This window comes from Phaethon aethereus (assembly GCF_964289735.1).
Source record: "Phaethon aethereus genome assembly, chromosome: 2".
NCBI classification, from domain to species: Eukaryota; Metazoa; Chordata; class Aves; order Phaethontiformes; family Phaethontidae; genus Phaethon; species Phaethon aethereus.
In genome coordinates this window covers 123,400,076-123,462,393 of record NC_138582.1, presented here as the reverse complement: position 1 = coordinate 123,462,393, position 62,318 = coordinate 123,400,076, and the positions used below count along the sequence as shown (strand labels likewise).

General features: G+C 38.3%; 1 protein-coding gene across 1 annotated transcript; it reads right to left on the bottom strand.

Annotated features, from left to right (window-relative positions):
- Window positions 1-1,723: 1,723 nt before the first annotated feature.
- NPHP3 (nephrocystin 3) lies at window positions 1,724-29,619 on the bottom strand (the record flags this gene model as incomplete). Its single annotated transcript, XM_082014783.1, has 27 exons — window positions 1,724-1,904; window positions 2,111-2,226; window positions 3,127-3,252; window positions 5,206-5,446; window positions 8,353-8,480; window positions 9,652-9,727; window positions 10,138-10,379; window positions 10,526-10,715; window positions 11,063-11,185; window positions 12,046-12,143; window positions 12,663-12,827; window positions 13,603-13,741; window positions 14,787-14,869; window positions 15,475-15,577; window positions 16,062-16,159; window positions 16,709-16,852; window positions 17,747-17,861; window positions 18,557-18,660; window positions 20,101-20,280; window positions 21,413-21,487; window positions 22,042-22,189; window positions 23,757-23,917; window positions 24,167-24,300; window positions 25,642-25,794; window positions 27,358-27,508; window positions 28,756-28,881; window positions 29,272-29,619. 27 exons carry the CDS (start codon window positions 29,617-29,619, stop codon window positions 1,724-1,726), a joined length of 3,948 nt encoding a protein of 1,315 aa, XP_081870909.1.
- Window positions 29,620-62,318: the final 32,699 nt, after the last annotated feature.

The following is a 62,318-nucleotide window of genomic DNA, read 5'->3' as shown; positions in this document are numbered from 1 at the left end:
CAGAACTGGAAATCACTAAATGGGAAAAGTCTGATTCATCTAGACACTGAAGGTCTAGACAGTAGCTTCTTATTTACGTTAGCAACATTAAGAAAAACTATTTAGGAGAGCAAGATACATCATTATACATGGTAAAATCAGAACAGAGGTGACAAGCTAGACCAAACAGCTGATCATTCATAAGACTGGCTTTAGAGGAGGGAATTACCAGGTGTGAGAAAAGCAGGCAACAGAAACATGTACCAGCTGAGAAGGTTGAGGGGTTTTGGGGTTCCTGTTGTTTTTTTTTCCTTTCACCCCTCTTCTTACTCGGTAACAACATGGCAAAGAAACTTTCCAATTTTCAAAACTTTTCAAGGTGGCTGGAATACAGTGGTAAGACTCTTGCTTTTATTAAAAACCATTTTCTGAAGTAACAGGAAAATACCCAGAGAGCTATTTCTTGTTGCTGTATCGTAATACTTTCCAAGAGCTATTTTTGAAATTTTTTTCAACTAAGTCTTACTCTTAAAAATAAAATTTGGGTTGTATATTTGTTCTATCAGTTTTATATACTGTTTCTTTTGCCAGGTTAGTCTTCCCAAAATCTTAAGTTCCTCTAACCAGAACAAGGGCTGAAAGGGGTTATATTTAAATCTAAAAGGGAAAAGAGACTGGAAGAGAAGAACCCCTTTGAGGTAGAGGCCATTTGCATTTTCAAACTGCATCAAATAAATCTTCATATCAGATGCCTCTGAAATATTATAATGAGGTTTCAATTATTTTTTCACTTACATTCATTTTTTTATAGAAAGTCTTTTTTTAGCATGTATTTAAACTGATTGATGGATTTATGCACCAAATGAGGACAGACTTCCACATGGACACTGCCAGATGACTAGGGTATTAAGAAATACAACAGGTAGGTATATTTGATGAGCATCACTTTATTTGATGGCAAACTATTTCACTCAATAGGTTTTTCCAGCTAACATAAACATTCTTGTAGTTTAAGGGATTCAATGAAATCAAATAGTGAAAGTACCACTAAAGGATTAACAACAGAGAATCGGGTCATGATCATCTTCATTCAGATTCCTCACAGGAAGTATTTTTACTGAACACAGTTGAATCTGACAACAACTTTAACTGTAGATTATAATATATTTAGATATATTAGCCTCCCAAGGAAACCAATTATTTTTGCACAAGTCCCTTGAATCCAAATTTGCTTAAAGCTGTAATCACCCTGCAGGTAAAACTTTGTGTAGAAGAGTTATTTTTACTTTTTCAAAATTACTCTCTCCTTAGAAACAACTTTAAAAGCTTCTGAAAAGACAGAAAGGATTGATGAAACAAAAATACACAAGTGCTCTGCGCCAGGATATTATAACATAGAAATAAGAACTCCCCATAGAATATATACAATTGGTTCAACTTAACTTATAATCCTGGCACTTAGGCTAAGAGGTACCAAATCCACATGTTTTTGGTATTAGCTATAACTTGAGCTAGTAACTAATATGCACATCTATATACAATGAAAGCAGCTCATTTCGTACCATACAGTCTGCAAAGTTAACATGGAAGGATTTCAAGCTTAAACATTTGTTTCCCTGTCATTCATGAAGACAGGTGTCAGTTCCAAAATAGTATGTTATCCTAGGAAAATAGTTTTTCTTAATAATTTTATGTCTGCTTTAAAACAGCAACAGAGACTGCCTTTCCTGTGAGCAGGTTTATATCACCTTTGTCCATGTTCCAGGAAAATGTTTGGTGATAATGCACTTTTTAAGCTGAATGTATCTCCACTTGATGAGTGTCGAGAAGCTGCTTTTCCACCTATCAACAAAGTCTCTGCTTCTTTTATTTCCATAGCTCTCTTGTAAAGTTCAGCTGCCTTCTCAAAGTCTCCTCCTTCATAGCTTTGGAGAAGAGTAAAACAAAGTGGAAACAAGAAAATAAAACAAATCTCTTAATTCATCTAAATTGAAATGCACACCATGGTATCAACAAAGTGTACTTAAGGCTCTCTACTTTTCTACTAAGTACACAAGTCCAGGATGTTTTGTTTCATCTAAGTCATTTTTACAGTAACTCGCTTTTATAGGGCTAAAGCATATAATCTTACCTTAGCACAGCCAAGTTTTTCAGAGTTTCCCCGACACGAGGATGCATGTGACCAAAGCTGTCTTCATATATCTTTAATGCGCGTTCATAAAGAGGTAAAGCTTCAATCTGCTTTTTCTTTGGGTAGTAGAAAGTTGTTTGTTACAGACATGTATTACATTTGCTGTTCCTTTTTCCAACACATTTGTCAACACATCCTAGATACAGTGTCATGCATATTTAATCAGAAAGGTGTTTTGAGTTCTCAATACTGTTGATAGATGCGGACGATAACTGGGGATTGTCAAAGCAATTGGCTTGCACTTGCAAATGCAATTCCCACTAATATTATAATAATTAGGGTCTGGACTTCCTAGAGAGTTTTGAAAATCCCAGTCCTGAAAGTTTTGAGTTACCAAATGCTCTTTAATTTTACCTGAGGCAGCTTTAATACTTGTTTAAAATCAGATATGCAGATTGCAGGAATACAGAGAACAAGAAAACAAACTACAGCTCACTCCTGTTGATGCTAAGTAAGGAATCTGGCAAGCTGATTGCCTCTCCCTTGAATTTCATATTAGCTGCAGACTAGGAAGTCTACAGCCGCCTCAGATTTTTAGTTACAGAGAGTGGCAGTTCATCAAGGTGGGCACTCTTTGTTCATGGACATAAATTTCAAAGGATCATGTTTCCCTCCAAGTCAGTGGTAAAGCTGTGTTCCACCATGCTGTGATAACCACCATGTCGCCGAAAATGGTACTCTAGCTCTAGTCTTATAAAGCACGTGGGCATTCTGAATAATCTAAAGAGTGTTAGCCCAAGTGTCCTTGTGAAATACCTGTCACAGCAATTATCTGTTCCCTGCATATGTTTTCCTTGCCAAATATTTCAATTTTTAAAATGGAACCTAAGAATTTGCAAACAGTGTAAGGAGCTTCCCCTTAAAATGTGATCAAGTTTCTTTGGTACCTAAATGATACCAATCATTAAAAAAGCCTAAGACAGGAATAATAAATGTGTAAGACATGAAAAACTTACCATCTGACAATACAGGACAGCTAGATTTACCAATGCAGTTGCTACGCTAGGGTGTTTTGGACCAAATGACTTCTGTCGAATTTCAACCGCTAGTTCGTACAGAGGAACAGCCTTGTCAAGTTTTCCCTAGAAATAACGGGGAAAAAATGATTTAGTTGTCTTGTGTCAAAATGCTAACAGTAAAATCAATTTTAAACAAAAAGCCTTGGGGAAGATGTAACTGTTGCCAGAATAAGGGTTTAACTTTTGTTAATTCATAGTTATGTTCTGCACAGATTGTTTATCATGAGTATTTATTAGGACCTAATTTTCCAAAAGACTGAGCATATTCAACTCCCAGTTAATGTGTTTCTCAGTTATACCTATATAATTAGTTTTTAACTTTTTTCCCCCTCAAGTGTCTCATTGAGAAGGCTGTTAAAAAGAATTTTCAGCTGTACTTTTATCCAAATAATTTTCTCCCATTTATATTTCCTCATCTTGCCATAAATAAGAGCAGAGCTTATTTTTTGTCCTAAAGGGCAGAAATTTTGCTGGTGATACAGGAATGGGAATGTATCTGCCTTAACTTTTGAGCAGTTTTTTGCTTACTGAAGTGGTGTTTGCAGCATCTTCTTCGGAACAGCTGCAATGCCCAAAGCCATTTCAGGTACCATTCACCATATCGAGGCTTTGGCTTCTTGACTTTGGTTTCTGTAAAATACCCCTCTCATATTCCAACTAGTTTTATTGTAGATTATTTTTCCAGCAAATCTGTTTACCTCCAAATTTGAATTTGCTCACACATTACCTGGATATTCTTCAGAAGTATGCTTAGACTTCTATTAGTAGAATGTGAATTCTCGTATTTAACAGGAATTAGAAATTAAATACTGCAAAAGTCCATTGTATAATGGTTCACTGTAATTGCAAAATTAAACTAAAATTTTCTCCTTGTTTTTTCAAGTATCACCGTGCCATAGTTTGAAGATCATCAGTAATTCATCTGCAATAAATACTTATTTATAAATGTAATTTTCTACATCTGATGCCTGTCCCTCCTCTTCCTCCACTCTTCCCTGCATCACTAGTTCACCATGAATTTTAATTTGTGCTCCTTCAAACCAGCAAAGAGCTTTTTGATGCAAATATTCAGTGCTTTTGCAGTTTCTAGCTGCATGAAAATTAGAAGCTGAAGTGAGCAGAGAATGTGTGACCCAAAACAATTTCATGCACCTAATAACAGGTAACAATCATTGAGCAAAAACACAGAAGCATTTGATTCAAGGGATTATCTTCAAGAACTCTCTTCTCTTTGAAGAATGGTAAAATGTGAAAATGTTTTTAAAAGAAAAAAAACCTCTTGTCATCCTCTGAATTTGATCTTGCTTCAACAGCTGGAAACCTTACATCATGATATTGAATGATTAGAACAACCATATGCAAACACAAATATTCACAGAACATTTTGAAATTATGAAATGCAGAAGTTCATGGTACTGTTAATTTTGTTCCCCATAGTGCATTTCGCAGGGGAGTAACTCTCATCTTTCACTGAATCGACAGAAGCTGAAGGTGGCTCAGCCAGACAGTTTGTTTGTCCAGTACTATCTCCCTCATGACCCTTCAAGTTACTTTCAATTTGACTCTAAAGTTCAAGGTCGTTGTGCAAAAAGAACTATTCCTACACCCTAAACCATGATTTTTCCAGGAAGATATATCTGGTCAAACTCTTGTATGTGGATGTCATGTAGCAGGCAGTGGAGAGCTCAAATACAGCTGGGAAGAGCTTCCCTCACTGCAGCCAACACACTGGCTTTTAACCAAATCAGAAATTCTTCATGGTGAATACTAAGCATGCAGGACACTGAAGACATTATTCATAAATAGCTTTTCTTTAAGCAAAGTGTGTTTTGGAAAAGCTACTGGGCTTTTTGGAAACAGACTGAGGCTGCTTGACTACATCTTTTATCCATGTGTATAGAACACCAATAGCTGACAAAATTCCCATACCCCACTCCTTTTGGATTGAAGACTGTAACGACGCAAGGCATTACAGTTAATTTAGGTGATGAGAAAAGGTAACAGGCTTGTGCTTACCATCTTTTTGTATAGCACTGCCAGGTGTTTCACAGTATAAGCCAAGGAGGGATGATCTGGAGCCAGTGCTCTCCTCCTGATGTCTAAAGCTTTTTCATAGAGTTCCTCTGCCTTGTCATAGTGCTTCTTCTCATTGTACAAGGCTGCCAGATTGTTCAAAGACTGCGCACAGTCTGGGTGGTCGGGTCCCAGGACTCTCTCTCTCATTTCCAAGGAGCGCTTCAGGAAAAGCTCTGCTGTCCTACAGAACACATTCATTCAGCAATATTTTAAAGCTGGTAACATTTGTACAGGCTGAAGTGGCTGTTTGAAACAGAACAAACTCAGCCTTGGAAACTGCACAGATACTGACATCTGGTTATGGACTTTCCTCAGAATAAGCGAATGCCACATCAGCAATTCATTTACACAGTGAGGAATTATACATCCCAGACACAGTCCTGCCGTGTAGGCTAACCATAAGCATGTAGATAGAGAGCTAGTTAATATATTCCTGTGCAAACTTGGAGCCTCCCTATAAAGGACTGAAACGCCAGTCTAGCAGATTTCAGCAAACATTACACTACCGCAACAGCTGCTTGCTTCTTTAATTCAATCTACATCTCCAGTTATGCAAGTAATCCCTCAAAACATTCTACTGACTTCTGGGCAACTCCTCGTAGCAGTCATGTACTCCCATGGATAAAGCAGTAGTGGAATGTGAGGTAAAGGCTCAGAACTCACCACACGTTTTTCAAGTAACTTTAAAAAACACATTACAGGGTTTGGCAGACAGCTTTCATACCAAAGGGGGAGAGACTGAAAGGGTTTTTATGTATGTCATGAGCTAGATTCTCAAAGTAGAATCTGTCTAGAAGTGACAAAGTAGAAAAGACTCTGTGTAATACCACCATTCAAGCATTTCCCTAAAAAAAGGGCATATTTTATCTCACTAGAGTAGCATACTACTATTCCATTACAGATTTACAGCAGTTCCTCTATCACAAACAATGGGTGATCCCCACAAAATCCTGGCAGCATCCATTATAGCTAGGCACTTTGTCATCCTGACATACACACGAATTCTGTGTGACACTATTCCCAAAAGGTCAGCTTAGCTAGTAAACTGGAAGAATCCATTTCGCATTAGAGGGAAAAAAAAAGACGATTTATACATGGAACTGTAGGTTCAATTCTGGAGCTCAAACAAGTGTCAAAAGGCGTTGTCTGTATGTAAGACCTAGAGGATGATGTGTGTAATATAACAACTAATAAAGCGACATTGCCTTCTGCCATTGATTTCATTCTAACTGCATCAAATGATCAAAAAATTCAATGTTGGACTTGCTGATTCAGAACAGAGACACAATACCCATTAAAAAACTGACTTAAACCTTCACTAGAAAAAAGTTTATACTTTCACTCACCTATGAAATAGTGGAGATACAGTTACTCTAGAAGTAGGTTGTGTTGGACAGGAACTACATATGAGTAACATGGAATATGAAATAAACTTATATGAGAATACATAGGTATTGCTCCTCTATAATCAGTCATTTCGGCATGACTTCATGAGGGTAAGCTGATGAAAAACTCCACATCAATTTCTTCACTGTAAAGGTCCTGCATTTAACAGAGATTCTGTGTGCAGATCCTAAATTACGATTAAATTACCGAATGTGAGCCGGCAGTGTGCCCAGGTAGCCAAGAAGGCCAACAGTGACCTGGCCTGTATCAAAAATAGTGTGGCCAGCAGGAGCAGGGAAGTGATCGTGCCCCTGTACTCGGCACTGGTGAGGCCACACCTCGAATACTGTGTTAGTTTTGGGCCCCTCTCTACAAGAAGGACATTGAGGTGCTGCAGTGTGTCCAGAGAAGGGCAACAAAGCTGGTGAGGGGTCTGGTGAACAAGTCTTATGAGGAGCAACTGAGGGAACTGGGATTGTTTAGTCTGGAGAAGAGCAGGCTGAGGGGAGACCTTATCAGTCTCTACAATTACCTGAAAGGAGCCTGTGGTGAGGTGGGTGTTGGTCTCTTCTCCCAAGCAACCAGTGATAGGATGAGAGGAAATGGTCTCAAGTTGTGGCAGGGGAGGTTTAGACTGGATATTACGAAAAATTTCTTTATTGAAAGAGTAATTGTAATCAAGCATTGGAAGAGGCTGCCCAGGGAAGTGGTGGAGTCATCATCACTGAAGGTGTTCAAAAAACATGTAGGCATGGCACTTCAGGACATGTTTTAGTGGGCATGGTGGTGTTGGGTTGATGGTTGGACTTGATGATCTTAAAGGTCTTTTCCAACTTCAATGATTCTATACAATATACTGCTGTAGTTATCCAACAACTACTGGGGACATAAACATCAGATACAGGAAGGCGGAAAGGCAGTCTGGTAAGGAAATGTTTGATATTTCAAACATATATGATACAAATACGTCCAGAACTTACTCTGTGCTTTTTTGCTGTGCACTTTCTTTCTTCTTTGAAAAGATTCAGTTCAGTAGAGTGGGTTTTAAGGTGACTTTACAATTCCGTCACAACACACAGTTTTAGACTACTCTGTGGATTGAGGAAGTTGATGTGAAGAGTGGCTAACCATGCAATCAAAACTGCTCTGCACCTCTTATTCTCCTTCAACACTCCTGCTTACCTCTGTCTGCTTTTACAACACCTTTGTTCTGCTCTGTTCTCTTTTGCCCTTAAAAAGACCAGCAGGGTAAGAGCCTGAGGATTACAAGCACAGTGAATATTTAACTCATGATTTCTTGCAATACTGGCATTTTGAGTGTTTTTCATAGAAAAACAACAATCCCGCTGTACAAGGATGAACATTACAAAGAAGGGTCACAAAATAGTGAAGCTGAGTAGAGGGGGCATAAATTTTGAGAGAGAACTGGTATTTGCAATAAAGGCTAGTTAAATTTAATTGTGTAACATCAATTCTGAATACAGGAAATGCACTGACTTGGTAAATACTCATAGGCTAACAGCATCAACTCTAGAAAATATGAGCATATTTCCAAGTAAACAAAAACCTCTAGAATGAATCAGGGATGGCACCATAATGAGTATTTGATCATGTGTCTACATTTAATGCTAGTTCTCAATGCTTTGCTTCCATTTAGATCTATGAGAATACTCAGTGGATGTGTCACACAATACAACTTACTCAAGATTATTCTGCAGGTAATAGAGGACTCCAAGCTCATTGAGGGTTCGAGCGTTATCTGGTGTATCCTTGCCTAATGTGAGCTCTTCCAATTGCAGGGCTCTTTGACGCAGGAGAGCAAAGCCACACTACAGCAAAGCACAAAGTAATGTAAGCCAATCACCATTACATTTAAAGTGTACATCTGAAGACAGAAAATCAAAAGACTCAGTTTGGTGCCAAAGGAACACAATATTGCTACCTAAATTCTGTTTTCAAGCTAAATGCCACATAGGCATTCTACTTATTTACAGTGTAACAGTGAATGTCACCAAACATGCTTCCAGGAAATTTTAAGTTACTATGCTGTCGTACAGCTCCGCTTTTCCTTTATCATATATGATAATTTGCTTAAATTCTGCACTTCAAATAACCAATTCAGATAAAATTCTAGATTTATAAGCTCAAAACTTAAAATCAAGTTAATCTCCTATCCTAAATGCCATATACAAATACATATAAAATATTACTCAAGGTTTTACATGGATTTTTGTAGAATGGGCTGCCAAGCTAATTCTTACATGCAAAGTGAATTACAAGTTAAAAGTGCAGCCATTGTTAAATGCTCCACCTATTCTTGATCTTTGCAGTCTTAATAAAAACATTTGTGCAGCAGAAGTCATTACACAAAAATGGACAAAATCTTCATGATCCAAATGAATTTGTATTTAAGCACTGTGGAAATAGCAACACTTTTATCGCTTTTCACTACTTTCATTAGAGCTACAACTAGAGCTCTGGACTTACTAGCTGAATTCTTACAGTACAGGCACTACATAACAAACAAACCCTTAGCTCAAGAATAACAAGAGGAACTCTGCAGTTGAATAACACATGAGAAAAAAAAAACAACAGAAAAACTCAATATGGCCCCTAACATTACTGGGATTATCCACTGTAGTAAGCACTGTGTTCACTAGTATTTGTAGGATAAATGCCTCAGTTATTCTGGAGAACACCTTTTTCCATTGCCAGTTTGACAGCCAATTTTATCAACAGTAATTCTGCACCTCTGAAACATATATATCCACTCACTTCTTTTTGATGTCTCTCAACTCCATACCAGTTGTACCAGATGCATCTCTACTTCCAGCAGTTGAAAGGGCAGTTACCAAAGCTGCTGCTAAGCTGCTTCACTACTTATGCCCTCAATTCTCAAACGCATTGGAGCTTTGTCAGCTCTGCAGACACACTTTATCATCTATTTAGCAGACCTGCAACATGCCCTGCACTTTTATTAAATATCAAACATTTCCTTACCAGACTGCCTTTCCGCCTTGCTGCTTTTTGGCGTATTTTGAAGGACTTCTTCCTCAGTTGCTCCGCTTGTTCGTATCTGAAAACAGTTATTTACAGTGTTAGAAGAATGTCAAATATAGCATCACTAAGTATTCTGGAAAGCTTCTAAGTTACTTGAGTGTACAAATTTGAGGAGAATTTTAGAATCTTGAAAACAAATCACACTTCTTGTCAAAGATAAAAATACCCAAAATCCTTAGGGACAGACAACCTCCTTTATTTCTAACTTTTTACAAGTCTGTTGTCAAATTAAGCACAAAAGTTGTCCCCTACTGGGTGGCCTGCTACAAGAATACAGAGGGGATGCTCATGGTTGCATTGGAAGTTATGAAACTAAAAAAAAAAAAAAAGAACCAAAGAAATATTCTAGCTTCAGGCAGAAAATCTCTGCTATTATTTTTGTACCACCTCCACACGAAAGAAAAACACCAGTGTAGTTAATCTTACTTGTTCTGCTTTTGGTATAAGGTCGCAAGTGCATCAAGTTCACGGGCTACCCGAGGATGTTCAGCTCCATAAGCATTTTCAGAGATTTCCAGTGCCTGTTTATACAGCTGTTCAGCATTTCCAAACTTCTTCCACTGAACATAAACTCCTGCTAGCTGGTGGAGTGACTGCGCCACCCTTGGGTGGTCTGGATCCAGCGCAGTCTCTCGAATCTCCAGAGACCGCTGCAGAGGAGCTACAGCCTGTAACAACAAAGTTCAGAATATGATGATGGCAGCAGGCAGCATGCTGTATGCTACAATAATTTAACAACTGCAACAGAAAGCACACACTGAGCTCTGCTTTATTTGCCTCCTTGCTGTTACAACAATCTCTAAAATGTACTTACCTGACTGAGAAGGCCTAAGTCCTTAAGAAACCGTCCCAGGGTCTCATAAAGATCAGCCAGGCAGATCATACTTTCCTCTGCCTCACAGCTTTTCTCGTATTCTTTCAGAGAGTCAAAATACTCAGCTGCCATAGAGCTCTTATCTTTCCCAACCAGCTGCCAGTAACTCAGCAATTCTGCAAAATGTCCCCTGTTTTAACAAGGAAATAAGAAGCTCATCTTACCTCTGACAGCTCTCGATTTAGACTGATGCTAGTTTAGTAGAAAAGGGCCACATGCATGAATTTTGTCTTTATGCTACAGAACATCTACAAAGACAATCCCTGGAGACTAATACTGCTCGACAGGAGTATTTATCCCTCTACCAACCCCCAGGTGTAACAGAAAAAATAGATTATTTATATGACAACAGTATTTAGCATTTCAGCCTCTACTATTTCAGTCCCTTTCATCTATATCTGCAATTTTCTGACTTATATTGAAAAAAAAAAAACTTTGCAATGTTTATAACTGCCAAAGCAGTGGCTACCTTCGTACCTTTTGTAAAGGTTTTGGGATACAAAGAGATTCAAAAGACACTCGTGTAGCTTTTGCTTATCACCCTGCTGTTGGAAGAGCCAGGGAAGTTCATCTGCACTTCTCCAAGTCACTCGGTCTCGACTATTGAAAGAAAAGCAAATCAAAATTAAAACTCTGAGAGGCCTGTTGTGTTGAACACAAGTTCAACAAACACAATTTGATGTGAAAACTAGGCAAGCATACAACTGCCATACCTGAATGTCTAAACACAGACTACTATAAGACCTGTGTACTCCATTTTCTCAAATCTTCCTTTTCATTTCACCTCAGGGCATGCTGGAAGCCCCAGGTACCCTACAGGAAGCTGCTCCTCCTTCCCATATGGGCCAATCTGCACCTGCTAGCAGAACTGCAGCCCTGCAGCAGCTCACTGTCCCTTTGTGCCTCCTGTCCCTGGCACACTGTGGCCCTCTTGGCTTTCTGCTACCCAACAGTGCATGCTCTGAGGAACAGTAAGCACTAGCCCGCAGCTGGGACACACTAACTCAGGACTGTAAATGCAAATCAGTTTTCAAGCTGGATGTGAACTTCTAGCTGTTCAGTTGTTCTACTGGACCTCCTCTTGCGTACGTGCCTGCTGAATGGAAGTGGTCTTCTGTTTCTTCTTAAAATTCCAAGCAACCTCAAGTTTCCTAGCATTTACTGGGAGTTAAAATTCCACATGGAGTCAGTTACCACAAAATAACGGATGCGGTATAAATTCATGCCCTTTTCACGTGGTAATTTTATTATCTGCTCATTCCCCTCCATAGTCCTCAATCTTTTCCAAGATTAAAAAGCAACGTATCAATAATAAACTGTTAAACTGAGAGCTAGGGTTTTGCAGTTATTTTGCCATAATAATTTACTAAACTGAGTCAAAGAAGCTATATGAAGAAAACAAAAATATCCATGAGGCATAAAGCCTGAAATTTAGCCCATCTTGAGGAATTCTGACCTACCTTAGCTGCATGGTAAAATACTCCACTAATTTCTGCCTATAGACAAAAACAACATTTTCACCTTCTTCCATATACTCTAATCTCACCATCTCCCAAGCCTGAAAAAGAATATAATTGAGAGAGAGAGAGAACACATTTAATTTATTTACTAAGTGCTAATGACACACAGGACGCTATGCAAGATTTCTTTGTGAAACATGTCTCGTGTTGTAGAACTGAAATTGAAATTCACTTTCAATGACAAAGGCACTACAAACAGATTTTCTTATACTAGACCAAAACTGGTTGTTCAGAAAAATATTCCCTCTCCTTCAATTCTGCTTGTTTTTTGTGGAGCCACTGTTTTCTAGGACACATGGAGTTAATAACTAATCGATCAGAAATTTTGATGGTTTTAAATGCCAGGTTTTCAACTGCGGAACAATACTGACCAATACTGGTATCATAGCTCTAGTAGCTTTCAAAGTGATTCTAACATCACACCGGATGTTAAGGAAAATGGATGAGCAAACACAAACATCACGGCGCACCTAGTTAAAAACAGAACTTAGCTGAAAAACAGCAGGGGCTTAGAGGGTGGAGTTTCACTTGCACATGTTTAGAATTACAAAATTTACCTGGAGGTGCTGGAACTTTAGCAAACCACAGCCGTATGTCAGCAAACACATTTTATGCAGGCTGTGAACAAGTGAGGCTAACACTGCAGAAGACAGCTCAGGATAAAGTTCCATCAGCTCTGACTCACTCACACCGTTGTGGCTAACACCGATGACACACAGTATCTACATAAATCAGAAAGATTATTTTACAGTTTGCTGCAGAGCTGCTATGCTGAAATTCCAAGAAAAATACTGTGTATCACTGTATCACTTTACACATCAAGGGAAAAAAAACAAAACTGCCTACACAAGCCCTTTCCCTCTTCTGTCCTCCAAGAACAATCCTCAGTGCTAATGGATTAATATTCTAATAGGTAAAGCACCAAATGGGACACTTTGGGAAAAACAAATGGCTCCTTAGACTTTCCTCTAAAACACTGGGGGGAAATAACGCCATTATCATAAGGAACATCCATGGAAGTAAAATATGCAGAAAGTCTTATGCCGCTAGCACCAAAGAACTTCTAGCAATTATCGAGTATCATGTCCTAATCAAAAAAATGTTCCACACAGCAGGGAAATTCTGCAAAGGTAGGAAGAGGAATCAGAAATCTAATAAGCGGTGCCCTGTATTCATAAGATACCATGTTTTGATTACATTTACTATGCTCAGCGTAGTTAATCATTGGATCAGGGTACCAAAGAGAGTACTGATGCTGTATCACATCATAGGGGAAAAGTTCTGTTTGCTTTTGTGAGATAATGACTTAGTTGAAATTTAACATAAAGCAGTCACATGTTCTACAGTTATGTAATAAAATTGTCCCGTCAATACTAATACTACAGTAATCTCTGAATCGTACATATGAACCAACAAAAACTGTATTTACTTTTAACTTAAGAAAAACTCTTCACAGGAAAGAATATACATTACCAGTAGAACACATTGTCTGCTTACCTCTCTCAAAAGACCTTTCTCTTTATCACTCTGCAATGATTCTTGAATTGATCTCAGAACAAGCCTGTACAGTGACACTGTGTCTTGACATTGAAAACACTGTTGAAGGGTTTCATCAATATTTCCTGTATTTCCAACACTGAGCAAAAGGACAAAAAGGGCATGGTTTAGCGCATTAAATTTAGCTGAGTAAGATGAATTCAAACTACTGAAGAGCTCTTATCACAAAAGTGCTCTGAATTCCTACTGGATTTAAAAGGTGCGCAGCACCTGGTGAGATTAAACACAAAAGAGGTGAATTCCTGAAGCCACCTTCTGTCCTATTGTCAGATTTCTCTATATAACTGCAACATATTTATTTAAAAAAAAAAAAAAGTACGTTGAAGTGTTCCTTCCTCCAGCAGGAGTACAGAATAAGAACATCAGGTTGGATAAAGATAAAACCACATGCTGCTGTTTCATTTAATGCTTTTACAAAGCATGTTTTCAGGAGTAATTAAGCATTCTAGGACATAAAACAGAAACAAAAAATAATGAAAATCAGTCACCCAAAGTAAATTACCAATCAGTATATCATCTTCTGGGAGTGTCTAAACTAAAAATGCAACCTTCTCAAGAAGACGGAAGTCTAGGTTAAATAAGCCAATGCACTTATTAAGTATTATTTTGCACAAGAGGAAAGATTAATTTTCTCCACAGCAGGAATTATAGGGCAAAGTACCATATGCAGGTTGTTAAAAGAAACAGGTGCTGAACTTCCTTTTAGCCTTAAAAATCTATGAGGCAAACTATCTGGTACATCAGTAAATACAACAGACCTGAATGAAACTGTTTAACAAAACAGTACCAATATTCTCCAAATACATTTAAAAAGCATTGAAGCAACTGACATACCCAGAAAGCAGAACAACAAAAAAATAAAATAAAAACGGAAGAGCTGAAAACAGACAGATACAGGTATTTGGATTCACTTAGTATCAAAACGGCGATTGTATACTCTCTGATTTTTCTTCCCATTGCATTCACAGTCAGTGAGGGGTAAAACTTCATATACCACTCCACTATTTTTTCTTAACAAGATTCATTCTATGTTAAATGAATGTATTTCAAAATGCTAACAAACCTACTTGAAGTCCTCCTAATCTAGCGATGAGCAGCATAATTTCAAGATCATCTCAACTTACCAAGCAATGGTTTTGCCCAAGAGAGTGACATACAAAGCATTGCAAGTTGTGGCGGAACGACAATGTCTCTCAAGCTTCTTTTCCTACAACATTTTAATCAAAATCTGTGAGCCAAGATGAAATTAACCGTACCAATAAAATATTCAGTGTTTGACAAGAAAAATAGAAGTTTTACATATGCTTCTATTGGTAGCATCTGAAGACTGTGACATGGTAACTAGTGCACAAAATATTGCATGGTTTTCGAGCTACACAAGCATACGAGTGAAAGTTCTTTTCAATTTAAGATGAAAAGAGTTAGGATCTAATCATTACATCTCTCAAGATGAGGATTACCTTACAGAATCAGACTCCAAGGCAAAGAGGTAAAACACTTTTTTCCCCACTCTGCCAATCATTGTTACAGTATTATGCAATACTAAACATTCTATTCTTGTAACATAAAAGAATATGTTTACAGCAATATGTGCAACTGCATTGTTTTTGTGTTAATAATTTATGCTGTTCATCTGTGTGTCAGTGCTATGAGCCATGGGATAAAAATATTCAAACTACATGCTGTCTTGAGCAGCAGCATTTAGTTAGCTAAATGTAATACTTTCTTTTGGCAGCTGGGCTTATTTCATCTTTCTTTTCATTAAAAGTTATACTAGAGTAAGGTACTTCAGAAGAACTGCAACAGACTTACCTGCTCTTTAGTTAACTTAACATTTGCAGAGTTACATTCAGCACTAATGAGAGATTTAACATCTTTGGAATTCAGTGGATCAAGATGAAGAGTGGGCCACAACCTTTGATAAGAGAGAACAAAGTCATATTTAGACCTTATTAAGTAGCACACAAAAGGAAAAAAAGACATCAAAGTTCCAGAGCTTTTTAAAGATCAACATCAAAGCAGTAATTGAAGCTATTCCCTGCTACTAAGAAATTCTAGTCATCACAAGTCAAATTTCCACTTTTAGCTTTATACTGGATATACATCATGGTATGGTAGTTCTTGATGTGCATCTGACTGCGTTTAAGATCCTCTTTCACATAGTCATGTGGATAGGTCCATCAAAGTAAAACAAAAATCTGGTTTCCCCACAGCTAAAACCTGTCCTCATTGCAGTTACAACAGAGAAGCTTTTGTTGCCCTCAATGGTTGCAGAACCTTATCCTATTAAAACTTCAGGTTTTGACAAATCTGGCTGTTTGCTCTTCAGTGAGTAACTGTAATTTGAAACAACAATTCTAACCCTGGCTACTTTGAAACATCCCAGAAATACAACATACCTCCAAGCCTGTGGACATGTTTCTACATTCACTGATACAATCACTCTTACATTCACTGGCAGTGGATCTATCAGCCACTTCATGTGCTTCTCAGCTTGCTTAAAAACAAATTTTGTTTACTTAATAAAAAGGTTGTTCAAAACAATTCCAGAAGTTGATACATTTCATTAACTGCACAGCTCAGTGAAAGGAGTCTTAAATTCCCCAGTATCCTTAAAAATTGTTCATATCTGGTTCTTGAAACAGTCCTAAATGATCCATTGATATGTATCAGCATGACTGTACATTACATAAGCAGATGGAATACTACTCTTGAAATGTTCACCTCATAAAGACTATGCTATTGACATGCCCCAATAAGTCAGCTCACAGCCTTGCATCTTTGAACAAATAATGTAACTGGACTGCCCAAAAATTAAGGTCTTATGATAAAGTTAGACAAAAAAAAAAAAAATCCAGCACAAATTTTATCTATAAAAATGAAAGACTATTTAAACTCATCTGCACTTTTTGCAAAACTATTTTCTACAGGTACTCTTTAGAGCAAAGCAAACATTTATTTTCCTGTTACACAGATATAGCTGAACCTATTACAATAGTAAAAGTTTCTTTTAAACTGACAAATGGCAAGTATTTTGAAAACATACCTGTATTTGGTCAATAGAATCAATAATTATAATAATACTGCCTTGATGACGTGCAGAAAGTTTTTCCAGCCAGCGGGGAAACTCTTCCAGAAGTTTAGCTGGATCCAAAGTCAGAGGTGACACTAACCAAGAGTGCTGCATAAGCTGCATAATTATAAACATATATAACAAATTCTACCTTAAAAATCAACCAGGATAGTTGAAAGAAGTCCTACAGACAAAAGAGGAAAAAAAAAACCCAAAACCAACGCATGATTTTGGGGCAATTTTTCCAGTCAAGTTTACACAGAACTCTTTCCTTCTAGTATATGCAGAATGCTGGCATATGTGGAACAAAAAATATTTATTGAACTCATTGTGTAAATTCTGGAGAGAAAACCTGGGTTTACACAATGGATGAGGAATTTGGAGACTTAAAAGGCATACAAGTTGCACAGGTTGAACAGGCAGACTTCTAAAGTACATGAGAAAATTACAAGGAGAGCACAATTGATTTCATTTATCTAAGGGTTTCGTCCTGTGAGGTCCTTAGTGCCACCCTGTGAGGGAAAAAGAAAGCTCTGACCCTGGCACAAAAATACTCCTCACTTACTCCCCACTCCCCACATATCTAACACACAATTAAAAAAATAAATTAACATAGGAGAGAGACTAGTCTAGGAACAATATGGCACCAACTGGTGAATACAGCCTCAGGTTTCTAAACACATAGACAGGAGAGATACCACCTGCCTCTCTCATTGGCCAGATGGCAGGAAATTTTGGAAGAATCTTATATGGTTTCATAAGCCATCAATATAGGTCACTGGAAGCGTAACTGCTAATGCCAATCTATTATGAATATCCCAGAGATGCTATTTAATTGATCTGCATTCAATGTTTAGGATCAGATTCCCCCCACTCTATAATGTCTTACATTTGTATTACTCTTAACTGATGTAGAAAAACCTGTAGAAAATTTTATCTTTCGACATACATGCACACACTGGCACTTTCCAAAGAATCATGTAATGCAGGGTATGTAATAATACAGCATACCTTTAAAGTAAGGCGTTTAATTATCAATGCAGATTCTGAACTAGTAGACATGGGCCTCCCAACAAAGTGATAAAGAATTAGAGTGTTTGGTGAATGCTTCTGTTGCAATTGAATCCTAATGAGAGAAGTTAAAAAAAAAAAAAAAAAACACTTCACAGACTATAATTTTGCAAATGTATCCCAAAGACTAACAGTTTTGCCAAAGGAGATAGAGTGTCTGAGCTAGAGGTGTTCCATGTTTACCTTACAAAATAGAAGAGACATTTCTGAACTAGAATTGAATTTTTAATATCAGATACCATTTTTGCTCTCCCCAGTACTGATAGCCATTAACAAGTGCCCTTCCTGGCACTGGACAGTAACATGTCACTAAGCTTTTAACAAGTAATGACACTATCAGTTTATTTTTATGTCAACAAATTTTGTCATAGCCTACAGGTGACCATAAAATGCATTTCTATGATAAATTATTACATCTGATCTTCCCTTTATTTCAGTTAAAAAGTCTCCAAAGGAACCCTCTTGGGTATCAGAGAAGGGCAACATTATTGAGCTACTGAAAACACCTATTAATGCTGTGCAAAGACAGATCTGTAGGGTGTTGCAACTGAAATCAGGGAGATGTTAAAGGCAGTCCAGATGGAATTAGCTACTCAATTATTACAAATCTTTTCAGGATGCTTCAATAACTTCAGTGCTTTGTAAATACTCCCATTTTACCTCTAATTAAACTGATGTTTGAAATGTAATGGAAACTATTTTCTTAAATTTCATTCATACAAAAAAAAATTAAAAATTGGTTTAAACTACCATTTCGACAGAAGGAGAGATTTCCCAGAGCCTGGTCCTCCTGAAACAAGCAGAGGTGGAATTGGTGCTGGTGCTGCTACTAGGTCATTTAGACGTTCAAAATACTGTAAAAAAGAAACAACCGTTTCAAATATTCCTGTGTTTAAGGAAGAAATATACTGCTTGATATTGTAAACTGTCTAAATACAAAATGCAAGTACAGCTTTATTAAGGTAAGGGAATAACTACTGAAATGCAATATAATACAAATGGAGATAAATTTTATAATAAAACATTTAAACCACAGAACTTATTATCTCTGTTAAAGAAAGTGTAAAATAAACAAGCATTTTCTTTCAAAACTCTATTTAATAGGAACTTTCAGAGCTAATAACTGAAGTGGTGTTACTACAGTACAGCAATTGGGTACTATGTTTGTTCAGGCTTTCCCTCATCCCCTCCTTCCCCCAGTTGCTCCACTGCACTGGATATGTTTGCCAGGATAAACATTCAAACCTTTGACCTTCAAAGTTGGCATCTGCCATGAATGATATTTTGAGGCACTAAGCACGCAAAAGAAAGGCTTTATTTCACCACATGAATGCCCAAGAATGTTGTAGTAGAGTTCAGGATGACAAGAGAAAAAATAAAACCAACCAAACAAAAAACCACCTGTCATCCACTTGGGAGAAATATTTTGTCTGCAAAAAACAAGTGGAGGCACATTAAGATACAGATAGGTATTTTTCCTATTAATGTTCTATTATTTTACTATTCTGGTATGTAGATGGCACAACCCTCCAACTCATAGCTAATATACGTGCAGTGAAGCAAAAGAATAAACTGTGCTAGTAAAATATGGGTACTAACAATTTAAATACAGTAACACAGAAACAGCACGCTTATGTTACATTATAACATCAAGGAATGTTGCCCAAATAAGCTGTGGCATCATTTTCCATGACCACTTTATTGTTTGTAATTCCTACATTCATTATACCTTCCCTACATACAACTGTTCCTGATACTCTCAAATTGAAATGTTTTAAAAATTTTATTTCAAGTAATGAGTAAGCACTGAGTTACTCAGCAGCTCTCCAGCTCTCTACTTTTAACTTTCCTGTGTTCTTCTCACATATGTATGGCTGCATGATGATATGAAATCTTTCATTAGTCATCTCCAAAAGACCTAACTCCAGGTGTCAAGAGAGACCTTGGATTTCCTCAGAAAAAAAACCCCAAAACCATGACATTCAGAGCCTTTTCTGCGAACGACCAAGTCTAGGTAAACATCCTACTTCTGGCACACTGTTATAGTGCTTTTCCCCAATGTAGAAGCAACAACTGCTTCTTCACTGCCACTCAACAACAGACAAACTGGCACCTCTCCCAGAAAATAAATATGCCATCTATATAAGACATATGGCTTCTTCTAGCCTAAGGTGTTAACAGCCTCAAGGATGCTCTCGGACATGGCTTCTCCTGTAGAAGTACATCTTGCCTAACAGGAGATGGAAATAAGTGACGACTTTCTCTTCATCCATATACATTTCCAATGTACTTACTTTCTGAAATCCCAGCTCACATGTTGAATTACAGGCCTGCTGAAAAGCTTCCATCTGTTCTTGTTCATCATGTGCATCCCACAACACATCACCAAAAACTTCTTCTTCAGGAGTAGTGGATTCTTCCTTATTACCCACATCCTTGCCTTCTAGTTCTGTCATTTCACACCCCAATATATCCTAAGTAAAAAGAAAATCACATGAAGAAATCTGCAATTATAATTCTTAACAGTGCAGGCACATTTGGTATTAGTCTCAAAACCACTGTGTATGACTGCAGCTCTACTAACATCAATACGCTCATTTCCTTTTAGGCTACCAGACAACATAAATAAATGAGCAATTAGATGAAAGCAAGTTAACTCTGAATGCACAGGTCTCAAGACATTGGTTTCATACTTCTCATAGTGGAAGCAACTCAGCACAAGGAAAGATAAGGAGAGAATGCACTATGCAACCTTTCTTTATCCTATGATATGGATAAAGAGAAATTAAAAGAGAATTTAGGCCATGAATAGATCCCTTTCCCCTGTAATTTCTGCTTCTGTCCATAAAAGCACTTCTCAGTTCTGGGTTTTCTTTTCCACTTGCAGATTTCCTTGCTTGCAAGATAGTAATGATAAAAAACAAAAAGATCATTTGAATTGGATCTTGATTTGAATTCAAATCAATCTTGATAACTGATCTGAATTGAAGCATTGCATCCAGCTCTGGAGCCCTCAGGACAAGAAAGACATGGACCTGCTGGAGTGGGTCCAGAGGAGGGCCACAAAAATGATCAGAGGGATGGAACACCTCTCCTACGAGGACAAGATGACAGTTGGGGTTGTTCAGCCTGAAGAAGAGAAAGCTCCGGGGAGACCTTATTGCAGCCTTCCAGTACTTAAAGGACACTTATAAGAAAGATGGGGACAGACTTTTTAGCAGGGCCTGTAGCAATAGGACAAGGGGAAATGGTTTTAAACTAAAAGAGGGTACATTTAGTCTAGATGCAAGGAAGAAATTTTTCACAATGAGCGTGGTGAAACACTGGCACAGGTTGCCCAGAGAGGTGGTAGACGCCCCAGCCCTGGAAACATTCAAGGTCAGGTTGGACAGGGATCTGAGCAATCTGATCTAGTTGAAGATGTCCCTGCTCATTGCAGTGGGGTTGGACTAGATGACCTTTAAAGGTCCCTTCCAAGCCAAAGACTCTATGAGTCTATGATTCTATGAATTACATCTAAGTAGCATACAGTAATCATACTGACATCATTTAAGATCATAAATCAGAGTAGGAACAGAAGCAGCTGAAATGCATCATGTACTCTACCTGTTTTATTATCTTTTCCACACAATTATAGATTTCATATGCTCCTTCCTCCACACCTCCAATATGATCAATCATCTGAAAAAGTAAACGGCAAAGCATGACGCAACTCTGAACCCAGCTGGGAACAGTATTTCGAACTTCCAACAAAAACATTCTGGAACACATTTAAATTCTGTTCTGTTGCATTCCTTAGGTAGGATTCACTTTGCCTAAGCTTTAAAAAGTTGAGCATCTAGTTTCAGCTGTTCTCCACAGTTTTCTCTGTAGAGGGAAGTAAATGGCAACTGATCTATTTTCAGATGGGAGGTTCTCTGAAGGTATACTTCTTAAGTGGCTACAGAGGGACTCTAGATAATTAGCTTTGCCATTTAAATGGCTAAACACAGGTGAGAAATTCTATCCTTATATCATAGCAATTTTTTTTTCAGTGAAAATACAATGGCTTTTCTTCTCCCCTGCTAATTAAAATTTCATAACATTCATAAATTTCAATCATCAATCTGCTCATATAATGAGCGTCCAGAGCAATGAGTGGAATGCAACTTCTCCTAAAACCTGGATAGCACTTGATGTTGTTTATAGCAGGAAAGTAAGCCTTTTAAAATTCAATAGTCTTTGAAATGCCATACCTTTGCTTTGTTCACGTAAGAAATTTGCTCAATTAACTGTTGCACTGAGACTGAACTCACTCTGCCATCCTCCTTTCTGTGGTAAATGAGCCGGGGTTTTTCTTCTGGATTTCTCAAGAAGGCTTCTTCACAGTCCTCCAACAAACAACTAGATTGGAAATCAGCATTCTTGTGCTATATTACACTGCTGTAGTAAACAGTTCAATCAACACAAGCTCTGAAGATGGGTTTCACTGCAAAATCTAATTCAAAAATCATATCTATTTACAACAAAGAGCAAATATTTCAGTAGGGAATTTAAGATAAACTTGGAGCAAGGAACAGCTAAGAGAGATATGCATTTTGCATTTATATATGTGAATGATATCCATGGATATCATTCCCAGCAATCTATTGCTGTTCCACAGAAGGGACTATATAACTTGGGGATGCTGACAATAGCAGATAGCATCTCTCAAATACTATGTTCTTTATATGAGCACCACAATTTTCATCACAGTTTTTCCAACTCTCCAAGTGAATACAGTTGGCAGAAATACTCCTTTGTGGGTTTTTTTCCTTGCATATTTCATTCTTAAGCACTTGTGACCCACATACGTAAAACTGGGTTATCTGGCGACAGTATCCCCTCAGAGTGTCAACATACCCTCAGCAGCTGACATTATCTTTCTAAGGGCATAAATGTATGGCAGCTCTAGTCAGATTCCTCTATGAAAACAAATCAACATCTTCCCTGAAGCACTCCACTGTTGTAAATCTTAGCTACTAGTGTCTTAAACCAGCCTTTTCTTCAAGGACAGATGTTTTATTTACAGAAACAGGAGGTCTACTTAATGCAAGAGCTCTACTAATACAACAGTATTTAAAATCCCTAGAGTTCAAAATATACCCCTAATATGAAACTTAATGCATACCAGTATTTTCATATTTTTGCATTCATACAGATTTTTTGGTATGACCACTCTGTGATCTCTAATATTATCTTTTCTAATCCCTTCTTCAGCAAAAGGACAGCCCTTTCTTCCCCAGACATTTGATGTCCCAAATGGGTAACAGAAACAGTCCTAACACAATTATAGGATTACTCCCAGTTTGGTGTTTTTCATTTAATAAGTCATGTTTCTTCTTCTAGAAGGTTAGGAAATTACTCACTGAACAAACAGAACACACTGCATCACCATTTGTCATAAAACATCCTTACTTCAGTAAATTAAGTTGCAGAAAGCTAGCATAAGATACTACGCAAGAGCCATGAAAAATTTTTCAGCCAGAGTCTGAAAAATAGCCAAAGATAGAAAATAGTATATGACAGAACAAAACCCAAATACTACAGACTGGTGTAAGACTAGATAAGCAAATGAAAAAAGACTGAGGACATTCACACCAGCCATCTTGAATTCCTAAGACTCCAGCAATATGCATGAAAGAGAGCTGCAGAGCTGCTCTTGGAAAGCAAAACATTTCTATACTACGAAGACATCTTTCACACTCTATTTTAAAAGAATCTGTAGCTACAAGAAAAAGGAAATGATACACAGCTGATACTTTTTTTTTAACTGTCTGCACCAGCAAACCTAAAGTTTGAAGGAATATAACTTAGAAGATACTAGCTTTAGGAAATGTACTGAGCAAAGCATCACATACATTTTAATAAGATATGCACGCTGCATAAATTACCAGTTTCTATTTGCTTTACCAGTCTGGAAAATACTTACCTTGGCAAAGTTAAATGCAGGAGCAAAATGACTAACGAACTTTTTTCAATCTCCCATTTTCTCACATCCTTAAGAGGCCTCTCATTTTCTGATGAAAAATGAACAACTTGAAAGAAGTACCCCATTGTTTCACAGATTCTTTGAAGTTTTGGTGAGTAGTTCTGAAAGAAAATTTGAATAATGGTGCTTTATTACTAAATCTGCATAGCATTGAGGACCTACTAGATAAATCTGTTTCTTTTCTCTATGCAGTTTTTTCCCCTGAAGTCCTTGACAATACTTTCACTGACTTCACTGAAATCAGGCTACACCTACTAAAGCTTTCAAGAAATATTAGACAAACTTCTGAGTAAGTATCACAGTGGAAACAAAACAGCATAAAAGTTAGCATAAGTTTGTGAGGTACTCACTCTAAAGAAGATGTCCACTTCTGGTTGAGTCTCATCAGTACTAATAATAAAACATCTTACAGTGTTACTCCACAGAGAGTGGGAAAACAGAGGAGTAACCTGTAATAAACTGGCAACAGCAGCATCCCAATCATCTGCCAAAGAAAACAAACAAAATGAAGTCTAGAGATCTTCACACCTGATTACACTGCGTAACAGATAACCCATCACCTCTTAATATTATGAACATCTTATGAACATTATTACATTTTATCTAAAATAGTAGTAACATTCTTACTCAACTGTTTTAATTTTACGAATTTGGAGAACCTGTATCATCTGATAAAGTAATATAACTTGATAATGTGGCAAAACAACAGTGTTAGATATATTCATATTACCATTACAATGATATTTCCTTTAAATAGGATCAATGAAATGTATCCACAAAATCAAGCTGATAGTTGTAAGTAAGTAAAAATATGCAGGAATAATAAAATCACTCATAATCAAACTTTTTTTTCCCCAGATGTACATGTACTTCAATTAGACCATGAGAACAAATGACAGCGAAACATTATGCGAACTTCCTCTTCTTAAGATACAGTCTGTAATACTGTATGTCAATTCCCTATAGAAGCAATGAACTCTAAACTTTCTTAGGTTCTTCATTTTGTGACTGGTCATTCTTTCAACATAGGAATAGGTTCTCCTTTCAGTACCACATGGGATGATGAAAGGCTTAGTGTATGAAGCTGGAGCCACCACAGAGCAGCCCCCCGCAACCCGCCGCACCCCATTTTGCAGGCACAGACTTCTGAATCGGAGCCTGAAGGATTGAAGAAAAAAGGGAGAAACTGCCAGCAGTGTCAACTATATGCAGAGGGGTTCCAGGGCCAGGAAAACAGTGAGGGAAACCAGAGCATTGGAAGACAATTTACAAGAGGCCGTTTGGGAGACAAAGTTCAAAAGCAACAATTAGTGATAACAAAATATCTAACACCGATCCACATAACAATGCATACATCCTGGTCTTGTAATCAGATTTCCATGAATGCCCCTAAACCAACTCAAAACCCATGCAAATCAAATGAAAAAAACAGGGATATAGTTTATTCTAATACAAATGTAATATTCCTACCGAGGAAGCAGAGAATGTGAATAAAAATGGAAAAAGGAACACCAGCAGATATTGAAAGAAAGATCATTATCTTCCTCAGTCAACAAAATGGTATTTGGTTTACTCACAACAAAGCACTATTCACTGCTGCTTGCTAAAATCACTGCTGCACATACCATAGTCACCAAATATATTAAACATAACTTCGCATCTACAGCTACAGTTCCTTTTATTTTTACAAAGAATTCCAAATAACCCTTTAGGTGAATTACCCAAGAATGGATATAAAAGAAGCTAAGAACAGAATCACTTAGGAATGGATAGAAAAATTACAGAGATACATATAATCCCAGAAAAACAAACCACCATCACTTACCTCTGTTTATATTTGCAAATGGTCCCTCAACGTCTATAGAGCTATGAGCAAATTCAGGCCCTCTGAAAGATTGCTGAAGTTGCATCATGCTACCCATGGATGGCTCACTTCCCAAAGCTCCTCCATTCCAATACTCAGATTGTGCCCCAGTAGCTAATATTGGGAAAAAAAAAAAACGACAAAACACCTCTTCATTGTCACTAAACAAGGTAAACTATCAAGCTTAAATACTCCACCTGAAACCTACTGCCACATGCCACTGATCATAATTTTTTCTCTGTTAGCAGATCTGCTCACATCTTTGTGTGCTGTAGTTCTAAATGGGCCCTGGTCCAAAGTTAATGAGGAGCCGCGCTGCTAAAGGATGAAGTTATTTGCTAATATTTGTTATTACACAGATTGCTCACATCTGTTGGGTTCAAATGCTGACTTGCATTACAAATCAGGAAAACAGTATCGCTGCAGTCATCTGTGCATATCACAAAATTGACAACTTTTGTTCAGGAATGTTCCAGCATTGGAAAAAGCATAAAGGGGCTGTAAATCACAATCGAAATATTATCTTTTCTATTTTAAAATATATTTTTCTATTTCTTTTTCTGCTATGCAAAAGAGTTTTTACATTATCTCTTTGAAATACTCTTGGATTACACTTCTGCCAATCAATATACAACTTTCAAGACGCAAAATAAATCTTCCATGGAGAAAATAAGGAAATTCAAAAACACTTAGAAAAAGGTAAAAAGGGAGGAATGAATTCAGAAATTAATTTAACACAAAAGAAGACAGAAAAAATACATAAAAGAAAACACGACTATCTGTACCACTGAAGTTCATCAAATGCATAATTACTATGCAGAAAGCCAATCACTGCATTTTGAAACATTTCTACTTTTAAAGATTGCATATGTATACTCCTGTCAAGATGTGACAGTTGATATACCTCAATAAGCAAAACAAAGGTTAAGCAATAGGACTTGCATGGAGTTTTTCTTGAGTAACCCTGCATGGTGCAAGAAGTAATGGTGGCCATCCTTACGAGTGTTAAGGTGCTAACCGTCTGCTACAATTATTGCTCTATTTTGAATCAGATACAAAGTCAGTGGACTGATCACAGACCTATCTGAATCCTTCCCGTGTTATCAAATACCTCTTACAGTATATACAAGGTTTTGCCTTTTATGTCATTAAGTTTGCCAGGGCTTCCCTTTCAAGAAATTCTTCAATAAAATGACTCTTTTGGTCAGTTCATGTTTGTTAAATATCCAACTCTGCTATTCTGAAAAGTTCAGCAGATGAGACTGGCATACTTCACCATCCACAGACAGTAAGCCTATCTGAGAGTCCCTCCAGTTTCAGGTGTGCTTTCTGGATTCTTTGGAACATGATCTCTCAGATCTAGAATCAGAAAACTCAGAAAAGACTAGAAAACGCGTAATTCTTCATGGAACAATTTAATAAAAATGTTCCAGTCACTGTGTCTAGACAGTGCTCTATTTTCTTCATCTCTTCATTCATAAGACCAGAAACGTGGGGCTCCCCTAATCTAAACCAAGTTTGTAAAGTCAGCTGCTTTTACCCTTTAAACTACTTCATGTTGCTTTTCAACCAGACTAACAAAACTTTTTTTCAAAAGAACATGAATATTTGTCTTGTGCTTTACTATTCAGACTTCAGTCATGTTCCAATATAAAATGCTGGGGATTAAATTCTCACCCATAACATCTGTACAATTATCATCAGAATCAGACTCTTCAGGATCAAACACTTGGATTCCTTGGGCCTGGAGTCTCTGAAGTTTTGCTTCTAGCTCTCGTTTGGCCCTCAGTAAGTCCTGAATCTCATTTTCTTTAGTTTCTCTAAAAATCTATGAGCAGGAAAGAAAAAAAAAAAAGAAATACAAACCATAAATCTTTTAAAATTTAGTATCAGTTCCTGAATTCACGTTATTATACTTTCAACTGGAAAAATAAGTTTCTAGCATTCATTTAGCAGGCAAAAGTATGAAAACGTGAAAAAAGAAGCCATCAGGAGCCTATAAATGAGCAGGTAAACATAGTTTAAAATTATCTCTTTTTAAAATCTTACCATTTTAAACCTTAGCATACTGTTCCAAAAGTTAGAAGCCTGCATTAGTAGGGGAAGTTCATTTAAAATGGCATGTAACTTTCTTCACCTTTTGAAGTTTATTGTCTTCTAAAATCTCTATATGCTGTAATTTTTTTCAAAGGTTCCCTTCTATACTGCCATGTATTTTTTTTACATTTACATAACAACTCATATTTAATTTTGATTGTTGAGGAATTTTAAATTTCCTAAGATAGAAAGTGATCAAGAATCTCCAGCTGTCCTGTTATTACTATCATGGGGGGAAGAAAACACAAACCTAGATTTAAATAGAAAGAGATGAAATCTTCAAGTCTTATTTTCTTAAATAAGGTCAAAACCAATCCTCTTTTTATCTATCTGCCAAACATGAACACCTATTACAATTAAAGACATCAAGAACCTTGAAAACAGTGCAAAACCAGGACCTATTGTCCTGTTTTGGATGGTAGAAATATCACCATCTGTGGCAAGGGAAAAGCAAAAGCATCAGCTTGGCCTTTCAAGTCATCCCTCCAGAAAGTGCAAAGGCTTATGTCTTTAACTGGCTATCATATTTTAGCAGCCAAAAGAGATGTGCCAATACACATTTTTCTTTAATGTAAGTCAGAAGTGTTAAACAAATTTATTCAGAAATAATGGGAACTCTCTGTTTATACATTCCTTCAGCATGTGTCAGTCTGCAGCCCATGTTTTCCTGTCACTCTCAAATATGAATATATTCCTGTGTTCAAAAAACACATGAATTTAGTTGTAAGATGCATCACTGCATAGTCTCCTTTTAATATTTAAAAAGTTATTTTCTATTTTTTCCTTGTAGTTTTACAGAGAAGTTTTGGTAGGATTACCTTAAAGGAAATAGGCAGCTACAGCTATGATGCTCCTTTTTTTTTTTTATGAAAGATCCTCATAAAAGCTATTGGAGAAGAATTCATTGGGGGAATGTGGCCAAGTGACATCTACCTTATTTTTGGTCGTCTTCCCAGGAGAAGAAAAGTCAAGCCATACCTTGAATTGCCTTTTGACCTTGTCTCGATCATGTTCAAAAGTAGCAGCTCTCTCCATGGCTTGGTATTTAGCTTCTAATGCGCTTTCTTTCTCTCTAAGTATTTTCTGGTAAGTTTTCTGAAGTGCCTGAAAACATTTAATACACCATTTTTCTGAGTGAGAGCAATTGCTGATAAAAGGTTTTAGATTACTTTTCACCTAGTGAAAATCTGGTCTAAACACAATGTTATCCCAGCACCCTACATCTCTCTCCTTGCTCCAAGGATGACAGCCAAGCACCATGCAGTCCCCGTCCCCAAAGGCACACTCTGACCGCACCCCGACGCCTTGCCATGATGGCACTGAGGCACGCACCACTTCTCCAGCACCCTGTCTTGCTTGGGCAGGAAAAGCCATCGCACCCATCAACTCCCTGATGCAGCTTTCCTGGGAAGTGGGACAAGCCCTTCACAGCCTCACGTTAAGGGCTCCGCTTCACTGCTTGGCCCCCTCCTCTGGGCGGGCTGCGGGAGCTACCTGTAGCTCAGCGCGCAGCCGCTTGTTCTCCCTGTCCAGCTTGGCCTCTTTCTTCACCATGGAGGCCACCTCGTTGTTCTTGCTGACGCGGAAGATGTCGTACTCCTTCTTCAGGCGCTCGTACTCGGCCACGCACTCCAGCTCCTGCACCGAGGCCGTCGACTTGAAGCTGGCGCCGATGAGGCCGCCGGGCCGCGAGGCCCCGACGCGCCGCAGGGAGCCGCGCAGCAGCCGGGCCTTGGGCTTCACCTCCACCGGGATCTCGCAGGCCTCGCCGCCGCCGTACGTGTCCTCGATGACCTCCCCGACCCCGCCCGCCGGGCCCACCAAGGACGACGCGGTCCCCATGGCCGGGGGACGCCACAGCCGCACCCGCTGTCGGGTGGGGCCTTTAACAACGAGCGGAGGAGCCGGTGCCTCCGGCGGGTCCTAACGGCGGAGACATGCCCGAGGCTGAGCGCTCGCGGAGGCAGCTGCTCCCTGCCCCGGCCAGCGCCCCTCACCGCTCCCTCGCCCCGGCCGAGCCGCCGGGTCCTCCGAGCCCGCGGCCCATGGTCCGCTCCTTGCAGCGGCCGGACGAGGAAGGCGGGAGGAAGCCGCCCCGCGGGCCGCCTCCCTCTCCCTCCCTCCCGCTCCCCCTCCCACCTCGTCCCGGCGAGCACTTGCTGGAGCGGACTAGGGACGGGGCGGGGAGGGGGGGAGGGAGAGCGCGAGCCGCCCCTGAAGGAGGGGGAGAGGCGGAGCCGCGGCGGGGGTGGCCGGGAGGGGCCCGGCGGCGGCCGCCGAAGGGCGGGAACCTGCTCCTCTGAGGAAAAGTGGGTTGGTTTGGTGGGGTTTTTTTTGTTTGTTTTGCTGTTATAAACAGGAGTAACGGGAGGGCATATCGAACCTTCCCGTTTCCATTGGCACCATCTCAGCGTCCACCGGGGAAGCCTCAGCTCCGCCGGGCCCTGCTGCCTGCCTGGGCAGCGTCAGCAAAAGACGTGTCCTTTTTCTCCTCAGAGAGCAGGGCCCAACAGGGTCTGTCACCTGCCTCGAAGCCCACAGCCTGCCCCACGTCCCGGGCTGGTCTACACGTTTATAATGCCCGGTTCTCCTCGGCCAAACAGGAGCTTGCAGGTTGTGCCACAAGCCTTTGTGTGGCAGAGACCGTGTGGGGGAATTATCTCTCACCACCGAAAAACAGGGACCTTTGAGACCAGCTGGCACACTCTGAAGAAGAACTGAGAAGAGATGGTAGTGGGACCACCAAGAAGTGTTGGGTAAATGGTGCCGTCTTGCACCTGAACTCAATGCTTGCACCTTGTGCTGCCTCCTGGCCTCGTCTGAAACGTGTCAGCTCTCTGAAGACCTTCCCTTTCACGAGTAAGGCAGTCCTAGATTATCTTGCCCCTGAAATTATCCTTATGCCATTTCCCTCTCTGCCTCTTCAAAAAACCCAGTCTGGTTCCTTCACCCCTCTTGGGCATTTTGGATGAGCAGATGAGACCCTCGGGGCTGAGGAGAACGCCTGTTTGTTCCCAAATCTCAGAACCTGCCTTATTGTTGGCATGAATAACAAAAATGTCACTACTTTAAAGGAGATTTTGCCTCATGTGTGTGCCAGGTTTGTTAGCCATGACCAGGGGTGCCATTTCCTCTTAATGGGAGGGAAAAAAAAAATAAAAATCTTAGAAGTCTCTTTCCAATGATACATCCCTGAATTTCAAAATTGACTGGAGGGGAAAATTACTTAATGTACAACAGAGAGAAGGTGGTGTTTTATTTCCCTCAGCAAAAACTCTGGGTTTTGGGAATATGTGCTGTTTGCCCTAACTTTACCCCTTTGTTTTCAAGGGGAAAAAAATATTTCTTGTCTGAATATCATTTATGGTTCCGTTGGTGATCTATTCCTGTTAAACCCCCTTTCTGTGAAAAAAACAAATACAGAATATGTGACAATTGTGGGAAGAGGAAGGATGCTACTATGTTTTCCCTAATATTGACAATAACATAACCTGCACAGTATTAGGTGATTCAACAAATGAGGCTGCAATTCAGTAACAAAGCAAGGCTCTTGGTTTCTTCATTTACATGTTGGTATCAGGCTGTTTCTCCACTTCACTGCTGTTTGAGCTCCGGGAATAATTAAAAATATGTTCATGCTGGTGCTTGAACTGAATTGTTCTAATATTGTGTGTTAGTGAAAGTTAAAATCTCCAAGCTTTAAACCTAGAATATGAAGTGTAGTATTCTATGAGCTCCTGGATTCCTTCTAATAATCCACTTGACATTAACAAATGGATTGAAAGAACTGTAGATGCTGTTTCTTTAATGCTGCCTCTGGGTGCATTACAGAATTTTTATGGATAGTAGAGACCATATTAACAGAACCCTTTCTAAACAGAAAAATTACACTGCTTCCCTATTGCTTCATGGATTGATTTTCCTAATGTTTAGAGATTAGAATAGCTTGCTTCAACATCTAATTTGTAAACTAACAAAGATTGCTTTAAATCACCGATTAGGACAATTCAGAAAGAAATCCAACTGTTCATTGCACAGATATCTCAGAATATCTGAAGAAAGTCTTAACTTTCAAAAATGAATTGACACAGAAAATCGATTGCTGGAGAAACTATCATATCAAGTTCTTTAAAAATTGCCTTGTCATGTTATGTTACTGTTTTAAGCTTCAATTGGAGCAGCCCAGTCCTTAGTCCTCTGAGGATGTTGATGCTGGGTGAATTGTGCCATAAATTTCTTCACCGGCCAGTGAAACATTTGGGATACTTGAGCAGCTTCATGTTTAACATTGCTATTATTTGCTTAATTTAGAAAGGTTATTAAGACAATCTATGTGTGAGATGTGGAACCCTGGCCAGCAACTAAGCACCCACCAGTTGCTCACTCACTATCCCAGCCCAGTGGGATGGGGAAGAGAATTGGAAGAGCAAAAGTGAGAAAAACATGTGGGTCAAGATGAAGACAGTTTAATTAGTGAAGGAAAGAGAGTTGAAAAAAACCCCAGCAACAAGTGTTGCAGAGGTGGTCGCTCACCACTTCCTACCAGCAGACCGATGCCCAGCCAGTCTCAGAAGAACAGCTACTTTGGAAAGACTACTCACAAATTTTATTGCTGAGCATTGCGTTATATGGCATGGAATATGCCTTTCCTCAGTTTGTGTCAGCTGTCCTGGCTGTGCCCCCTCCCAGCCTTTTGCTCACCCTCAGCCTACTTGCTGGCAGGCAGAGTGAGAAGCAAGAGAGGGCCTTGATGCTGTGTGAGCATCGCTCTACAATAGCTAAAACATTGGTGTGTTATGAACACTGTTTTAGTCACAAATGTAAAACATAGCACCGTGTGGGCTGCTATGAAGAAAATTAGCTCTCAGACAGACACAGTACAAATGTATTTGCTAGATGAGGACCTGTGCTTTGTAAAGCTCCTTCATGACTTCATCTGTAACAGGACCAGACTGCTTTCTGTCCCTGAACCCACATAGTGAGTAATACAGTACATTGGCTGGTCCTCTGACAAATTTACTCCTCTAACTACCCCTTCAGTGTCAGAAGTGTTTGCACATGTTCTGCTCCTATTTTTTTTTTTTGTTGTGTGTATTAATTAGAAGCCCATGGACTTTTGTTCTTTATGGCATCAGCAATTTTGTGCAAACATTCTAAACACTTTATTTGCTGTTACTTAAAATCTACAGTTTAAAAACATTTGTGGCATCTGTAGGGATATTGCTTTTGTCTTTGATATATCCACTATATTACTACATGATTTATTGTTGAAGTTTCTTACTCTTGACTTTATTTCATTTTAGGAGTTGTTGGTGACTGTTAAACAAAATCTATGGATCTGAGAATCTGTCCCATAGAGAAAAGTACAGCTGCAGGACCTGGCCTTCTGAAAGAAGGTTGGTTTTTTACATGCATTATTAGGTTCAGCTCCAAGTTAGCAGATGGTATTTTACAAAATAATATGTCTAATATGTTATTACCTATGTAGTCCTGTAAAATTTAGTGTACAAGGTCAGGATACAGAAAGATAAGAGGAAGCTGAGGAAGATTTGAAGATGGTAGGTTGCCACAGATTGACTCCCTGTTAAAAATAAGAGTTGCTATGATTAGAATGAATGTTGATAATGACTTGAAAGCAGAAGACGCTTTAAATGAAAGGCAGATGAACAAACTTCTACACAACATCCTTTTTGTTAAACTCAGATGCTGGAGTGACTTTTAAGACTATATGCCACAGGCATAAGCAAAGTGTGTTTGAAGCCCATCATAAATCACTATTAAATTGTTTGTGCCTCCGCTGAACCAAGTTGATAATTTTTTATGATCTCATTCATTATTGAAAAATATCTGTGTCTGATGGAACATGACTAAAAGAGTTCTACTGAGCACATGCAGTGAAAAGATACAGTATGGTAATTTTAAAAAGATTAGTTTTGTCCTGGATTATATATGATTCTACTTCCCTCTTTTTAGTGACGATGAAGACCTTGCTCTAAAAGGTTGCTGGCTGTTGGGCTGTTCTTTATTAACTAGTTGGCTTTCCCCAGTACTCTATTCCTGTGCAGTAAGTGCAAGCCTGAATAAGCTAGATGACTGATCTACTTACTTAGCTTCTTACTTTCGTATAACATGACACGTGATGTAAAACACAATGAAGTCAGGGTGAATTTTTCCATTGAGATGATCTGTTTTATATCAGGCGTTCTGTTTTTTCCAAAAATCCTGAAACTGCTAGGTCTTAGCTCTGAGCATGAGAATTACTTTGTTGTCTCTACCCTGTTGCGACAACTGCATTTCGTTCATCTGTGTGAAAGGCATCTGCTTCTGTCCTCCTCTGAGACCATGCTAAGTGGCAGCAGTTCCATGATTCACCCACCAGCTGCTGTGACTGGTGTGTAGGGTTCTGGAGATGTATGCAGCTGAGGAAATGTCTGCTAGATTGCGGGGAAGTAGAGATCTTCCTTTTTTTGTGTGACATGGCATGGCTGAGGCTATATCTGTCATTATGACTGACACCATACACAGTCTTTCTGTGTCTCAACATGAACTTGCATACCTGGGATTTCAGTAATTTGAGGTCTTGTTAGTGAATATAGGAGACACTGTAATCAGTTTCTGAGTTACTCTTCATCATTATGTCAAAAGTTAGAAGTTTACGTTCATAAGCAAGACTGTCATAAACTTGAGTTTTAGAAGTAAGATTGTACAACTGAAGTCTGAAGAAATATGCTGAAAACCCCATCTAAAGTCTTAAGATAATTTATTGTTATAGGCATGTTTATGAGGGTCTCTAACACATCTGCTCTTTCTTTTCAAGCTAAAAATAATACACGTACAGGTGTTTAATTGTAAACTGCCTAACAAATTCAACCTCGGGGCATAGTTCTAAGTTCAAATAGCTATTGAACTTACTATGTTTCACTCAGTAACTTTATTACAGTCTGTCAAGCTGAGATCATCAGCTTCTTTCAATAATCCATTTGCTGAGACACCTGAAAATTACCCGGAGCAGAGATGATGAAAATCACAATGAAGGAGAAGGCATCTACATTTAAATGCACCCATCACTGTACATGTTGTAGCCCTTCACCACTAGAGGACAGCAAGACTTCAGCCGAAGGGGTTATGTGAGGCAGCGGGAGAAAAGGAGAGAAATTACTTACACAGAGTTAAGAAAGTATAAGTTCAGAAGTGACATGCTGCTAGCTATAATCAGGCGTCTCAAAGAATTGAGACAGGTTTGGAAGATGTTTCAAGACAAAATACAGAGGAGACACTTGGATAAATAAAAGCTGAAGTTTTAATGTAGTGATTTGCCTATCAGTCATAGATAATTTTATTTGAAAAGCATAATACTAACTAGTTTTGATAGCCATGTACTGTTTCCATTAAATTAATAGTTTTGTATTGATTTCAGTAAAAATAGGGCTTTTCTTTGTAATCTTAAATAACTGGTAGGTGTTCTGATTTTTGATGAAGGATGTAGATGCCCTTATGTAGGAAGTTTGTTACAGTCCATTATTTAGAAAGGAAATACTAGTCTGAGACCGCTGGAAAGGAATTTTCTGCTTTCACACCTATTACTTTAACTATATTTATGTTTGTAACTTGTAATGCAGGGACTCATTAAATGTTTTAACATAAGCTATATGAAATGGATTTAGAACAATGCAATTCATAATCAGAACCAAACTTTTCACCTTCATGGCTTCAGTATGTCAGACAAGATAAAATTCTTTAATCTGTATGGCAAGTCACTTGGTGACATTTCTCCATTAAAAGTTCAAAAGATGCTTTGAAGTGACTTTAGTTGGTCATAAGTCTGAATTGGGTTTTAGCTGAAAATTCCCCAATGAGTTATAATCCTAGCAAGAAGAGAGCTCTTGAGCATTATTTTATCATCACTGAATCATTGCTGAACTTAGAAGGACATCTCAGATTTTGCAGCCTCATGGTCATTTCATCCCAAGCCAATTGGATTAATATTGTGTGTGGTCACAATGCTGAGGAACAACTAAACTTGTTCACCAGAAAAGCAGGGTTGAAAGGGAGGGAAATGTCCAAGTAAACAGCAAAAATGAGAAATGTTAATGACAAGGAATTGCTCTTGCAGTGCTCTTCATTGTTTCAGCCTAGAGCCACAAAAATACAATGGTGCACAGCAAGGGATGCATGTAGAAGAAATATGCTGAAGGTTGCACCTAATAACTTTTAAGATGATTTGAGAGTGCACTCTAAAAAACCTTCCTGTGTTAGTGGGAATGTGAAGTTCAGTAGGACCCAAGTGAAATTTCCTGTGTACTTTCACGTTGTATTATTCATACCCAGAACATCTGCCTTCTTGGCAGAGCCAAGTGTCCCAATAGCTTATCCTGATCTGGATTTGCAAATTAGGCATCGTAAATCTGAACAAAATTTTCTTCAAAAACACATGTGGAAATGGTGCTGCCACCCAATCCAAAATGTTGATACCTGACTGGGTTTACTGGCTTCTTGAACCTACAGCAATTAGATCCTGCATCTTTTGTTTCCCAGATGGGTGCCTTGACCAAGAGGCTCTAGGGAAGACTGGGCTCAGACCTTCTGCAACTGTCTGGGGAGAACTACTATGTCATACAGCAGAGAGTGCATGGTTTATGGGGCCAGAGAGAAAGAACTATAAGGATCATGAATCTCTAATTCAATGATTAGGATGACTCCTCTCTTGCAGCAAGCTAGAAAAAAAAAATATTCTGTCTCCAGATGTACTTGTATTAATACCCAGATGAGTTTGAAATGAACTCTTATTTCATTTTAGATGTCTGATTCAGAGAGGCACCTGAGATCTCAAGGTGTGAGATCTCACATGATCAGGTATAAAACACACTCATTCATAATTCCTTTAGGAAGCTATCGTGTTTGTTCTTCAGTATTCTGTCTGTGATCAGGTGTGACTCTCCCCCTGTAGTGTCTAGAGAAGTCAGACATTTAAAGTCATGGATTGCACCATCAGGGCAAGAGGCTTAAGAGTTTAGTGTGACAATACTAGAAGATGCCATACCTAAGTATCTTTCTAGAACAACCTTTATTCAATGATGCAAGTGGCTGCAGTTCACTGAGGTATCAGTTTAGCAATGTCCTTAATAATGCCTAATCTGTAATCATGTCAGTATTTACTTTGATATCTAAGGGGCTAATCTCTTCCTGCCATTTTTTCTTGTGGTTGGTGTTACTCTTTATTTTCACGCACAAGCAATTTTTCTTTTAGGGTTTATAAGGACAGTCACATAGATTTTTTTACGACTCGATCAAATGCAGAAGAAACTATGTTCCTATCCTGTGAGAAAAAGGTTGTTTAGAAATCCTCATATTGCTAGGCTAGTGGTAGAAGTGCCAACAGAGGTGTGGCATGTGGGATGTTGAATCTCAGCTTTAAGAAGATAAATACTAGAAAGCTTCCCAGAAGTTCTTAGCATGTACATTTGAACGTCATGTTTCAGCTCTGAGTGGGCCCCTGTAAAGGCTTAGATGCTCTGAACTCCTGCCTTGCAGAGGAAGGTCCTTTTCATCTAGCTGGAAATTAAATACTAAGTTCCTTTAGTTTTCAATTGATCCCTTCAGTTTTAATTGTGTAGCTGTTGTGCTCACTGTTGAGTGATGCTGCTGTATTTTATTATTTGCCCTGTTGAACAGGATGTGGAAATTGCTGAGGTGAATGAAGAATCTTTTCCATGGAGTTCATGTTATTAAAAAGAACAACATGTAGTTACTTGTGTGCTACATTAATTCTGCATGTATGAGCTGAATCTGAACACCGCATGATGTAGAATTTTATCTCTAAGCTGCTATGTGGCGTATTTGTGGAGTCAGTTTATATAGTTTCCTAAAAAATATCTTGGGCCATTGGGCTAGCAGGTTTTTTAGCACTTCATAGTTTATAGTGTTTAAATTCTATACGTGAGTCGTGTATTGAAACCAAATGATGTTTCTCTTTTTATAACTGCGCAGATTCTGGATGTCCTGAGGCTGTAACTGACTGGAACACAGAGAGATTAGATAACCGTTGCATAATAGGAATGGCTGGAGAACAGTGGAGCTGCATAATACTCCTTTAAACATATGTCATTTAAAAAATGTGACTCAAATGAAGAAAGGCTTCATGGTCAGATATATATTAAACTAAGTTACAGCTTATTTAAACACACTGAAGCTATGTTTTGGTATTGCTGGAATTAGAACACTGGGCTATAATGTGGCAAAAGGTCCAGTTAATTCTACTCTGAAACATGTGAGGTATGCCATTACAGTAACTCTTCTGGGAGCACTTTAGATTGAAGGTGTAAAGGTCTGTGATTACGCTCCAGGTTCATGCCACAACTCATCTTACTTTAGGAGTTTTGTAGCAATGAACTGTGACCAGAGAGAATGGCAGGAAGAAAAAAAGACTTGTCTGTAGTGCATACAGCAGAAATGTGCACTTGTGGAATTTTTCATGGTATGTTAGTTGGTACCTTGTGCCTCCACATTTGGAGTGGCATCATTTTATGAGTTGTGAATATGTTTATGTGTCTGGAAACAGGGCATATTCATTATTGTATAGGAACGTGGTTGTGATCTTATGAGCTTCTGGAAGTCTGGGACTGGGAAGTATCTCCACAGTGTCAAGTGGCACAAATTCTTTAACAGGTAGGTCCGACTGGTTGTTGTATAGTGAGCCACGCTGAAGACTGCCCACTGTGCACATGCTAATCACCTGCACTGTGCCTGTGCACTGAGTTTGATGTTGTAGGAAGTGTCAACTCAACACGTATCTGTTGTACATCTGCATATGCTCTGTACCTGGAGCTACAGCTTATCTGCAGTACACATAGATGCATTTCACAACTGCATGAGATATTGCAAGTAGACATTACTGAAAATGTATTGAGGACTTCAAAAGAAGTGACATAATGCATAATTGTTACTTCATTTCTGAAAAGTTGTTTGCCATGCTGTCCTTTTCCTTCCACAAACTAATTTTTTCTCCTTCCCAGGCTTCATTCCCATCCCATTCCACCTTTCACCATCTTTCAGTACATGTCAAAGGAATAGTAAGACAACCAGATAGCTACTAGCAGGGCCCTTCCTTGCTACTCGGGTGCAAGTGTTGCAAATGGCCAGACATTTCTCTGCGTTCTTTAGGTATTGCTCCGCACCACAAGTCTGACTGCTGTCTGTGCTTCATCCCTTAGCTCCTCATTTGGTCTTCTGCCTCTTTTTTTTTTTTTTTAATTAAGAAAAAACCACAACTGTGCTGTGTGAAGGGACATCGCATATGGTAAAGAAAAGGGGAAGAGATAAGAGATATGCTTTTGGCTTGGGGTCAACACAGAAGTATCTTCTGGCAACTGGAAGACTGCAATCTCTTGTTATCTTTGTGGTAGGAAGCGGAGCACAGGTGCTACAAATCACTGGTAAAAGACAATGTGAAGTGCTTGGTGTGGGGTACAATCTTTAATACCTGCTGGTATCTCAAGTACATTAGAAAACTGTCTTTGCAGTCACAAAGGCTAAACTTCCTTTATAAAGCTTCTGTTCTGCCCAAAGAAAGCAAGCTGCAATGAGAAGAGAGACCTAACTCGCCAGAGCAGTTTCTAACAAAAACAAAGCAGGCAAAGCCTTTTCTGCATTTTTCTATTTGTTTTTCAAATACATTTTATATTGACTTCAAAGAGAAAGTATGCTATAGAACACTTTTTCAACATATTTATAAACAGCAAATTGTCACTTTATTCTTAAACAAGGTAAATAAAGCCATGAAATGCATAGCTCAGACCTGTCAAAAAACGTACTGCCTTTAAATCAGAAGAAACATTTCACACTGCATCTTCAAAACAATTCTACTAGAATTCTGTCTGGCAATGAGACTAGTCTTGGAAACAGTAACCCTACCTAGCTTTAAATTGTTAAATGTCAGAGCTGGGCTTATGTTCACAATGGAACTAAATGATGTACAGCACCAATTGAATGACCTTTATTGAGTAAACAATTTGTTGCACTCTCTGGTGAAGCCTTTCCATTGACATGACTTTAGATTAGGTGATACGTTAGAATAAACACTACCGATATCTAACCGTAAAGGAAACATTCAAAATATTACTTTATTTCTCCACCCTCCCTAAAGCCTGTCACTTCATTCTCATGCACCTTTTAAAGAAAAGCCCAAGGCTACTTGAAACATTCAGCGTTTTTTTTGAAAAATAATCTGCATGGAAGAGAATAGAGAGTCCCTGTTCTTCCTGCTGAATTTATATTGTGTACACAGATGATGGAAGAAACTAATTGTAGTTTCTGTGTTAAGGGCCTGTGTCAGGAACTCAAGTAGCAATGAGCTTTTCTTTTCCTCCACAATACCTGCATAGCTTGCAAATGCACAGGGCACAAGTGAAGTACCTCTGCTTTAGCATATCATGATAGGGCTTCCTTGGTGCATCAGGAGCACTGAGGTGGGTATTCATATCTAGTAAACAGCAAACTCAGGTGCTTGGTTTCAAAAACTAATCTCTCCAAATTCCTTCTGTTGGGAACATGGCAATGCCTTTTGGCCACCGCATTCCAGGACCCTTAGCCATGTTCTCTGCAGGATGTGCTAAGGAAATAAGGCTGTGTCTCTGTTCTTTTCCTGTCACAGTTCAGGGCATGGTATTAACACAGAGTAACTTGCTACCCTGGAGAGGATGCTGCAATGTTTGGATTCATCTTTTGAAAGGCAAACATGCCTTTGGTCAGCCTGCAACGTAGAATGGTGTTTAAATGGCATGGTTTGTTTTTCTGAGCACAGGCAATTGTATGTTCTGTATGAAGTGTCTCCTTAGGCACCAGGCGCTTTCAGAAGGGTGTGAAAGCAGAATACCAGCCTAAGTGTGCAGCTCACAGACAAATGATGAGAGCACAGATGGGATGTAGTGCCTGAAGCCCAGAGGGAATGAGCAACAGAACTGAGCATGCATTTTCTTCAATGATGGTTGGGTAGAGACTGTGTGCTTGGTAACAGGTTCTGATTTTGTATTTCTGTGCAGTCATGTGAAATTTGATGAGGTTCAAGGAGTTACCTATTTAGTTAGTCACACCTTAGGGAAATTTTCATATGCTAAATGTTTGAGTATCTTGCTTTCTTATAGCGCGTTTCTGTTGTCATCGTGGGAGAAGAATTGGAGTCTTCTTTTGGCAGTTACTTAAAACAAACTGATGAAAAATAGGTATAGAAAGCAATCAGGTCCATGTTAAAAAGTTCCCCTCTCCAATTCTGTGATAATAAATAAACTTATATCCATGACAAATTCAACTGAGAAAGTAATTGGCCCTTGTGTGTGGTACATAAATTATTTCCTTGTCAACTTGAAACCTATCAGCAAGTTTATGAGGTTAAGGTAATTGGTTTAGACATGTTGATGCTTCTGATTTTTATCTAGCTGTTTAACTCCTTTTATAGGTTTGCTCTTCATTAGCTGACAGATGCATAATTTATGATCTAGTTTTTCAAAGCATAGAATTCCATACATTGGGCCCCATCTATATTCCTTTTAAGTTTTGCTACAGAAAACTTCAGAATGAAGAAGATCAAATCATATTAATATATAAACCTACACATAGCAAGTACCTGAAAAAGCAGTATATATTCCCTGCAAACCAATATTGTCACTTTGCGGGATTCCAGCTGTGTGGAAAGGATGTGAGATTGTTTGATTTTTCTGGTAAGTGATGCATGTATATTTGGTTACCAGAGACATCTAATGTTCATCTAAAATAGTCTGTGCAAAGCTTGGTATATTTGGCAATGATTGTCGGTGTTCAAGGTCACGTGGCTGGGTGACCTGCTAGAGCTCTTGGAAAACAGCTGAGGAATTACTGGAGGACAGAAGGATGGTAAGAGCAGGAAGCTGCAGGGGAGCGAAGGTGGAAGTAGGAGCCTGCCCCAGGGCAACACATTTGGATGTAAGAGGGGAAGTGAGAAGTGGATATTAACAGAGCTTGGTGCAGCTACACTTCCATATGGTTAAGCAGCTGTGTGCTTGCTCCTCTCAAAAACATGTTTTCCTATTACAGCTTGGAGCTGATTGGTTCAGGGATGCACTCCAGGCCATAGCATAATGAAGCAAAGCTTTGCTTTCTACTTGGGTTGTGATATTTTAATTAAACACCAGGTAAAATATTAAGAAAGCTTCTAGGTGACTTTGAAGTCTAACTTACTTTTTCATTGGATTTCTTAGAACAATGTTCAATTGGTCTTAAACTCTACTTGAGAAAATGGGACCTAAGGACCTGCATCTAACCTGTACCCATATTTCTTCATTTTATAGAACGCTTGTGACTGTTAGGAAAGGTAGAAAATGAAAAATATTATTGTTATACTCGTCCCTTAAATCACTCAAGCTGGCTTGTGAGGCTGAATAGTAAGCAGTACTATTGGCAGAATAGAGTAGGAAATTAACTAAAAGTGTAAAGGAGAAACCAAAGGGGAAAGATATTAAGTGCCCTGAAGAATTATTTTTCTTAATACATGATTCTTTCCTAGACTCATAACAACACCACTGAGCAGACTGTTCTATTCTTTATTTTTTTATCTTAAAAATCTACATGATAATTCATGCTACTCAGACTGCAGAACTTTACCTTTTAAATCTCACTAATGTCTGTTGTAAATACTGTGCTTTTGATGAAAGAATTTTTTGTGTGCTACTTGGCTTTCTTTTATTCTTTCTTTTCACTCTTGCTTTCCTTTGCTATAACGCTTTAGCTAAACATTTTAAAATCATACATAATAAATAGATTTGCAGTTGAAACATGGAATAAATTGGAAAGATTTTAGGAAGATGGTGAAATTTTAAATGCAGCTAAGATGTTTGCTGACACATGTCTTTACTGGGTGACAGATTATACTGGATAACAAAGTTATAAAGAATTATGAGGTCATGTAATATTTGTATTTGAGCTGCTCTTCCCCGCTTTTGGTCCTGAGATAAAATACATCCACTTTTGGATGTAGTTTCAACAACTCTCTTGTTTTTCTCTATTTCACACAATCACAGAATCACTAAGGTTGGAAAGGACCTTCAAGATCATCAAGTCCAATCATTAATCCAGCGCCACCATGTCCCCTAAACCATGTCCTGAAGCACCACATCCACACGTTTTTTGAACACTTCCAGAGATGGTGTCTCCACAACCTCCCTGGGCAGCCTGTTCCAATGCTGGACCACCCTCTTGGTGAAGAATTTTTTTCTAATATCCAATCTAAACCTCCCCTGGCGCAACTTGAGGCCATTTCCTCTTGTCCTAATGATTTGTATCTACTACAAACTTTGCTGAAGCATCTGTGTACATATATAGGTAAGAATCAGTGCTGGCAATCCACAGCCTTCACTCTTTAGGCCTTCCTGCCTTCATGCAGGAGTAATTCCTGCAGATCCCAATTAGCCTGAAATCTGTGAGGACAGAACCAAACCCAAACAGTACCGGAAATGACATCTTACCTTGGAATGTGGCTGTGACAGGAAAGAACTTTCTACTGTTCATGTTTCCACTTCTGCAGAGGAAAAGCACAGTCTGGATGTAAATAGCTCTTCTAAATATTTTGGGGGAGGGATGAAAATTAAAGTATAGTATTACACATGGCACCATTTTCATCACATTTCAAAATTTTTAGGAAACCACATACCTCTATTTATCCACTTCTCTCAAGAAAAACTGTGTTAAAATACTTGAATTAGAATAAAAAGCATAGCTGAATTTCCATTTTGCTTTGTCATATTTTGACTTAAAAATCCTGATGTTCATGGAAAAATGTTGCACTGCATCACATTTCTAAAACCACTTTTCATACAGCCATATAGTTTATATCCAGAAGGAGAAGTTGAATTTTAAAGTGACTCCTAAATGTTCCACTAAGATATGTACTCACTTAGCACATAAATGTGTGTTTCATAACAAAGAAGATGATTAAAAAAAAGCCACTTGTGAAGAAGTCTAGAACTTTTTGCAAAAATATCAAGAACCACTAGAAATATCACTGAATATAATAAAACATGCAAACAAAAGAGAACTGCTTTTCTTTGAAAACAGAAATAAAAAATTGTCTCCTATAAAAATCTCCAAAAAGAAAAAGTAGGATTATTTCAATTACACAATTCACATAAGTTTTCTAAAGAAAGTGTAATCCTGTGTTAATGCAGCTGCCTTAACTTGATGGTACAAGGTTTGGTTTGGAACCCAAAAACCTCTTCTGGAATTTTAATATCTCCTTGAATAAACTCAGGAAAAAAGGGAGGTTCTGCAAAGGAGACTTTGCAACAGTACTTTAAGCCTCCCAAAAAGAGCTTTTGCCAGTTTCATACATCAGGTTTTTTGTGTTTGCAAAAGCCCAGACTTGTGAGTATATCTTTCTTTTTCCTCACCTTGAGCATATATGCGTATAAATTTCTTTTAGAGTGACTAATGGTAAACTTGAACCCTATTCCTGCAAGCAGGAATGTAAATACATCAGAACTGCATTTCCTAGGATGGCAAAATCTGCATGACTCAGCATTTTCAATCGGCATTACATTTCTTTTAATCACTTAATTCCTTTCAACCACTAATTTTGGCCTAGATTCAAGGACGGCTCTGTAATACCTAAGATAATTTTTTTTTTTAATCTCAGTGTCAGATTACATGGTTATAAATTCTTTTCACATCTTGAAATGTTTCATTGTTCTCTGCATGGACACTGGATCTTGAAAAAGGGGGAAGGGATTGGGGAGGTGGCATGGGCATGGACGTTAGAAACCACTAAATGAAGGCACAGGACAGAATGGCATGAAAAGAGAAAATACAAAATATATGAGATAAAGGAGGACATAGATGAGCATGCAGTTTCAGAAAGCCAGGAGAATTCAACTGACAGACCACAAAAGCAAGCGCAAGGGGCAGAGTTGATGGAAGAAGAATTTGCTACATCGCACATTTTCGTCAGAACTGTTGTGGTTTAACCCCAGCCAGCAATTAAGCACCACGCAGCCACTCGCTCACTACCCTCTTCCCCAGTGGGTCAGGGGAGAGAATCAGGAAAAACTCATGGTTTGAGATAAAAACAATTTAATAGGACAGCAAGAGAGGAGGAAACAACGACAACAACAATAATAATACCGATAAAGGAATGTGCAAGAACAGGTGATGCCCAATACAGCAATTGCTCACTACCCGGTGATCGACAGCCTGTCCCTGAGCAGTGATTCCGGCCCCTTGGCTAACTCTAGTTGATGTACTGGGCATGACGTTAAAGGGTATGGAATATCTCTTTGGCCAACCTGGGTCAACTGTCCTGGCTGTGCCCCCTCCCAGCTTCCCATGCACCCCAGCCTTCTTGCTAGCAGGCCAGCATGAGAAGCTGGACTGTCCTTGACTACGTAGCAACCACTCAAAACGTTGTCAACATTTTCCCGTCCCACATCCGAAACACAGCCTCACGCTAGCTTCTGTGAAGAAAATTAACTCTATCCTGGCTGAAACCAAGATAAGAACCAAGCTCTGCACTTAGGTGGCCAATCCTTCAACTTCTCAGGTACACTGGTTCCATCTTTCTTTTGCCTGGTACTGGTCAAAAGACAGGAAAATGAAAACATTTCTGACATCCAACAGGCTATGAAATGCATTTTGAATATTGCAGCTACTTCTACAATGCAAACTGAAATTTATCAACCTAGTTACTTTGCCAAGTAGCTATAAATAGATCTTGTCATTAGATAACATACCAGCTGTATATTTAATGTGATTTATTTTGCTGCTTCTGATGGCAAACACTGCTACATCATAGTGCCAGATTTATTTATATAAAGGGATTTCTAGCTGGTATAAAATGTCATTATTCCACTGACTTAAATCCAGATATGTCTCAGTTTAAGTTGGGGGTTTGGTCAAAGTGTTTGGTAGATAGTGCCAAGAAGAGGAACAGTAGTGCGGGGGAAAAAAAAAAAAATGAGTGAGTGAGTGAGCTTGGTTTTACAAAACACTCATCTGATTTCTGAGTGAAAATGTTATGAAATGATAGATGCATGCTCTCATCTTATTGAGTAGCTCATTTACTTTTAGGTATGCTGACCACAGAGTCCTGTAAAGGTAACATACGATTGCATACCTTAATTCTACCGAGGGAAAATCTTTCAAATGCTTTTTTGTTTTGCTTTATGTCAAGGAATGGCGATGAATTTAATTGTCCAGTGAATCATAAAAACAATCTGCTGGCTTGTTTTGTAGTATTAGTAGCTTCACAATGACAACAAAATAGTTCAATTACTCTCTTTCCAATCCTATATTAATAGAGATGTATTAATTGAATAGAGATATATGATTTGAACTTCTGGTTTTGGATCCAGGTCAACTCCCATTTTTTCCCAAAGTTTCTAATAAATTGGAATCTGGAATTTCTATGATTTCTAAGTAGTATTGAAAGACTATTTGATAATTTGTGTAGCAGTTGATTATTAATTTCTCCAGACGTTTCTGAGTTTTGAATCAAATCCACAACAGATAGGACTTATGAACAATCACTGGTCATACGAGAAATAATGAACTGCAGTGAGTTAAACAGCTACAAATATATCAGCCGTAGAATGAGTACCCAAAGATGAACAGAGCTTAAAAAAATTGTTCCTTGAAGGATCTGGCAAGAAAGAAAGAGAAGCCGTCACTCTGCTGCTTCTTTAAGGGGCAGATGAACCAGCCCATGAAGAATGTCTTTAAAACTCTTTCTACTTCCAAAGGCTTCAAGTGCAGGTGTCTAAGGAGTCACTTTCTCATGTGTATACCTGTCCTACTGATTTCTAGGGTGCCAAGGACTTGGAGTCAGGTGATGATAGAGACCATCATTTCAACCCATGCCAGCAGCCCCACTCTGCAGTAGTTTGTAACAATGTCCACTACTGAGAAAACAGCTTAACTTAACTGCGTAGGCTAATTGACACCAAATAATGGTGTCACTACACTGGTTAAGAGGAATGGCTCAAAGTCCTAAAATTGCTTGAATACCAAGAGCTTTTCTTCCTTGATGAAGTAGATAAAAATGAATTTTCCTGATTTGCGTTGACTTTAAAAATTAATGATAGCCCTACAGAACCAAGTGCCAGCAATAATAAAAAAAAAAAAAAAATCATGTATTTGGGCATCTTCTTTTTCTTCTGTTCAAATTTAAGGTTAATTGTGTTTGACCACAGTCAAGGACAGTCTGATTTTCAAACCTTTCTAGTATTACTTAAAGGAATATTGTCAAGTACTTCCATAGAGTCTAATTTATATTTCTGGTTAACCATATTAGAGTTTTGATGGTTACATTTTTCTTCTGCTGATTTTATCCTTTTTCAAAACTGTTTCCCTCCCTCATATATATGGAACAAAAGCAACCTCTGGGGCTGATTGTCAAGGTACTTTATTTCCGTATTTTTTAACTGTATGGAAAGAAAAAGTGTTCAGCCACATACAGCAAGCTTCTAGCTTTCCAGAGCAAAGTCACTCAATCAAGACATTCAAGAACAAGCATTTAACAGAAGGTACAAGGGCACTGTTATTCTTCGGGCTTATACAGATACATAACTTCCCAGGGGACAGTAATAGTTGAAGTAGAGTCTGTCTATAGTGTCTAAAATGAAACATATGCATACAACCTTTTCATACAACAGTGAAACATATGCATACAACAAAAGGTCTAATTTTCCTTTGATTTTTAATGCCAGTAAAGAAGAACCCAACCAAATGTTTTAGGCAGCTGTCACCTCAAATGGCATACAACAGTGGATAATGCAAAATTAAAAGCAAATTTGTTTAAAGACAAAAACAAACTATGAAACCATTCCCTATGAACTGGTCTTTAGCCCATTGTGTTTTCTAAGGTGCAATGATCTTTGCTGCTGATATCTTCAAATGGAGAAGAAAAGTGAACTTTGAGGGGCACGCAGTGTATCAAATTTGTAGTGCTGTTTATCAGAAGATCTTGAAAGACTTCTGGAGAATCTTCACACCTCTTTTACAATAAGACAGCTTCAGTCTGAGTACTTCCCTATTAAAGTTGTGGCGTTGTATAGTGAGAAAGATGTGAATGCCAGTTAATATTTACCGAAAGAAAATTCTTATGCTTTCCATCATGCTGACTAACTTTTTGCACATCTTTAAGTTATTTTTCTGCATGTACTGAAGCCCTGTGTTTAGATAAAATAGATGTGATATTTCACTACACAGTATTTTTGTTGAAATCAACAGTCTAATTTAATACTTTAAATAATATTTGCTAGATATCAAAAAGGCCACCATGTTATATATGTCCCCTTGATACATGGGAATCAAGTATTTTTAAAAAGTACCTTTTTAATTAAAAAAAAGAAACACCAACTTTACACTATTTTGAAATTCTGAGTCTGTGCAAATAATGGTATAAATTAGATGGACTGGCAGCCATTTGATTGCAGTGCCTTCAGTTTTCTTAAAAATAGTTTGACTTAGGGAGGGAGCTGCAATTTAACATTGACATGCTTACAGCATAGGAAAGAGAAACAAAACCCTTTTCAGCACCTTTCCAGTAAGGCAAGTGCTGTCAATTCCAAGTTTGTTCAGCATCCCTATGGAATTACAACAGTGAGGCCTTGACCCTCGACTGGCATATGATAGCTCAGATGTCTGTAACCATGATGAATCCTTTTTAAGTCATTGGTGTACACCTGAGTGCTTTTCTGTCCCAGTTTATCATCTGGTCTACTTGTTTTAAAAGATCACAAGAACTTAAATGAATAAAATTAGTCTTAATATACTTCACAAAGATAGTTCAGGTTAAAGAAAAGGTTGATATCACAAAAATGGCCCTGTTAAGAAAATAAGGTCAGTGTGAAACAGAGTTTTTAATCTTGGTTCAAACAATGATGAAATGAAAACACTACTGTGCTTGATTTCAGGTTCACTATTCATATCTTGCTTTTTCTGCTTGCAGAGAGCGCAATGGTCATTCTTAATGTGCTTTCTTCATCATGATAAGTAGGCAATTGCACCTGCAGGCAGATGAAATCTACCAGCTTGTATCTAAGAGCAGAATTGTACCCCTGCTCTTTGAAGGAAGACATAGAGAGCACTTTGCCAGGTGCCTAAAGAAATGGTTTATTTTGGCTTTACTGTGCTCTGGTGATTCAGCCACATAGAAGTCTTGTTTATCTGCACTTGCTTTTTATGTCCTAACAAAAAGAGGCTTCAAATAGCATAAGTAATATGTATTCATCAGTAAGCTGCAATACCTAAGCTTAGAGAAACATTCAATTACCTTTGTTTAAAAGCATAGATTGTACAGAAGAGTGTAATTATTTGCAGAGGGGAGACAGAGAATCAGCAGCCTCCCCATTTACAAAGGTGCGTTTAGGAAATAGCTGGCCTTATGTTTGTTGCGTAACATTAAACACTAAGAAAAGGAACTATAGATTTTCAGATCCAGATCCTCAGACATACCAATACCTTTGAGAAGCCAAGCTCTAGTGATAAGAACCATAGTTATAGTCTGGGACCCATTCTGTTAGGTACTGTGCACATAGAAAAGAAAAATTGTACTTTTATCCTATAAGTTAAATCTTAAATGCAACTCAGCATATTATAAAATGGATGTAAATGAAGACCAAAAAGGGAGGACAAGAAATCAGTGGGCTGGTTTCGATCAGTCTGATGGCCCATTGTGTTAACACACCAGTAATTTAACTAGCGTTGCAATTCTGTGAAAGCTGCCTAAGCAAAGCTAGGTGTGAGGAGAATAGGAAGGCAGCTATGCAGATGTTGATGGTAACAGATGCCCAAAGTATCAGGGACAGAAAGGAAGGAAACACAAGTTATTTTACTGTTTGCTCGCTTGCCTGTTCATTTAGTGAGCCTAAAATGAGTTCAGCATTGGCTGATCACCATCTCAGTAAGAATTGTTTGATAGGGTGGAGATAGATGTGCACATTCTGAAAATGCAAACCAGTCTTTTCTGATTTCTTGCAATAAAAGAGGGGAGCCAGTGGAAGGATGCAAAGAGACAGCTGTTGTAAAATGAACTTGGAAAATTACTTTTGCAGCAGCTTTCTGGCTATGTATAAGCAGAGCCAGCTTGTACTGATTGAGACCAATAGAAAGGAGGCTACAGTATTATGAATAACAGATAATGAGATCCAGATCCTATGGTTAGATAGCATGTAGAGAATCTTGGAGATGGAGTGGAACTTTCTAACTTGATTGAAATTTAGATGTAACATGGGTGTGAGGATTTAGAAGGAAGTTGAACTCAAAAGGAGTGATCAGCTGCTGTATATAAATACTGATGAGTGACATCTGGTGACTGGTAAAGGAAACATAAGGGAGAGATCAAAAGAAAATGTAAGAGTGTCTTAGTTTTATTCATATTGATGAGTGGATGTCTATGGGACAGACACAGATTTTAGCTGAGACAGAAGGAGGCACTTGAGTCATGTTTAACTTGTGTTTGTGAATGTTGCTAAGTGAGTATATGGTTGTCCAGCCTATTAAACAGTCTCCAGTGTTGGAACTTCTGCAGCTTATCTACTTGGTCTTTTTTATTGATTCACTACCTTTATTGCTAGAATGTTCTTCCTCGTGTCTAACATGAATTGTTTTTGCTGCAGGTTGAGTGTCCCCTTCAACCCTTTTTAAAAGATTGGTGAGATATTAGCCACCTTCCATTCTTCTCATGCAAAAGGGATTCAAGTGAGAATACAGTCACTTCAGTTCATAGTTCAGCCACTGTCGGAGGTAGGATTTTGAGCTAGGTGTAGATTTGCTTGATGCGTAGGTTTACTGAAGTTCAATTTCAGTCTGTGTTCACAGTTCTTTCTCCTTTCCCTTTTGAGGGCTGAGAATACTGCTGTTTCAAAAAGGAACATAGAATCAAAGAAATAGTATAGCTTGGATAGAAATTTTGGAGGTGCCCCCAGCTCAAACCCCTGTTCAAAGCAATGCCAACTCAGACCAGCTTGCTAACAGCCATGTCCAGTTTTTAATATCTCCAAGAATGGAGATTTTGCAGTCTCTTAAGCATTCTCTTTCAGTGTTTGACTGCCTTCATGGGGACATTTTTTCCTCTGTATCCTCCTATGAAGTTAATGGAGAACAAGATGCTTTCTAGTTCAATCTCCTCCAGCAGCTGCTTTCTAATATTAGAAACAAATAGTGAGGAGTATTTGTGCATAGTTCTTTTTGACGGCTGCATATCAAGAGCTTACTAGACAAAACATGCTCTTTCCCCAAGAGATATCTGGGCATCCAACATCCCTCATTCCCACCACTCAGTTTGTTTTGAATGATTTTGCAAAAGGCCTACAGAAATCTTCATTTATCTGATTTTGCTGATATGGTTTCACGAGTAAGCTTTCCAGAAGAGATCCCCTATTCTTTCTGTGGATTCATCCACATTCCAGGCTTCACAGCAAATCCTTCATGTGCAAGCTAACATCACCTTCTATCTTTTCTCTCTTCTATCTTCCTGAAAAATAACTGTATTTGTAATAAATAACTAAATTAAATGCAGGGCAACTGACTGAATTATACCATTGGATCTCTGCTTTGCCATTTGTTTCACAGCCCTGATCATGTGCTGGGATTTCTACCAGCTCTTGGTTTTTTTCCCTTAGTGTGCAGCCATTTCAGATGATCAGTGATTTGTGCTATTTCTTTCTTTTGTCCTTCTCATTTCATCTTTAGCCATTTGTTCTGACAGTATTTCTTTTGCCCATAAAATTGGATAACTGTTAGTAAACTGGATCACAATACAGTTTTTAAAATATCAAATTATGAAGGAGCGCAACACATTTCTCACAATATTGTGTAGAAAACAAACTGTTCCCATGGAGTGGGTTTTCTTCTGAAATGACCTGTAAGCACTACAGTTTATAAGAAGGAGTCACTAAATACTGCAAGTGCTGAGAATGTAATGTAAGGAAAGATTACAGAAGTAGTTAAGTGTAAACACGTTGGAAGTTATGGTGAGAATTCATATCTCATGTTCTGAAAGGGGGACCTTGAAGAATAAAATGCCTTCAAGCATTTATTACTCTATAAACTACACCCAGAATTTTAAATAAAGGGCTATAAGCCTGTGAGATTGCAACATATAGGATGGATAAATTTAGTTTATGCATATTTATTTCCAAACATAACGTAAGCAATAAAATAGCTAATATGTACCATGCAATATGAACTCCATTAGCATTCTTATTACATAGTTAAGGGCAAAACATGCCAAAGGAAGGAAAATAGCATAATTCTTAAGTTTAGAATGAAGTCTATCAGCAGGGGAAGTAGTTTAAAAGAGAAAATGCTTGCTTTAGGAAGTATTTTTGTCTATGAATGTTAAATGTGAAGGTCAACTGACCCTGTGGCCTCAATATTTGTTTAGTAGTGTAATGTGTGTATTGTTGTCTCTGATATGCAGGGTTCTTGTGATCAGAAAACATAATTATAGAAAACCAGAATTTGAGTTAACCCCAGAATCTGGGTTCATGAAAGGCAGGTCCTGCTTGACCAACCTGATCTCCTTCTATTACCAGGTGACCCGCCTAGTGGATGAGGGAAAGGCTGTGGACGTTGTCTACCTGGACTTTAGTAAAGCCTTTGACAGCGTCTCCCACAGCATTCTCCTGGAGAAACTGGCGGCTCGTGGCTTAGACAGGTTTACTCTTCGCTGGGTGAGGAACTGGCTGGATGGCCGAGCCCAGAGAGTTGTGGTGAACGATGTTAAATCCGGCTGGCGGCCAGTCACAAGTGGTGTTCCCCAGGGCTCGGTTCTGGGACCAGTCTTGTTCAATATCTTTATAGATGATCTGGATGAGGGAATTGAGTGCTTCCTCAGAAAGTTTGCAGATGACACCAAGTTGGGTGGGAGTGTTGATCTGCTGGAGGGTAGGAGGTGTCTGCAGAGGGATCTGGACAGGCTGGATCGATGGGCAGAGGCCAACTGTATGAGGTTTAATAAGGCCAAGTGCCAGGTCCTGCATTTCGGCCACAACAACCCCATGCAACGCTACAGGCTTGGGGAGGAGTGGCTAGAGAGCAGCCCGGCGGAAAGGGACCTGGGGGTGCTGGTTGACAGCCGGCTGAACATGAGCCAGCAGTGTGCCCAGGTGGCCAAGAAGGCCAACAGCGTCCTGGCCTGTATCAGGAATAGTGTGGCCAGCAGGAGTAGGGGAGTGATCGTGCCCCTGTACTCGGCACTGGTGAGGCCGCACCTTGAACACTGTGTTCAGTTTTGGGCCCCTCACTACAAGAAAGATGTTGAGGTGCTGGAGCGTGTCCAGAGAAGGGCAACGAAGCTGGTGAGGGGTCTGGAGCACAAGTCTTATGAGGAGCGGCTGAGGGAACTGGGGTTGTTTAGTCTGGAGAAGAGGAGGCTGAGAGGAGACCTTATCGCTCTCTACAACTACCTGAAAGGGGGTTGTGGCGACGAGGGTGTTGGTCTCTTCTCCCAAGTAACTAGTGATAGGACAAGAGGAAATGGCCTCAAGTTGCGCCAGGGGAGGTTTAGATTGGATATTAGGAAAAATTTCTTCACTGAGAGGGTGGTCAGGCATTGGAACAGGCTGCCCCGGGAGGTAGTGGAGACACCATCTCTGGAAGTGTTCAAAAAACGTGTGGATGTGGCACTTCAGGACATGGTTTAGGGGACATGGTGGTGCTGGATTAAGGTTGGACTTGATGATCTTGAAGGTCCTTTCCAACCTAGTGATTCTGTGATTCTGTGATTCTCTGAGTATTGAAGGTTAACAACCTTAGCGTATTCAAATTCCTGCTATCCACAAGACAATTAAATTGAGTTGGTTATAAGGCTATTTTTAATAACCGCTGGACATTTTCCATTTAAGAGAGCACTCCCAGTAATTACACGGCATCAGAATCCCAAACAACTTGAAGAAATTTAACCCATTTTACTCACTCTAAGTGTTGTCTGGGTTTATTGCTGATGAAATCATCTGCTTCCAAGTTCTCAGTTAGATGGGGTTTGGTTGGAAACAAATCCATGTGAGTGCAGTGCATAGGGTGCTGATCTGTCTCTGCTCCTGCTGAAGTTCAGTAGGAGCAGAAAGATTTGGCAATTAGGATTAGAGTGTATTTCAGGCTCTGCTCTTGACTAAGGAACTCGGGTCAAAGTATTTAGTGAGTGTTTTTAGGCCATTACGATAAAAGGTGTCTCCTTTCTGACTCACATTTTCTTCTGTAAAGAAAGTGCTCCCCAGTCAAGTATCCAGAGTAACCTTCATTTTCTCTTAAATTCAAAAATAATAACAGTGTTATAGATAAATAACATCCTTGTAGTTAATGTTATTGAGGATATTCCATCTTCATCCAGGAACCTTGTTGTAGACTAATGATACTAATTGGCCAGTTCATGATGACTGTCTGTTTAACTCTATCCTTGTCACTCCTCTTTGGCCTTCACATTCTGAGTGCTTTCTTCTAACAGTACTGGGTTTTAATATCCTGTATTTCTGTACAGGATAATTTATATATGTAATATATATACATAATTTGGTTTCACGGGGGGAAAGCACTTGCCTCTTGTAATAGTTTAAGAAAGACAAGTCATTCTCCTTTGATTGCAGAAGTGGTCTGTGTTGTAAAAGGAGTTAGTAAGCAGTTGTTTTCTGTCATTCCTGTATATTCTTAGGTGATAAATAAAGGAAATATGAGGTTTGTGACACTGCTTCGATTTTTGGAGGGTTTTATATTTCAGCTTCTCTTCCCTTCTCCCTCTCCTTCCTTCTGCTTTCCAGTTTGGGGCGATATTTTGTCTTCATGATCTCAGACAGCTTATTGTTTTGAAAGACTGTTTCTATTAAGCAGAGGTTTGGGAAGATTCAGTTCCTCACATTGCTATCCATCTATCACACACATGTTAATACCTTGTCACCCCTTTATGTTTCTTGTGAGCAAGTGAATGAATTGCTCTGCTCCTAGAGAAATTTGTGTGATGATCTCAATTTTACTACAAAGTGAGTCATGATATAGAATGATTCAGTCCTCTTGTAGGTTATTATAATTGGATATAAGTAAGAGACTGTAACTGTGTTGACTTAGGAAGTTACATTGCCACTGAAATTGGCCCCATGTCTCACAGTGATCCTTAACTGCTATATGCTTAAGGGTTTACAAGCAAATTGTCTTTGTAAGGTCAGTTGTTACATTTAGTCCTCAGTTTAGTTCTTGTCCTTTTAAGGGCCATTTGAAAAATGGCATTGACTATTTATAAACAGAATCCTGTGCTCTGGTTTTTGGTAGAACTATAGAACTTAATTGTTTCATGGAATGGCAGTTATCACTGACACAGTAATTTTCTTTCAGCAATCTGCAGTTTAACAAAAGCTGCAGATGTAAGGCTTCATTTTCAGGGAGTGTGGCAAATCATCAGATTGTAACTTAATCATGGGTACTGCCATCAACATCTTAGCTGCTTCACTAGTTACCAACCTGCAGCAACAATTTAAAGGCAGAATTTAGTCCTTACACTTCATTGTCTTCTGAAGATAATGCAGCAGTTAAACTAAAACAGTCTATTAATTACAACAGAAAAAAAAAACAACTTTGGTTCATTCTTTTCTTCGGAGTGTGGGTAATAACACTTCTCAGTTACCAGACTTCTTTCTTGCATGGTAAAATTAATGCTGTGTCTTTTTGTGATGTAATGTATTTTCTAGGCTGACTACTGTATGCCCCTTATGATATTGTGAGTGCAAACCCATTATTGCTCTGTTTCTATTTTCATCTTTTTGCTTCTTGGAAGGAGTAAGACACAAAAGTTATTTTCCAGACTCTTGTGACTTTATCATTTTACCACTTTGAGATTTGAAACTCAAATCTCTCACATGGGAAACAGGTAAGAAAAATTTCATTGATATTTTCCCATCATGATTGCTTGAAAACAGACTTCATTAGTGAGAATTAAAACCAAAATTGTTTGGTTGTAATCTGAATAAACAAGCTATTCTTTTAAGAAGCGATGTAGTTTGAAAGTCAGTTCAACTTTCAAGTCAGTGGAGACTTCAATTCATAAAACAAATTCTGAACATCTGTCCTTGGCAGGTGAGATGAGAAATATGACCGTGCATGTATAACAAGTGACCTTAGTAATACAGTTGTCTGGAGACGGACTTTAGCTATGGCTCAAGTATCTCATTGCAAACTTTAAGACACTAGCAAGAACTAAAACCTAAATTCAGAGTTTTTATTTCATTTATTATATACTTTATAGCTGCAGTAATTCAGTTACAGCATAAATTAAACCCGTAATTTGTTTGATGAACTTTAAATGAATCTTTGCAATTCTTCCAATTTATGGAAAAAAATTACTGATAACAAACCATGGGATGAAACGTAAAATGCTTTTTATCTTCTCTTTGGAAAAAATGAGAGTTGTAAAATATGACAAGGGCATTCCACTCATCATTTGGAGTTTTCTTGTGTATGTCGATGTTAGACAGGACAGGAACAACAACAATAATAAACTTATTTTCAACAATATTTTGGCTAGTCTAGTTTTTGATATGTGAGTTAAAACCCTTAGCTGTGCATAGATCTAAGAAGCAATTATTTGTTGCTTACATTGATTTAATATTAACTGAAAGATGCTTCTTTACTTGAAGGAATACTTAATGAAAGAAGAAACTGTCAGCAGTAAAATTAAATGGTATAATGGAGCATTTATCATACTGGAAAGAATTTTGGTATTTTCAAATCAACTGGTACACGTTGGGGCTTCCAAAATACAAACAATAGGAAATGTAGAAATTATTACTTCCACTTGCCTTTAACTTAGAAAAGTATTAGATTTGGATTTAGGAATGTTTTTGCAATATTCTTATTAAGTAATGACTGTTAGAAAGAACTCTGAGACTTAAAAGTATGAGATAAATCTAGTCACCATGTAATTAGTTTACAATTAGATAGCAATAAAGAATTCATTACAATTTTTGTAATATAAACCCACACAAAATATTTAGGTATTTAAGAGCTCAGTCAATAAAATGATCTAGATCTCACTTATAAGATTAGAGCCTTTAGCTTCTCTCTCTTACAGTTAAACTCTCTTCTTCAGTCTACTGTGAGATAAATCCTTGCGAGATGGCAATCTTGAAGCTATTCTGTGTTGAAACTTGCTTGAATGCCATTAGAATATATAGAGGATAATTTTCTTTTTATCCCACTAGCTTGTAGCAGTAACTGTAATTTTAAATTGTAATTCCACTCTGTCTCCTAGTACTTTACTTTTTGTGAAACATTATTCTGCATACTTATTCTACTTACTCTGTATACTTAGCGTCAATACAGGAAATAGTGTTAACACAGGAAATTAGTGTGTATTAGCTATTGAATTTAAAATTCTCCTGTTAACTTCCTCATCTAAACAAGGCTATAGATGAACAAAAAACCCACCTTCAGGTGCATTTTAAAATAGAATTTACAAGTCAAAACAGTCTTGCATCTCCTTCCTGTAATTCCACGAGCTTTTACAGAAATAAAGGCAAGGATGGATACTCTCATTTAACCCATCTCTATTCATGCAAATGCCAAAATTATAAAAATACCAACCATTTTCACATACATTACACACCATATATAACAAAACCATATTTATAGAGCATATAAATATGCATATGTACACATATATACTCTTTTATATGTACTGAAGATATTATCTATATCAATAAGAGATAATTTAAAGTTTTAATGTTTCCTTCTGAATCTCAAGATGTTAAAAGAACTGCCTTCTCATTAGAATCAAATCCATTTTGATGCACATGCATACATATCAATTACGGAATTTTAGTCATGTTTTAATTTCAAAATTAGCTCCAGCTCTCTCTCATTCTCTCACAAAGGGAATAGGCTGGTCTTAAACTACTGTGAAAGTCTGGCTGCTCTAGTAGGATCATGCATCTTCAGCCTAATCTCAATTCTAATGTGATCTGGGTTACAATTTTTAGTAATGCAGAACAAATTCTTCTCCCAGGAATGTTTTTTCAGTTGGCAGTAGACAAATAGTAAATCTCATGTAAATACATGGCACTTTTGCACTCGCTTGGAATTATTATTGGAAGAATTCTGTATTTTAAAGAAAATCTGTGAGTTTTAAGGTTTTTTTTATTGACATACTGGATTTCTAGAGCCTAAAAATGACAATCTAAGATATGTAGATTTTACATAATATACAAGTTCTATCTTTTCTTCTTGCAGCCATATGTTGATTATTTCTGTTATAACAATGACCAACTGTGTAGTATGAAATGGTATATAACAACTGCAGTCCATTCATCAGTGTTACTGTTTTGATTTTGATCATTACGAATACACTCTCAGAAAGAAAGGACAAAAGCCAAGAATAAAACCTTTTTTTGGTTTTGTTTTGGGGAGGAGAATGTTTGTATCTGTTTGCAATAAAGACAAAGAAAGAAGGATTGTTATTGCTTGCAGCCTTTGCAGCTGCTTCAGGTTGAGGTGGCAGGAGGGCTCACAGAGAATAATGATGGTGACATGAGGTTTGGTGGGGTTTTGGATTGCTGTTTCAGAGGGGATGCAGGCAGTCAGCCCGCAGTGAGACAGTGTGTGCCACATGCACTCATGAACATTAGAAATAAAATGCAGAGGTATGTGACACCGTCTTGAGACTATAAAGCCTTCTATTCATCCAGCATATTATTTTAATTTGTAAAACTGTCCTAAGAGCAATGTCAGGAGTTGCCAAATGCAGCTATCAGTTAGAAAACAGCATGTAGTTCTTCGCTGTATTTACCTGAGCACAATGGTAGATCACAAGTATCTTGTAGGAAGACCTGTGAAAGGAACAGTTGTTTGTACACCAAATTAAGTGGATCACTGCGTATAAAGCACTGCATACAATAAATGTTCTGCCTGTATTTATATTGTCCTTATGTGTGTTGCCACTTCTCAGCTATTTATAATTCATTTCCCTTTAGTTCAAAAGAGGAGGAATTAAAATATAAACGGACAGCTCATGAAAGGATACTATGTTTTAAACATAGTTATAACAGGAGGAAGCCTGGTGTATAAATTCAACCTCCAGTAATTAATTGAAAAGAAATAGTAAATGCCTTAGGCAAGGAGAGATCCTGAATTCCTCCTGTAAAAGAAGGAAATTATGTTATCCTGTTATATTTCATTTTTCTGAAACCCCTCTAGAACTTGAGAGATCTCCTGAAATTAAAATGCATCAGTCAGAATCTAAATGCTTCAACACTGAACTTGAGAGCCATGAGTCTGCATGGTCCTCAGTGAATACCAATAGGTACAAATACAATTAGAAAACAACATGTTCAAAGCATATGAAAGGCATCATATATAATATATATAGCTGAGCAACCTTAGAGGAAATTGTAAACATGGAATTAGGTGAACACAGCAGTATGATTTTAGCTATTAGCTGGATTTTCTTCATCCAAACAAAAAGAAAGGTGGCAGGCTTGGAAAGAAGGTGAGATACACCTCTTCCCATGTGTCTGTGGAAACCATGTACTCACTCGAGGCAAGAGCCAACTCTACTAATCTCTGTGCCTCTGTGTTAGATGAGGGGTATCATCTAACAGTAGCACCCTTAGATCCTGTGGCTTCATGACAACTTTGCTGCTTCTTTGTATTGAACTTGCAGCCACACAGGGAAAGGTCCTGGGTGGAAGCGCAGCACTGATTACTTTGAAAATAGCCATCATAATTGCTACAGCTGAAACAGAGCACATCACCATCCTTAAGGGCCTGGACTCTTCATTGTGAAAGGGTGGTGCCACAGTCAGTATCTCCAGCAGAGACATCCTGGAGTCATGGTTGTTGCCATCATGCTCTTCAAAACTGGAAAAGCATTTGCAAGTTGTGGTGTTAATGCTAGAAGGAATGAGATACATGTTCTGGGCACATATGCTTGTGTTAAAACTGGAAGTCACAGACTTGACGTTATGAATCAGAAACTGCTCAGAATTTCCTTAATATGTATCAAAATATTTAAAAGGGATGGATAATTTTATATGAAATTTTGAACAAAATGCCAAGAAAAGCACAAAAAATTGTTTTGGAGTTGGAGAGTAAATTATATTGTCAATTAGGAGTTTTGACCCAGGAAGAACTGTGATTCTGTGTCCAATTCCTTTAAATAAATTAATTCTTTTTTCCTCATCTCCATCAGTTCTGAAATTTAGTACCTGGAAAAAGTCTGTGTAGTGCTTTTGAAAGGGACTGTACTTCAGACCAGAAGTATTCTTTTGCTGTGGTCTTCTGCTCCCCCTTGGGAATATTACACTGAAAAATTGAGGATTAAAACACTTAATTGAGAACAGTCTAGGCCTGCTGATGGGTTACATGTAGTGGGAGAATATTTTGCAGATTTCTTCCTTGCCTGGAATGATGAGTGGCTGGTAAACACAGCATTGAAGAGAGAATGATAGAAGGAAGTACCAAAGGTTATAATATAAACAGCCCTGAGTGGAAAACAACAAAATGTAGGAGTGGGAAGAGACGTTGTTGGAGATGTTCCATTTGTTTTTGAAAGAAAGAAGATAAGGGTAGCAGGGGAATAGGGGAGATTGTGTGTGGTCCAGGCAGCCAGAACTCTTTTTAAAATTAATTAAATTAAACAATTAAAAAATCTTATCTAACAAATAAGTAATCAACATTTGAGTATCATCTCTTTGGTGGGGTATGAATCCATGGCCCTCAGGGAATATAATAAATCCGGAGGATGTCCATGAAACCTGATGTTGCATTTGGATCTCAGTCTAACTGACAAATATGTAAAATCTCATAAAGACAGACAGCTCCCCACTGGCTCTGCATCTGAGGAAGGTTCCTGTGCAATGTTTTAATTAAGGTTATTTATTTCTTTATTATGATGATTGCGTTTTAATTGCTCATGAAGCACCACAGGGGTAGAGGTGTAGGTACCTTATAAATATTATATGACAGTAACTAAAGGGAAAAAGTTGCAGTTTTAGAAAATAAACCAACAACTATATACTTCTGATGCAATTTAAGAATAAAGGCAGAAATGCTTCTTTAAACTCCTTCACAGATTTGCAAGTGAGTAACATTATCTTATTAGCATTCTCCATTTAACATAGGTGATTGGCAGTGTAACTTATAGTCATGTCCATATCTTTGCTTAACTGATACACTATCTAGCCACATGAAAGCTATTTGATGCACATGTCCACTTGCAGAATTTAGTGGGACCTTTTGTACAGGGTCAGGGTAGACATTAATGCTTCCAGTCAAAGCACTGCCTGAATAAATCTCTACTAGGGGAGTAGGATGGGAAAAAAAAGCAAAATAAGGAAAATATCCTGCCTTATGAAAACTAGTCCCTCAGCTGCTGCTTCTCCAAGTGTTCCTTGGGTCTGTGTTTGGTAAGTGGACAAGGTATAGCTGGCTGGATACAAAGGTATGCTCTGCTTGTATGGCTTTATATAAGCCTTAGGCTTTCTCTGTCTCATCCAAGCAATAGTTTTGCAGCCAGGAACTCAAGTTCCCTATTTGTATTTCTATATACATCTCTTTGCATGCACAGATTCTTACAGGCAGAAGTTCTTGTGGTACAAACTTATGTTTTGATGCATGACAAAATACTTGCATCCAGCTAAAGTGATCTAGACGTTGTGTGGGTTTTTTTTTTTTTTCTCTTAGCTATTTTTGCTATTTATTCTTGATTCATAAAAGTTTCTTGTACAGGGACAGAAATATTTTTTTCTTTCTCCCCCAGCTTTATTTTCATCACTTTGACAACAATTGTACAACAATTTGAAATTTATTTGAACTTTTCATGTTCTAATATGCACTTTAATTAGGAAGAGATTTGCTATTTTTTTCACAAAAGACTTAAAGGACTGTCTCAATGGGATTGCAAACAAGAAGTATGGTACCATCTACCAGGGGATACTTTTACTCAGTAGTCAACATAAGGTCATAAGTCTGATTTTACCACCTGATTATTTTAAAGATTGCCACATGCAATAAGGCACTGGAGTGTGGCTTACTGTCCCAATTGCAGTTTGTGTAATAAAACTATGCTGCTAACTACTGCTCTGTGGCAGGAGAGCCTGAAGAGTACTGGTGCTTGTTATACCTGTTCAGCCACCTAGAAAGTTCATTTAAACTATGGTTGTGGTCAGGAATCAGGTACTTTTGCATCATCTTGTGGTGGGGTAGTTCCATGTAGTTCCTGTATGTATGAATAATACTATGTGTTGATATTAATCCTCTTAGAAACTGGATGCTTTGTAACTATTACTTTTTCAGAATTAATTCCCTTATCTCAAATAATATAGGATTCTGCATGTGAGAATGTCCAGTTGATCCTTGCTGCTAAAAATAGTATCACTATTGCCACAGTTTGCTGTACATATGCAGGTGGTTTTCCTGTGCAGAAATTGAAACTACAACTTCCAAAACATTCTTTAGATCTGCTCCCTCTTTATTTTATCTGCCTGTGCTTTATGTTGCTGGCAGTGCATCAGAAAGGATGTTCTACTCTCTGAATCTTCTCA